The 72,089-nt window shown below is 37.4% G+C and overlaps 1 protein-coding gene and 1 long non-coding RNA gene across 7 annotated transcripts; one reads left to right on the top strand and one right to left on the bottom strand.

Moving 5' to 3' along the window:
- Positions 1–13,465: 13,465 nt before the first annotated feature.
- Positions 13,466–67,788, bottom strand: SLC9A3 (solute carrier family 9 member A3). 6 transcript variants are annotated; one of them, XR_004356342.1, is made up of 17 exons: positions 67,506–67,788; positions 44,436–44,738; positions 39,693–39,853; positions 37,724–37,802; positions 36,713–36,890; positions 35,625–35,845; positions 33,523–33,725; positions 32,636–32,725; positions 30,824–30,894; positions 28,782–28,911; positions 25,635–25,750; positions 24,904–25,033; positions 24,202–24,378; positions 23,553–23,628; positions 21,750–21,863; positions 15,920–17,806; positions 13,466–15,087 (listed from the first exon to the last, which is right to left on the bottom strand). XR_004356342.1 is itself a non-coding variant. In XM_032684139.1 (17 exons), the coding sequence occupies exons 1-17, from the start codon at positions 67,693–67,695 to the stop codon at positions 17,803–17,805; spliced, it is 2,487 nt and encodes an 828-aa protein (XP_032540030.1). In that variant the 5' UTR covers positions 67,696–67,788; the 3' UTR covers positions 17,506–17,802. The 6 variants fall into 6 exon arrangements, 5 of the variants coding, with proteins under 5 accessions (XP_032539996.1, XP_032540009.1, XP_032540041.1 ...); XM_032684139.1 differs by lacking the exon at positions 13,466–15,087 and adding an exon at positions 20,150–20,393 and having other exon boundaries at positions 17,506–17,806; XM_032684105.1 differs by having other exon boundaries at positions 13,466–17,806.
- LOC116785022 lies at positions 44,487–56,893 on the top strand. The gene is made up of 3 exons (XR_004356352.1): positions 44,487–44,497; positions 52,373–52,380; positions 56,795–56,893. It is a non-coding gene; the product is annotated as an uncharacterized LOC116785022 (long non-coding RNA).
- Positions 67,789–72,089: the final 4,301 nt, after the last annotated feature.

Below are 72,089 nucleotides of genomic sequence, written 5' to 3'. Positions count from 1 at the left end.
CAGGTCACCTGGTCATAGAAGGAGATAAGGTTGGTCAAGTAGGACCTGCTTTTCCAAAACCTGTACTGGCTGGGCCTGATCCACTGGTTGTTCTGTATGTGTTGTGTGATCGCACTCAAGATGATTTGTTCCATAACCTTCCTGGGTACTGAGGTCAGGCTGACAGGCCTATAGTTCCCTGGATCCTCCTTCCAGCCCTTCTTGTGGATGGGCATCACACTGGCCAACCTCCAGTAATCTGGAACCTCCCTGGTTAGCCAGGACCGATGATAAATAATGAAGAATGGCTTGGCAAGCTCTTCCATCAGCTCCCACAGTACCCTTGGATGAATCTCACCTGGTCCCATAGACTTATGAGAGGTTAAATGGCTCAGCAGGTCATTAACTACTTCCTCCTGGGTTGCAGGGGTCTATTCTGCTCCCAGTCCCTGTCTACCAGCTCAGGGAGCCATATGCCCTGAGAGTAACTGGTTTCACTGTTAGACTGTGTCAAAGAAGGCATTATGTACCTCAGCCTTTTCCTCATCCTTGGAAGCAATGTTCCCCCCCGCCATCCAAAGGATGGATCTTGAAGTACATTCTGAATGTGGAGAGATGTAAAGCAGTTTCTGAAGCTGTCGATTCATTCTAAAGGGCATATCATAGAGATAAGCATTTTATGAAGACAACCTTTTTTTTTAAATTAGTATTAAAAAAGGAAAACATGGAGTCTTCCAAAACATGCAATAGGTGATACAAAAGGTATTTCAAGATATCCAGCATTTTAAGCCCATGGTGTTGAATGTCCACACACAAAAATTCATAGAATCATATAATCAGAGAATATGCTGAGTTGGAAGAGACCTATTAGGACCATCAAAGTCCAGCTCCTAGCCCTGCACAGGACAACCCCAGGAATCACACCATGTGCCTGAGAGTGTTGTCCAAACACTTCCTGAACTCAGACAGGCTTGGTGCTGGAACCACTTTTCTGTGGAACCAGTTTCAGTACCCAGCTGCCCTTGCAGTGAAGAATCTTTTCCTAATATGCAACCTAAACCTCCCCTGACACAGCTTCAAGACATTCCCTCAAGTCCTGTCACTGGTCACCACAGAAAAGAGATCAGTGCCTGTCCCTCCTCTTCCCCTCACAAGGAAGTTGTAGACAGCTATGAGGTCTCCTCTCAGTCTCCTCTTCTCCAGACTGAACAAGCCAAGTTCACTCAGCCACTCCTCATACGGCTTCCCCTCTAGAGCCTTCACCCCCTTTATAGCCCTTCTTTGTATGCTTTCTGATAGCTTTATATCTTAAGACTGCTGAGAAACAGAACAGGTTATGCAGCATGGACTGAGAACATCATCATGACGTCTTGTGTCATGGCACTTAAGACACTTTAGACAAACTGATCACAGAATCACAGAATGGGTGTAAAGGGTTGGAAGGGACCACAGTGGTCCCACCTCCCTGCTCAAGCAGTTTCATCCCAGAGCACATTGCACAGGATTGCATCCAGATGGTTCTTGAATATCTCCAGTGAGGGAGACTCCACAGCCTCTCTGGGTAATCTGTTACAGTGCACAGTCACCCACATAGCAAAGAAAATCTTCTTCATATTCATGTGAAACTCCCTGTGCACCAGTTTCTACCTGTTGCTTCTTGTCCTACTTGCTTGGCCCTGAAACAACATCTCAGCCTCAGCCACATTGATCATCATAACTGGTCTACTCTGGCCGCAAACCAGGGGGCCTGCAGACACACCATCTTTAACGCTGCCATTTCCTTTGAGAAAGCACGCAGGATCACTCTTGAGGAGAAAAGACAATGCAGAAAGAATCGTATCCTGCTGAATACACCACCTAAGGAGTCTTTCTGCTGTGCCTTTTGCAATCAGATATGTCTATCTCGTACTGGCCTCATAAGTCACCAGCATGCCTGTAACAAACATGGATAGTGCCTTCCTAAATCTTCGTTCGCGAAGCCCAGCCATGATGACTTGCTTGGCACCACTGAGGAGAGCCTGGGTCCGTCCTCTTGACACCCACTGCTTTATATACTTATATACATTGATGAGGTCCCCTCTCAGTTGTCTCTTTTCAAGGGGGAACAGGCCCAGCTCTCTCAGCCTTTCCTTGTAGGAGAGATGCTCCAGTCCCTTAGTCAACTTCATAGCTCTCCACTGGACCTGCTCCAGAAGCACCACGTCTCTCTTGTACTGAGGAGCCCAGAACTGGTCACAGAACTCTAGATATGAGCTCACCAGGGCTGAGCAGAGGGGCAGGATCACCTCCCTTGACCTTCTGGCAATGCTCTTCCTAATGTATCCCCGGATTCCGTTGGCCAAGGGCACACTGCTGGCTCATGGGCAGTTGGTTGTCCACCAGGACATCCAGGTCCTTCTCTGCAGCACTGCTTTCCAGCAGGTCAGTCCCCAACCTGTACCTGTGCTTGGAGTTATTCCTCCTCAGGTGCTCAGGACCCTGCATTTGGCCTTGCTGAATTTCAGAATGTTCTTCTCTGCCCTTCTCTCCAACCTGTTGAAGTCCTTCTGAAGAGCTACACAGCCCTCTGAGTTATTGGCCACTCCTCCCAGTTTTGTATTATCAGTGAACTTGCTGAGGAGGCTTGTTATTCCCTCATCCAAGTCACTGATGGACAAGTTAAACAATACTGGGCCCCGTATAGAACCCTGGGGGACACCACTAGTGACAGACCTCCAGCTAGTCTCTGTGCCACTGATCATGACCCTCTGGGATCTGCCATTCAGCCAGTAATGAATTCATGACTTCCAGGTCAAGCTGGAAGTGATAAATTCTCGAGCCCAGACTTCCAGATGTTTCACAGAAGAGTGAGCTTTGTCTGGCATTGCAACAATCTGATAAGTTTTATAAGTGCTGTTTTTAAGTCAGAAAACTGGACTGAAGGGTTCAGAGTGACCCAGGGTTGTGTCCCACAGAATCTGAATATATTTTACAGCACACAGCATATGCCAGAATCTTTTTCTATATTCCACATTTCTGATGTAAGATATAAAGGGATGGATGGTGTTATTCATGTGGAAGCAGAGCATGAAGAGAACCTGTTCCAGAAGCAATCATCTCTAAGCATTTGCTAAGTTTCAGGATCTCTGTTCCTTGAAGAAGAGCAAACACCGATCCTGAGAGTGGTGCCCGCCTCACACAGAGCAGACAGGAAAAGGTACAGTTTTAGCTCACTTTCCCACCAGCTCACTCATCTGGAAGCAGGAGGAAAATGAGACAATCACAGACCTCTCAATTCTCTTTGGCACATTGCCCTTATTTTCATTAGCATGCATGCCAAAAAATTCCACACAACAATTCTGTTGATACAAGATTATGCCAGCCTCGTATTGCAGTAAAAACCTTTATAGACATATACCAAATGCTAGTCAGGGAAACACTTGTTAGTACTGCTACATAGACTTAGCCTTTCTCTAAGTACAGTACTTCAGATACTTCAGACCCTTTGGATCCATCTCCTCATCGGCTGCATCTTAGAGCCTGCATTTATCTCAGAGGTAATTGCAATTCTGTGTATTTGGTAGCAACGAAGTTATTCTAGAACATTAAAACCAGGTTTGATCTTGAGAAAATATTTTCCAAAGGCAAGGTCCCTTGAGGCAAAAGAAATAGTTTGATCTGTTTTCTAGAGTTAAATTTTAAGTCTTCTTTTTCAGCTATTTCAGCACATACTTTGAACTCTGAAAATGCACAAAATAGAAATAATTTTTGAGAGAGAAAACTAGATTTTGATCGCCTGACTTTTTTTGATCTTAGTGTCCCTTCTACAAGGTAGTTGCTTCTACCTGCTAGCATGAAAAAAAGCAGAAAAAACACTATCAAATGCACAGCACAATTTAAAGATTCACTTACTGCCCCAAGAAATCTGTAGGTGACAAAGTAGTAGGAGTTAAACTTGGTTCACCTGCTGATTAAAGCTCAAAGACAAATAGGGTGGTAAGTTCAGTCTTCATAGCAAGACACTGCTGAACTCAAAAAAAAGTTCAAAATGTTCCAATTCTCTTTTGAACTATCTACTGAACTTTAACTTCTCCCCCATGCTGAACTGATTTTAAACAGAGGGTTCAAAGAGTGTAACCACTGAACCAAGTATTGCTATACCTAGAATGTTTCTCAACAGGCATGACAGATTTGTTAAACTTACTAAATGTTATCTTACTCACTGTGTACCAAAGGTCAGAGATGCTGAGCTTTCCTGTAACCCCACAGGAAAATGCTACAGGTATCCTTTCTATTTTAATTAATGTATAAAAAAAGAGCTTGAATTTTCTTCATGGCAAGTATTGTATAGCTAAAATATACACTGAATCAGACAGCAAAATATAAGCGCTGAATGCTTACAATATTTTGTAAATTATGGGTATATAGCAATAGAGTTATATCAGTGTGCTGATGTAACTTTCTCAGTTACAAAAAAAAAAAAAAACAAAAACAAAAAAAAACAGAACAAAACAAAACAAAACAAAACAACAAAAAAAAAGGCAACCAGACAGATCAACAAATTTGTCTGTTCTTTGAAACTTCCTCTTTAATAGCAATGTTTTTGGATACTAAAAACACTTTCTTTTCCTTTCAAGCATTTTTCTGGCATTATTTTGCTTGCACACTTAATGCACAAACTTTTTGGGGCGGGGAATCATGTGCTTTTCTCCAACCAATAACAGTAAATGCACCTGCTCTTTTATTTCAAATTTGATATACATATAAAACATTGTTGATTAGCAACCTTCATCTACTGAAATGACACCCAATCAAAGCCTTTTTCAAAAACTTGTATGCAGCTAACACTGTCATGTTTTCCTGCTTCATTGTCATACCTGTTAAGCCAAATGCAAAGTTCTATTAATAATAAAAAACAATGGCTATAGTTGAAGAGTGAGGATCCCTTTTTTTTTTTCAAAAATGAGAAACAGCCTGTTGAATGTGCTCTGTTCTAAAGCTGAGGGCCAAAGGCAGAAGGAAGGATGGTGTGCTACCCCTTCCCTCATAACTTATACACAGGGACCAAGTTATTCTTGAAAAATGTGAATGTTTAATCATATTTGTTTTGTTTGTCTCTCCTGGAAGAAAGAAAACATGGATGCAAAATGCAGAATTTACCAAATGCTACCTGAACCTCTTGATTACTTATCATAATCAGAAAATTATCACCAACATCTATAAACATACTTGTTGTCTCAAGTTTTATGGCCACACACATTTGCTATCACTTCTCTGAAAGCACTTGCATTCAATGTACCTTTATACCTAGACAGCTATCATCACTTGTCTTTGGAGCTTGGGCTTGGTGATTCATGTTGAGACTTCCTCTGTTCCAATTTTAATACAAAAAAAGATTGCATAAATGGCACTTGGGCAAGACTACGCAAAGCACTGACATCCATGTCACTTTAAATTTCACTTGACATTTCCTTCAGCTTACACCACCCTTCTTTATGCAATTTCATAAACACTAAGTGCTCCCAGGAAACACTCCTCACTACCAAATCACACACGCCTCCCCCAGGTTAGAGTAACTGCTTCCAAACGGTGCGAAATGCTCTTCGACTACCTCGTGTTGTGTGCTGATGTAACTTTCTCAGTTACAAAAAAAACCCCAAAACAAAACTGAAAAAAACCAAACAAAAACACACCAAAAAAAAAAAAAAAAAAAGAGAGAGAGAGCAGTAACCATATAATAGCTGTTCCACTGCCTGGCCAGGAGCTAAAAGATCTCCATCCATCTGGGGAAGGTTAAAGGCAAAGTGATAGAGAAAGGGGAGGGTAAATATAGATTTTCATATCATAACGCATTTGTTTGTTAGTCACTGGACATCATGGGCACACCAAAGCAGCACACTCAGGAAGAAGAACATTTGACTTTATAAAGGTAACATTTCTTTAGTAATAGACGTTGATAAAGACAATAACGAGTAGCTCCATCACAATAGTTTTGTTGTTGTTAAGTTTCTTATAATAATAGCAATGTTGGTGCAATCTAAATCTACTAGATTTACTGTGAAAGCAAAACAATAAATCTGACAATTGTGCATAATTCTGTTTTTCTTGTGCTAATTTTTAGAAGGAAGTAATTAAGAACATTCAGTGAATACTAGTATCTAAAGCCTTCTAAGTTCCATATAATTAACCTACTTGAAATGAAATGGGTAGACTGTACACAAAGTGAAATTAATAATTTCCCTTTAATTTTTACTGTCCTCAAATGTAACTGTTAGAGATACTCCACAAAACAAAGATATTGTGGTCAGTGATAGGAAATTACAGAATAGAAAGAAGAAGAGTTTGTTTGTGTCTTCTTTTAGGTTGGCTAGGACTGTGTTTTAGAACCTGAGGGAAGACAGATTCTGCTCATAATTCATCAGTTTTCCAACTTCTATAAGAATTCTCTTGGCTTTTTAGAAGAGGATTTGTTATGCAGTGGTACAATAAACTATGCAGAAAGTAGTGCTAGCTAGTTTGGAAAAAAACCCTATAAATTCTGGCATGTCTTGATTAGTTCTTTGAATTAATCTATATATACTAAATCTTTGATATAGTTCAGCTGCAATTTAACAGTTCAAACTTTAGATTGTTTTTAAAAGTAGACATTTTCCAAGTAATTAGAAGACACTAAAAATAAAAGATTTGTAAAATCTGGGCAATTTGAATGAAAGCAATCATGTACATATGATCCCTTATTACCTGGAAAGAGGTTATAAAAACTGAAAAGTCCAAATGAGAAAGAGAGCAAAGGAGGAGGGGGGAAGTGATTATCTCATGATTGCATCATTTCAGAATAGAGAATGAAGCGCCATGATCAATAAACTTCATTGCTATCAAGTCTCAGTAAGACAAGGAGAGTTTAGAATGAGCTGCGGGATGCAAAAGCTTCAGGCAGAGAAGGGAGTCTTGCAGTGCAGAAAAGTCTTCTGTGTCAAAAGGAGCTGTGGTGTTTTACTGAGAGTTTAGTAAATTATTAACATGCTGGTCTGCTGCTTAAAAATATATTATCTATCTATACTGGTTGAAGGTGTGTAGTCTGCAGCTGCAAAAGAGGTAGCTCTGATCTACTCAAACCTGTGGTCATGAGATGGAGAGACTGGGTAATCTGCCAAAGGGGAAAAGAGATTAAAATGCCAATAGCCAAGTTATGGAATATAGAAAAATCAAGATATGGTATGCTCTGATTTTTTTGTTTTCACAGTTTAAAGGTGAGAACTAATAACCTTGAATCTCTATGTTAAATCTGAGGAAGAGTGTCCAAAGAAGAGCAATGAAGCTGGTTAAAGGTCCTGAGAACAGCTCTGGTGAGGAGCAGGTAAGGGAGCTGTTCAGTCTGGAGTAAAGGAGGCTCAGGGAAGATCTTCTCACTCTTGATAACTGCTGAAAGGAGGCTGTAACAAGGTGGGTGTAGGCCTCTTTTTCCAAAGAACAAATGACAGCATGTGAGAGGAAACAGCCTCAAATTGCACCAGGAGAGGTTTAGATCAGATCTTAGGAAAAATTTCTTCACTTGTTGTCAAGCACTGTAACAGGCTGCCCAGGGAAATAAGTGACTGAGTTGTTATCCCTGGAGGTATTTCAAAGACCCATTGGTATGGTGATTCAGGACATGTTTTAGTGGAGGAGTTGGCAGTGTTAGGTTTATGGTTGGACTCATGATCTTTTCCATTCTAAATGATTCTATCATTCTAAGAGGACTATAAGTAAATAGTAGTAACAGTTGGTGAGCAATGGTTTTTGCAGATGCTAACACAGGATGCTAATTCCCCAAAGTATACCTTTCAGGGGCTTGTGAAGAGAACTTTGTTTTCTAGTCATAGCAGCATAAAGATTGGAGGTCACATTGTTTGTGTGTGTATGTGGTATCATAATCATAGTATGTGGCGGTATTTGAGTCTTCTAATCTGAGTCCATTTCTCCATCAAGCACTTGGAGCATGGGGGGAAAGTATGCCTTTTTCCCTCCTAAATAAAAGGCCTTCGTACCATAGTGCAAACACCTTCCTAAATATTTCACGTAAAACTGTAGCTATCAGTGAGGTTATACTCATGCTAGTGAAAGAAATAGAGGAGAAAGCCTAACAATTCGGTATGAACACAACTGTCATAACTAACAGGAAAATGGGGAGCCCAGCTTAAACCAGCTGGTGGTATTTGGAAAGCCCCTGGAGAACACTGTCTAGGGAAACTGCTAAACTGGAACACGGGAGCAGTTTGAGCCCTGCCATCCCTTTTTCTGACAGAGGTTTGTAGGTCTGAAATCCTGCCAGCTAGAACAAAATTCTTTCCTAAAACTTGTTCGTTCCAACGCTTTCTGCTCCTTTCTCGCAGAAACCAGAGAGGTGCAGCCGGGCGGGCAGGAGGAGACCAAGCGGAGCTCTGGGTCAGCAACCCGCCCAGCACGCAGCGGGATTTACCATGCCGGGCGGTGCGAAGTCGGAGAGCGGCTGATGCTCAAGGGGGTGGCAGCTCTGGGTGACCAGAGGCCGGACCCGAGGATGCCGCCCACACCCACGGCACCGGAGAAGCGGCTCCGCCCGCGGGCTGAGTGGCCTCGGAGCGAGGAGCGCGGGGCGCGGAGCATCCCGGCGGGGCTCAGGCTCCAGAACATCCCTGACCTGCCCTGCCCTGCAGAGCACAGCCCAGTCCGTCCGCATGCCCTGTTCGGGCGGTAATCCCGCCTCTCCGGTCCAGCGGCAGCTCGGCCGGTCCCGGGCTACAGCCCAGGCTGCCTCCAAGTTTAACCACTTTAAACAGCTCGTCTGCATCGTGAGCGCCGGGTCCAGTAACTCTTCTAATCTAATCTAATCTAATCTAATCTAATCTAATCTAATCTAATCTAATCTAATCTAGCAATCTGATCTAATCTCCTTTTTCCATGTAGTCTTCTGTAGTAAAATTCTAAGTGTTTGCAAGGCAAACTGAAACGTAAACTCATAAAGCTTTGTGAGTACAAAGCGTTTATCTGAAACTATGGTGCCCATGGATTGCTAACACCTGTCATATGCTATACTCTGTGCTTGTGCAACATTCCCTTTTTGAGGGATCTGGCTGCATAGCCCTCCGGATCGCCCAATACATATTTGTCATGATTAAAAGTGAGCCCAATTTTACAGGTCATTGTGAAGTAAAAGGTCCATTAAAATGAAAGGAAATACATTGTTAATGAAGATGTGGAACTAGATCTATTATTTGCAGAAAAGCCTAAGTATTCATTTCTTCACATTATCTAGATGTCTGTAGTTTCTTTATGTGTAACTGCTACCTATTTACTTATTCAAGGATGTTTGAACATGAATGTAATATGAAATGGACTTATAGCTGAGATGGGTCAGTGAATACTTGGAGTCTGCTACTGTTTCCTCATTAGGTATGACAAAAATGTAGATGAGAGTCTGGATTCTCTCATGACAGATATTTAAGCTGATAATTCTGCACCAAGTAATTTTGGCAGTTCAGTCACGGACTTTTTTTTTTCTCCTTTTCTGACCCTGTTGTACAAATGTTATTACAAACTGTTGTAACCTGATCCATTGGCCATTGGCTATTCAAACTCAGTATTCTGTTCCTGCAAACTGGTATTACTGCTAACAGCTACAGGTATTAGGAATCCTAGTAAAAACTAGTGAAAAGGGTCTATTGGTTAGCACTCTTAAAATTAATTACTCCCAAAAATGTAGTCACTTTGGTTTGCTTGCTTCTTCACATATTCACCTAATGTATAGGTGAATAGCAAAAGGCCTCCATAATAGATTTTTTTTCTTCTAGGCCTATCCAGAGTGTATCAGACCTACATAGCAAGAAAAATTCATTCAGATTCCTTTTCATGTGGGAATCACCATATGATCTGGAAATTCTTGAAGAAATTAGCTACATGTTTCAAGATATGGGAGAGGATAAAAGAGCAGAAAATAGTCAGCTCTTGCTTTTCCACCATATGAAATCAGTTGCACAATGGCAGTGTTTGCATGGGAAGATATACCATAGGTTAAACTACTTCTGTACTCCCATCTATTTCATGTTAGAACTAAGCACAGTTCTAACATTATGCAAAACCATGAGCAAAACCACTTTCATGTAATTTCAAAATTGGCATTTGAAAAAATGTCTACATTTTTTACAGTGCAAGCTTGGGAAAGAAGTGAAACATTCACAACACAAGGTTGTCTCCTAAAGATTTGTATAAGAATTAGAGTTTCTTAGAAATGTATATTTGTTTCAAAACAAGAAGGAATTATGCAATGTAGAAATTAGATTAAGTACAGTAAAAGCTCTTGCAGGACAGGAAGAATGGATTGCCTTCTCTCCAAATTAGGCCAGTTTTTGTATCCATACGGTAATTTTTATATATATTCTCAATATTTTGCTTACTTTTGTATAATAAAAGTTTTTTTACTTCAACTGTTTCTTCAGCACACTTACATCTCTTATTAGACCATTCATGTGCTAAAAAATAGCCAAAAAATCTATTTTACGATACTCCAGAACATATTTAGGTCTTTGTTACAATTGTATCTTCCCTATGGTCAGTAACACCTGAACCCTTGACTTCCAATAGCAAGGGCAATAGGATCAGAGATTCTGACTCTAGACCAGCACTCAGCATTTCAGTATATGGATCTGGTAGTTTATGATGTGTAAAGTGCGTAGCTATTTTTCAAAGTCTTTGCAGTCTCCACTAGCTCAAGTTCTTCTAAATTCACAAAAGGTTGATTCACTACAGAAAATTAAAACACTTTATATATATCTTTCTTAAGAGGTCTTTCTTGCTTTAGAAGAAACCTTTATTTCGGATAATTCATTTCAGAGTTTTGTTTTGCAGGCTTTGGAAGGCAAGTAAAGTAGTTAGAAAAAGATTTGATTAATTTTCACAGATGTCACCACAGTAAGGGAAAGAAAGCAAGGCTTTCTGTTTGATAAAGTTCAGGAATCACTCGTATGATGAACCTAACACAGATCTTCTTTCATTGTGACTTTTGGGTGTTCTATTTGTCATGTGTAATGTATTTCTACAACAGACCTACCCATGTTAATGTGAGAGACTTTACAGTCATCCTACACTTGATGCTCCCCAACATATCCATATCTCATACGTCTCTTAACTCAGCATTCTGGCCTCATTCCTCAGCGATAGGACAAGAGGAAACAGCCTCAAGTTTCCCCAGGGAGGTTTAGATTGGATAGCAGGAAAAAATTTTTCACTGAAAGGGTTGCCAAGCACTGGAACAGGCTGCCGAGGGAAGTGGCTGAGTCACCATCTGTAGTGGTATTTAAAAGATCTATAGGTGTGATAACTAGGACATGGTTTAGTGATGGACTTGGAAGTGTTAGACTAACAGTGGTATTCAATGATCTTAAGGGTCTTTTCTATGATTCAGAATGCCTGAATAGCTTCAATACTCAAGAAATTTAGTCAGTGTTTGGTTGATTAAATTTAGGGTTGTACATTACCTATCAGTTTGATCCAGCTTTTAAACATTTCAAAGGAAGTGGGAGTTTGTTGGACTGATGTGATAAATAGTGTTACTAAAACTCTTATCTGAAGAGGTCAATTGACTAAATTATAATTGCCAGTTTGTAATGATGCTATTGTTCTTTATGCATGTCAGGCGGTTGATAGAATCAGCTAATTTTCTGCAGAAACCAGTTTGGTGCAGGTAACTCTACTTACCTTGATAATCCCAGCAACATAAAAAATACCACTTATTGCAGGCAAAACCTGATCAGTTCACAGATTTTGAATCATGTGATACAAAAGTAAAAATAGAAAATCTTTTTAATTTTAAAACCTTTTTTTTTCCCAGAATCTAGAATGAAACTGTTAGATTATGAAACAAGAAGTTCATATTCACAGAGACAGAGGTGCACAGAGGGGCAGTGATCGTCAGGAAACCCTTATAACTGAAGTAGGGAAACTGGAACATTCTGATCTGGCTTCTTCCAGGGCAGTCACAGAAAGACTCCATTTTCTGTGTGGTGAAAGCCATCAAGATCAATTAACTGGATCGCCTTACAGACCAAGGAGGGTTACTGGTTATGGGATAAAGCTTGGTAATCTGCAAGACATTTTATAAGATGTTTTTAATATGAAACAGACAGGGAAAGGGGGAGATCAAGGTGTTTGGGAGGTAAAAGAGTGTAAGAAGATAGAGATGTAAGGGTATTTAAGGGACTGGTTGCATGTAAATGGATTGCTTGTCAGTGTGCTCTTTTGGTCATGCCCTACAACTGGTCACTTCAGTCTTTTCTGTCTTCTGACCAAAATTCATTTCTATTTCCTGGGTGAAATGCTCTCTATTCTATAATGTTCTGAGACAGTGAGTATAGGACGATAGCAAGTTTTGTAATCACCACTTCGTTTCTTGGGACCTTATTGCAGACGTTTGGTAGCAACAGTTTTAATTCTTTGCTACAGTTTCTGTGGATTTTTTTCTCACAGTTTGAGTTGTCAATGCAGGATTATTTGTAACTACACTAACTGGCATTTCTAGTGCTTCTACACTGAAGGAAATGTTAGTATTAAGTTGTCAGCTAAAACTGTTCATTATAGAGTTAAAATTTGAAAATATGTATGTGTGGGAAGGAATTAAGCAATGGTTATTACACAGGTGATATGTATCTTTTGAACGTCTACATTATCTTCCTTTGAAGTCAGCTTTACCCATATCACTCTTCATTGTTTCTATTTTGAACATTCACATGCACATAATTAGCCGACATATGTTTTTTTCCCATTCTTAGCTACTTACATCTTAGCAGCACGAAACTGATCCTTCTGTTTCAGACTTTCTTCATTTCTGTTTTCAGCCATGAATACAGCTATACTGCCTTTCAGGGTCCCTTTAATGCATAGACACGTGTGCTTCCTTAAAGCACTGCTGAATTCACCAATGGGTCTGAAAAGCTCCTTTCCTTATAAACAGTATATATTCTATGTACAACTATATAAATAAAATAAAATACGCTATATAAAATTATGAATACCTCCTATAGCTGGTAGGGTTTTGTGTTTATCACTTCACTTTTCTAAAACTTTACTGAAACTGATTAAATCATTTCTAAGACTGGTCCAATCTTTGCTTCTATGATGTTGGATTGCTCCAATCCAGGTGCATAATAATAATGAGATGCTATATTACATTTATGTAAAATTTAAATTATAGTGTTGTTATGATGACATCTCTATATATAACTTGACAAAATATGGGCCCTTCTGTTCTATAGATGGAAATACTGCCTTATGAAGTCAATGAGAATTCTGTCATTCTCTACTGTGAGGCTAGAACTATACAAAAAGTATGACAGTTGTCAGAGAGAGCCTCAGGAGATCTTCTACAGCTTCTGTTGCTGCTTTTAATGATTTGTGTTTTATAAATTACATGAATTATCAGCACTCTATTGTCCTTTTTAACTATGATTTGGGAGCAGAAATGCATACTTCTCAGAAGTCTTGTATATGAGGAGTCTTTTCTAAATGTAATAAATAAATGATTCTCTAAATCAGTTGCCAAAGGAGTGTGATTCCACCAAAGTGATATAATTTATTGTCAAACTTCTCATTATGATATACTATTAAAACATCTCTATAAAGACATTAGCAGAACATCTTTACTCATTTAAAAATATATGCAGTAAGTTGACACCTTTTGGAAAGTACATACAAGTATGTCCAAACAACAGCACTCCAAGGAGTGACAGTTTAAGGCACGTGATTATTTTGCAACCTTTGTTACATAAATCTCTGAATAGACCATATATTTGTAAAACATAACTTCATATATTTCAATAACTAGGTTCACAGCTCAGAGAGACAGAATTCATCTCAATACAGGCAACACTTCTGGGTTTTTCTTTAACATTGCTAGGTCATAGTGCAGCATAATAAACATCATTAAAAAGAACCCTGTTCATGGAGTAAAATATATAAAAGAAACATCAAATATTTCTTCATTTCATCATTTTGCAACAAGGTAGGCCACACTTACTTGTTCAATAAATATCAGCTGTGGAATGTTCCACTTGCCTTTCTTTGACAGCGAATGTCACAAAAAAAATTTAGAGATAGTTTTAGGGAAGCAAGAAATTAACTGGGCTCCCCAGAGGTGAACTGATATTCCAATCTAATAAACAAGGGTAAAAAGCCAAAAAAGCCAGATCCTCAGCAGCTGTGAATCTATGTTGCTGTAATAGAAATTAGTGGTGCTTTATTGATTAAAGTGGGTTGAAGAAGTAACCAAACGATTGAACCCACAGGTACGTATACCATGGGAAATGTAAAAGTACAATCAAAGAGTACGGGAAAAACAATTGAAATAGATGATGAACACTTATAACCTGTTTTTTGTATATACCGTGGTAGACATTGGGAACAATTGCCCTGAAAAAACTCCAAGAACTATAATCCATTATATTCTAGCTATGAGTATGTTCTCAATGTGGAAATTGGGAACATGAAAGTTTTTTTCATCACATTTCAAATTGAGGAACTACTCCAAACAAAACCTTGCTGTAGAAACAATTCTACTAGAAACCCTCTTCGGGAGGCATAAAAGCCTCAGAAATTATGCAAGATATTCCAGTGAAAGGTCTCTTTGCTGTCAGAATGGCCCATTTTATTCTTCATCTGTTTAACTATAGTGATGCAACATATAGAAAATGCCTAAGGCCTTTGAAATGGAGAGGTAAGCCTTTTATACACAATGTCTTTCCTTTTCTGTTGTTTAAAATGGCATGATGTTCCTCTTTGTTTTATAAAACTCCTATAACCCACAGCCCTCTCAAAAGCATACAGCATCCTTCTGGCTTTTCACAGACTGCTGTGTTTGTAAATACAGTGGCGTTTATTGATCCTTTCTTGTTTAGCATAAAAGATTACAAAAACAATAAAAATGTGTATCCTGTGATTTTCAAAATTACATACTCTTGTCTGTGCAACATTTATCTGGTGAAAACTGCCACCTGCTGATGACAATTTAAAAACGTTTCCTTGAGGTAGCCTGTACACAAATAGATTGGGAATCCTCTAACAAGCATGCAAAAGGCAGTCCACAGTGTGGTTCTTTTCCTGACTGCGGCACAGCAATGACCTCTGTACAAAAGCAATAAAAAATGAAAGTTTTATTTCAAAACCAACACTTGATGAGCAGCTTGCCAGTTTTGGTGTTGGTACTTCAGCATTATGCTGTGAGACTGAAGGGTAGATTTTGGCACATTGCACTTTACCTGTCCTAATATTTGGGATTGGTAATGGTCCTGTTATATAGGCCAATTACTAAAATTGTTCCAGTTGTAATATCTGGAACAGTATTAATATGCTCTACTTCACCAAAATAATATGTTCATATGTACTCAGTTCACAAAAACTGTATTTACATTATTGAATTATAACAAGACTAGCTGTGGGTGATGAAGCTTTCCAATTGATTTGCATCATTGCCCAAGATGACTGCCAAACAGGCAGCTGCTTGTGAGCTGATACCAAAAGAACCACTTCTCTGTATCTAATCTCTAAACATGTGTGTTTTGTGTCTGTCTAGGTTTATATATGACATTTGCCATCGCATCTCTGCAATGTGCACCAGTCAAACCTCTTTTAGCAAAGAGGACAAAAATAGAAAGAAGATGTGAACATGAGTTTTCACACATTGCTCCACTCTTTTTGTGTGTCTGGGTAAACCTCTATTTTGACATCTGACACAGAATCACCTAGAAGCCATTCAAAATCTGGGCAGGCAGAGTGAAACAATCACTAATTCCTATAGATAAAGTAAAATTTACTAGAAAAGCCTCTGTCCAGGATCCACTCTCAAACAAATCAGATATCACCCTGAAGGTGACTTAGTTCATTTACAAATAGCTTACACTGATATAAAACAGAAACAAGGAACATATTGGGATCACAGAATTGGCCAAACACTCACCTTCTATTGCTGTTATAGAACCTTTGCAACTTATACCACTGAAGATTTCAAGTCAAAATTTCAGGACTGGAATCTTCCAAGGCAAAATACACATAAGTCAGAGGACTATACGCTGGCATGTAGCATTACGGATCTATGAGAGGTCTCAGAGTTTTCACTTTTATCTAGTCTTCATCTGAGTTGACTTTCACTGATGTCTCCAGCTATCTTCAAGGTGACGTAGATCTAATTCATATGCAATAAGGGTCTAGTGCAATCTTAAGTGTCATTTAACAGAAAACCACACACAAAAAAATTAAGGACGTTCCTAGCACAAACAGGTAGGTATATATATGCATGTGCTTCTGTACAATACTTTGAACCGTCAACATCCTGAGTCATTGTGGCACTTAAACCATGTGGCAAAACTCAGAATACCATCTGAGAAACCATTATCCTGATCAGCTATTGAAAGTGATACATAAATTAACAGAATAATCTAAAAGTATTTGGAAGGTGTCTTCCAAAGCAGCAGTAAAAATGACAAATATTTACAGTCCTATCTGAGTGAGGCTATTTAAAATAAAGCAGTTTAATTAAGAATATGAAATGAATCGCTTGTGACCACACAAATTAAAATACTGAGCTAATTCTGGGTGTTCTTTCATTCCAGTGCTACTGAGTTGAGGGAATAAACGTGAAGGAAGGAACTAACCCTCCTGGAGTACTTGATTAAATTTCAAGATGCCAGGACTTTCCTCTCCCTGGAAAGTTTTCCACGAGAGTCAATATCCCACAATTACTCAGTGACACAAATATTCAAGAGCAGGAAAATGTTTTTCTTTAGCTTGCACTTATAAAAGCCACCAATCAATTTCAATCAGAGTAGACTTAGCAGGGAAGAGGTTAACCACTTGCTTCTCCTACTTTAATTTCATATAGCATAAATATTTAATTCCATTACTGAAGAAGCAAATACAGTCTAGTTCTTTAAATGTATTTATGGTATAATGGCATAATAAACCATTTCCATGTAAAAAAAAATCAACGATTTACCATTTGAAAAGATTCTTGGTTTAACCCTCCAAAAATAATAGATTATTTGTAACAGTCTACATGAAAAAATAACAAGGAGTCATATTTCCCCCTCACTATGCACCCTTACATTATGAATAAGAACTTAAAAATGTAAGTACAGCAGAAAAGCTCCAGTGTTTCTGACATCACAGGACCCCACTCCCTTTCCATGTGTTCTAGAGCAGATCCTATGAACCAATAGGTTGCTCTCTATTGTTACAGAAGCCCTTTGTTCAAGTGATTCTCTCTCATCATCTTCTTTCAAGTAAGTCCTGGCTCACAACTGTGTTTCCTCTTGTTCCAAAGAATGTGGAGGGACATGGCAAGATGCTGGAAGAGATGCTAGCTTCTGAAGCTTGGGGTGTTGCAGAGGTTTTGGCCTGTGAAAAGAGCGTCGGCTTTGTACACGTCTGGCTGCAGCAGACCTGTAATTTCCTTGTACATCAAGCAACATTTTCTTCTCTTGGGGCTCCTTCAGGTAAGAGTCTTCCAGCCCTTCAAAGATAAGTAGAGAATTCTCTTCTTGTGAATTCTCTGACTTGTAGCTAACTTCAGAACAATAACCTGAGTTTACTGTCTCTTTGTTATTCGTATCTGTACCTGATTCCCAGAAGAGATCAGGTACATTTGGGTCACATGAAGCTATATACTCGGAGACAGAAGAAAGAGATATATTCCCTCTGTTTTCCAATGAAGAATAGTTTTGGGTCCAAGGCATTTGAAGACAAGAGGGGAAGAAGTGGAGGGGATTCACTGAAACACTTCCATTTTGGTTTAGTTGATCATCTGAAGAGGAGTATTCTGTCATTTCAACATCATGGTCCATATCACCTAAAGAACACAAATAAATAGAAACATTTGTAGTACATACTTTATCTATTAGTATACTGGCTGTTGGGCTTTGCTTTTGGCTATTTTTTTGAAAGTCTTATGAAAGGGGGTGGTTTAAGTTGTTTGTTTGTTTTTCTGAAGAACTCTACTCTATACCCAGTTCTATCTTGGACAACCTAAAGAGAGTTAATTAAACTTCTTATCCTTGCTGAGAGTCAGGCAAAACTTGGCTCAGTGTTTGTAATGAAAGACTAGCTGTTTCAGATAGTTAAGGAGATGGAGCCATCCTCTGGGCACTAAAGTGTGTCTTTATCTTGAAACACTTAGTCCTGATGCTCAGTAAGGAAATATTTCAGAATCTTTTTATATAAATTACATTCTTTCAATGAAGTAGCAGAGAGTATCTCCAGGGAGTCAATTTCTTATTGATCAGAACTATGATCAGTTTTTGATATATGTTAGATATGTAAAGAAACAACCTTTTCACTCTTGGCTTCCAGTTTCCATTGTTTTTTAAAAACTTTTAATTGAAATTTCATTATCATTCTCTTATTAGGAGAATTTTGTTAAGGAGATCATTCAGAGGACTGTTTCTGAGAATAATCAAGGTCTAAGCTTATTAGCTTGGGAAATCTAACTTTCCAAAGCACTTGTTAAGAAACGCAGCAGTAAAAAATCCAGTGATTTTGATATGTAAAAGTTACCTGCACAAAAACTTACAAATACCACTTCCTAATAAAAAAGTAAATGATAAGTTAGGCAGCTGAACGGAGGAAAAGAACAAAGGTTAGCAAGAAAATGTTCAGCAAGTCATATGTCAATATTCTGTGACAATGTTCTCAGTGGGGAAGAAAAAATAAAGAGAATTTCAATGTGGATAAGTGTCAAGGAGAAATTTTCCTCTTGAAGTGTTGCTCATTGTTCACACTTTTAATCAGGATATTGGACTGTAATTCATAGTTCTTTAATCCAGTATTTATTTTAAAACATCATTTAAAAAATAAGTCAAGATGCATTAGTAAGGAACTGAGTACTAGAACCAAACACAGACCCACAGGCTACTCCAGTAAAGAAAGTGGTCTGTTTCCTCTAATTGCACTTAAACTAGCACATTTTCTGAAAGGACAGAAGCCAGAATAGAAGAAAAATAGGTCTTCCTTTTCTATTTCTTTTCAAAAGGTTGTGAAATTCTTCTCAAGTCAAGATTAACAGCATTCACTCTTATCCTGAAGTCTTTGTCTGAACAAAGTTTCATCAACTAACCACAGAAGTGCATTCCACTTACCACATTTCTTTGTTTGTTGATGTGCAGAGGACACTCAGACATAGATTTGTGATCATGTATTCCACAAAAGTGAATTCATGATGACACCGACTTCAGCATTTCATTGCACAATCCCTGCAATGCCCTGTGTTCTATTCAATTACGATATCTGAACTGTGACCTGCCGACCTCATTTGAAGCATTGCCCAACTTGATTATAGAAGTGAAGGCTGCTTTTTATGGTATGGAAAACTTCCACACAGCAAAAACTAAAGGGCAACTAGGATATTCATTTAAACCCTGAGTAAGTTTAATTCTAAGCCTCTAACACATTAGAAGCAAAAAGTTATTCACTGCATCAGAAAGCTAAGCCTCTTTCTAGTTTCAGAATAAGATATGGATTAAGATAAACTCATAGTTTAAGGATAAAGCTCTAACTGGAATACTGCTTCTCCACAATACTGTGGTGTAATTATCTCTGTCCACAAAAGGGAACTGGTACATTCTAGTAAACATGATTCATTTTAAACTCCTTTCTTACGTAATGATACATCAGTAGTGTCACTGAGTACTTGTATTGTAGCAGTGGTGCCATTTTCCATCCTGGGCACTGGGTAGTCTGGACAAATATTCAGAACTGACTCAAGGCTTCTTAGCAAAAGAGTCAAAAATCATACTCCATTTAGGGAATTCAGGTATCAGTTTTATCATCTAGCACTAACAAAGAAACCTGAAGCCTCTTGAAAATGAGTGCACAATATTCTGGTACTTGGAATACTATTCTCTTGGCATTTGAAATGTTCAAGTCAAAACAAAGAGAAGGACCATTATCTGCTGTAAAAATAGCAAGGCATTGGACCCCAAGTAGTTGAACAGCTCTTCTGCAGAAGGAAAATCGAAAGATGTTTTGTTAATTAAGTTGAAGGAAAATAGAAGATGTTTAGTTGTACAAAGAAATCAGGAAGGAAATAGATGTTCTAGAAGAAGAAAAATCAGAAAAGTAAGTTTACTTCTCAGTAGTCAGGATTGATAAGAAGGTTGGTTAAAAATAAAGGTGGTAACATTGTTTAAAATATTACATATGTGTTGATTCTGGAAGAAAAGTTCTGGGTCGGTCCTCTGGGCCATCTGCTAGAAGGAAGGAATCTACTGATTTATTGCTGAGCCGGAATGGAGCAAGTCGTCTGAAGTTTTCTGGAGAATATGGGATCTGCACTCGGGCCCTTTGTGATGGTACCACAGTATCTTCACTAGATAACCACGGTGAGAATTTCATGTAGATGCTTTGATCATCATCAGCTGAAAATACCGGGTTATCAATTCCTAAAAACAAAAAATTCACAGGGGACAAGTAAAATTAATCAAAATAATATCTCAATAATACAGCAAGATGCTTTGTAAAGGAGATGGTTGTTGGTGGAAAAAAGTACGCTGATGCACACTGGTATAGGTGTGACTAAGCCAATACACAGACCGTTATACACACATACACCTTGGTTATTGCTAGATATATATGGATTTCTATTAAAGGGAAAAAATGGATATTATATCCCATATGCAGTTATGTTTGGGATATCTGGAGACAAAAAAAAATCAATAAAAGAAGAAATCAGCCCAAACATTTTAATTAAAAAAGAAAAGCACAACATAAAATAACTGCAGAAAATTCTTATCAAATCCACAAAAAAGAAAGAAAAGATGGGACAACATGCAAAAAAAACCCCAAAAACCCCAAAGCAACTTCACCACTCTATAAAGGAATGAGATTTGTGTGAGGTAGCTAAAACATGCCATGAAACAGTCAAAAGTAAGCTACAGGAGACTGTTAACAGAGTTATCAAGTTTGTAATGCTTTTACAGAAACATTTTAGGCCTGCATCTTGTCACCCACTTATTTCTGGGGGTTTTTATACATACTCAAACATAGAATTTGCCACAAAACAGTGAGAAGACTGTATCAGCATGTTTGCCAAAAGAGTACAGACACAAGCGTTTTTCTTCACTGTATGCACCATATTACATATGAAGCAAACAATGTCATGCTGAAAAATTCAAACACAAAAGTGTTTAAAACTTTATAAATCATATTATATGATTTCTGTTATATATAGCGATATGCTTCCAATCTGATATTTTGGAGCCTTTCAGGGCTGGAAATCAAGTGCAATGAGTGCTCCAGAAACGCTGCAAATCTGCTCCTTTCAGTGACTTCTGTGAATCTGTAAAGAATCTGAGGGAGTTGTGAATTTAGGAGAAATCTTGTCTGAAATAAGAAAAACAAAATTTCTCACAATGAAGTGCTTCCAATGCAAGTAGAAGACAGTTCCAAAGGACTAATATTGACTGCTCTTTTGAGGTAAGACAATTTTAAAATTTCTGTTGCTAGAAATAATTAATGATTTTAAAACTGGTTTAGGTAGTCATGTTCACAACTTCTATCAGTAGCAAATTTGATGTTCACAACTACTATCAGTAGCAAATTTGATGTTCTCCATACATCCAGATATCCAAAACTTGTTATGTTAACATTAATATTAAGCAAATACATTTTCAAATAGAACACATAAAATCAAAGCAAACAACAACAACAAAAACCCCCCAGGCTAAATCATCAGCATTTCTAATATCTTTTTAAAAATTTGAGAAAAAAACCCCTTTGTAGGTAATAAATAGTTTTACCGGTAGAATTATCTGTGAAATTTTGTTGTGTCACATTAGCCAGGAAATCAACTCCTTTGCCCAGATGCAAAGTCTCATAATCATTATTTTCTTCTGATTCAGAAAACTCCAAATCTGTTGGGGAAAGGGGGCAGGGGGAGGGAAAGAAAGTCCAATTTGATTAGAGATTTTTATCAATTCTGATAGAAAATGCTATTTCATGCTGGTTTGATGCTGGCATAGTTATCAGATACATCTTTAACAAGGATCTAGATAAGGGTAAAATTTAATCAACAGTTGTGGCACTGAAATGTGAATGTATATACAGGTTTCAGCTTAGATACCAATTATATCAAGAAACTCAGTGCAGGTTTCTGGCTTGCATTAACATATGGTGCTGTGATAAAAAGAGATTTCACACTTTAGCCAAGCTTTTGCCTAGCAGAATTGCCTTCCTGGAACTTAAACACACCAACATGTGACATGGCACCACTGCTCCTGCTGTGTTCTGTGACTTAAATGCTCATAAGTTGACAAAAGCCCCATTACAATGAGCAGTGGCTGCATTTTCATCACTTTATAGAGGTCATTTGTATCCTGACTAATTTTAGACCTAATGAAGTCATTGCTGCTTTTACTGCATTAGAATAAGTTTTTCAATTGCTGCTAAACCACTTGTTAAGACTGTCCTACAATTAAGCTTTTTTTGTTTTAAGTAGATGATGACATCTTACAGAGTTTTTTAATAAGACAACATTGAATGACTTACTAATGAATATTTGGGAAGCTTTTCCCATGCAAAAAAGTTTGAGAAAATTACACTTAGGAAGCCAACCTGTTCTGCCCCTGTCAGTGAAAGAAAAGTAACACTCGGTAAATGGTTCAAAGAAGATGCATAAAGAAAAGTATTTTTGCTTGGAGCTATGAAGAAAAGATGAATCCCTCTCTATTTCACTTTAGTTCTCTTTGACATCAAGGGATTGCAGGCATAAACAGTGGAAAGAACACAAATAAAAGTTAGTTCAGTGGCTTTTAACCATATTTTGAAGTGTTTTAAAGTGACACATATTATTTTATAATTATATAACAAACATATAAGCATCCATCACATATTGCTGTGCCTGACATCAATGGCTAAAATATTTAAGAATTTGGGGTTTTACGTTAAAAACCAACTTTTGCAAGGAGTACTCCCTAGACTGGTTAGCTTCCAATTACAATCTCAAGGCGACCTGTGTTTTAGATTTGATGATGAAGGTGACTCAGCACTGAAACTGGTCTCTGACTCTGTGATCCTTTCAAAGCTATGCTCTCCTTGAATACTAACATGCTTTCTTAGCCTCAAATCTGATTCAGACCCTTCTATAACAATGGACTTTAACTCAGATTAGAATGTCGTTTCAACTGCTCAATTTTATATGGCTGATATCCTGGGAAGACATATCCTGCTGTGATGAAAAAGAAAAATGTTAGAATCTCTGTGCACCTTACCCAAAGGGAAGCTGAAAGTTCATTTCACTGCAGTATTGTAGCCACTACATTGTTTTGTTTTCAAAATTTAAATGCAGTATTTTAAAAATCTGAGTAAAAAGGCCAATTAAAATTCTGTTTGTCATCCAGCTTCCTAGAAAAATCACTTCTAAACCATAGAGACATTACATTTAAGCATGGAGAAGATCACTACTCCGAGTTCTAAATTATTACTAGAAGCCCCTTTTTAATAGCAGTTTCACTGTTGAATATCACAAAAACTTTTAGTGATGCTTTACTAGTAATGTAGCTGGTAAAATGGAGTTAATGAAAATCATCTAAGAATCTTTTTACCTTTTTCCTTCATAGTAAAATCTTGTACTGGATTTTCTGAAGGAATGGTTCCATTTGGTATGACACTGCTGTTCCTCTGAAAAGAAAGCAAACAAAGCGACCAAAAATGCCAATGTCTTCAAACAGCAATGGCAGTGACATCCTTTGAAATGACGAGTCCAGCAGCATAACCCCGAAATCTGTTGTAATCTGTGCTTGAGACTCAATATGAATGCTATTAGTTTCCCACCTACGCTGATAGTATGTACAGAGTCAAAAAAGAAACTTTGTCTTTTTGTATGCTGTGTTCCCTCTTAGTTTCATATCAATTTGGTTGAATGCTCTATGCTGTAGTGCTTCTCTGCTACCTCTATCCTGCAAAATCTCCCCACAGTGTTGTAGCATGGTTCAGGGTCTGTTGTTTTCCAAGTGATCAGAAACCTCTCACCCAGAAGAGTCTCAAAACATAGAGAAAAAGAGAATGTGAGAAGATGCCCCCTGAGTTACCTCATAGTTTAATCTCTTCTTGCTTAGGTCCTTTAAGTTCATGAAGTTCTACAGGACAGAGATAAATGCAGGACATAGGACCCTTCGGAGTCCTCCCTGCCCTCCCCACCCCTTAGTTTCTATAATAGGTGGCTTTTTCTGGGTCCTTGTGAAAGTATTTTACCCTTTTTTGGCCCCGGTCTCGCTTGTGGATTTTATTGAGCTTCTTGGGATGGTTTATTCCTAGTTTGGTACTCTTGAAAGATTCTAAGCGCTTCCTCATTGTCCTATGGAAAATCTCCTTGTCTTGTTTATCATCTTCACTGTGCATGATCTCATGTCGACTGTACAGGTGTTTGTGCTGTGGCCAGGAAGGGAAGACAATATTCATTTATTTAGAAATACAGCTCGAAGCCCTGAATCAATGCATTCAATCAGTGTCATGGAAATGTAAACAACTCCATGGGAAAGAATGAACAAGAAACTAGTCTGAAGGCATTAATGAAACTTCTGTTTTTCTTTCTTCTCTATGAAACAGGTGTAAGTCCAAGAATCTTAAGTACGTAAGAGTGGACTGTCATTCAAAGTAAGCCTCTCCCTATAAGTATCTGAATTACTTCAGTCAATACACCCCATTTAATCCTGATTAGAACCTATGTTGGACACAGTTCTGCGTTGCACTGGCCTCAGTGATTTCAAAGGCACTAACTGTGTTAAAAAGGCATGTTCTCAAGTGAGAAAGCACGCAGACAAAGAGCCCATCTTCCTCAAGGGTGCAGATTTTGCAGCGAGTTGTCTCCTTTTGAGTTTCTCTCCCAAGTTTTGGTTCATAATACCTCCTAGCTTTAGACTGGAAAACAGTTCAATGCTAGCCTTTTGCTCTCACCTCCTGCCTGGGTTTATACAGGTACTGTTGTAGGGTGTGATGAGCAAGTGTATCTTCTGTGTCCCGGATACTTTTCCTCCTCTGCTCTAAAGCTTGCATGTCGAGGCAAACTGGTCCAGCTTTTTCTCTCCTGAAGAAGGGAACAAACAGTAGTTTTTAAAATCATTAATTGCTGAAGAGGGGTAATAAACAGGAAGATGAGGAACAAGAGGGAGAAAAGAAGATGAAGTTTTTTAAAAAGAAAAGGAAGGGTAAGAACTGGCTAAATGGAAATAAGCAAGCAAATGCCTAATGAGAAATGTGAAAAGATTATGTTTTTTTCTGTCAAGTGGATGTAGCATTAATTTCACAGCTTATATGGTCTGTTCAGTGAGAGGTTCATCAAAGAGTTATGGAAGTGGTGATTTTTTCCCTCACTTCTCTCTTGACTTATTCTGGAACAGATACAGAAATAACATCTAGCCATGTATAGAGCAGCTGGTGAACCAAAGGCAAATGAAACAACTCTAATATGGATGTCTGCTTCATCTTACCAGCTTTTACTGAAAAAAATTGTTTGTGTGTAAAATGCAACAATATAAATCCATGTATACTGATTTTATGTGAGAGAAAATATTAATTAAAGTTAAAGAAAAGTAGCAAATTAAGCCCCTGTAAATTGCATTTTTCGGGTTTTTAAACATTGTTTCAATTTCCTCTCATGTACATCCCCATCAGTCCACATTACTTACAGCAAATAAGAGACAGAGCTTTCCACAGTACTTGGAAGTGGGGTGCTGAAATCCACATTCACCATGTTGTCTGTGCTTGGAGAACGTATAAATGCCAACGAACCTCTACGTTCTCCCTGGTCACAGAAAGAAACAAGACATATTACAGCTGTAAACACCTATGACAAAATGTGTATCAGAAAATACTGATAATTTGTGAGACTGCTGCACTCAAACGGCACAAGAGGCATGGGAAAAGTTGTATTTCGGTAACAAATACAAAACATTTTTTGGTTTTATGGTTTCTTTACGTTGAGTGACGTTAGCCCCATGAACAAAGCCAGGAGTAAACCTATTCCACTCTTTTAAATTGGTTTTGAGGAGGTGAGCGACTTCTTAGGCCTCAATAGATTTGCAATTTTACTTTGTACCATGTTTCAAGCCAAGTGCATAGGAATATACATATAGATTTCTATGGATTGACACATCACTGCACTAACAGTAACATTTTCAAAAATAAAAGACTAAGTTTTCTGTTCCGTACCAGATTGGAAGCAGCAAATGTTAAGTGGTGATAGAAGTCTACAAGGCTATTTGAAAGAGGTTATGGCATGTCAGAATGAGATACTGAAGGGATGAGATTTTCTTTCAGTTCTAAAACTAGCGTGCAGAAGTGAACTGCTCGAAAAACTCAGATTTATGCTGTCACAGATCTCCCTGCAACTTATGTAATCTCTTGTTTAGGTGAAAGGTATTTTTTGGGTGACATTGTGGTTACATAGGCTGAACCCATCTACGGTTTTGAAGCACAGCAGAGAGAAATCGCATAGCAGGTCTCTACATTTTAAACAGTAATAAAGCCATCTCTCTCGCAGAACATTAAAAGAGATTTTTTTGTACATTTCTCCAATTTTAACTGAACTGTGTTCCCTTTACATTTTGATATTCATAGAGCAAATCAAATAAATGCTTTCTTTTGCTGTGGTAGCCCATGTACATGTTACAGTATGTGTTGGATCAGACTAATGACATTAAGAAGTACACTCTGGCTTCTGCAGGCAGAAAACTTGAGATTAATAAAATTACTTTATGGGACAGCATCATTCCATCCATTTTCTTAAGTGAATCTGACTTTCTTTTCAAATCAAGTTTAATATATACATCATACCGTATCATCAGTGGAGGAATTTTAGTCAGAACAAGTTATGAACTGTAATCACTTCTGTTCATCTGCTCTGGATTATTTTTATTTTGCTTGGCTTAGGTTCTCCTCTCTCAACTGTAAGGAATTTATTTAGGTTGACATTGAACTCTCTCAAGCTCCTGTTTGTTATATAGATGCAGCATAAAGCAGAGCTGAACAAAGGAAAAAAATATAAAATTGTTTTTAAACTCCTCAGTTTCTTGCAAGTGAGAAGTAAGCAGCTGAGGAAAGCAGATCTTTACTTGTCCTGGAAGAAATTGCTTCAATTTCAATATCAGCTTGTAATTAATAGATATTTAGTGCAAAAATATATTTGAGAAGTCAAGAAAAAGTCATTAAAGCAGTGTATCACTGAAGCAAATATTCAAGTGACAAAAGTGAAATGACTTTGGGATTCACAACTCATAACTAATTTCTGCTGGAAGAAATTATGTTGCAAAACTTGTGTAGAGATTGGAGAACTTTTAATTACTTTGTCTATTATTATCACATCAGTAAACATTCACCAATAGAATTTATCTGCAGGACACAATATACAGGTAGCAAAAGTCAGTTTTCCTTGTGTTTCCTAAAAATTTGGCAATCTGACTATACTATGTGGAATTGAAGACATTATTGGTCAAAAATTCTGGTGCTAAATCTGCATGGTTTAGTGATACAGCCCTTTGCATCTGTTAAAGAGAGGAAATACTGTAATAAATTCAACACTGAATCTGAACATGAATTTCATGCTCATCCATATCAAAGTATTATCTAACTTTCTGCCTCTGAGGTGTGACCCAGAAAGCACCAAAAGCAAGTAAATTAGTTCTTGAACTCAGATGGTCTGAAAACCAAATGGGTAATTTACAAAATCTCAAAAGGAAGTATTTGCTTGTCTTTTGAACCACTTCCCATTTTTCACACTAACATAATTTATGAATTTCATCTTGTTTTCTGAATTCAATCTTTGAAATTACATGTTTCACTGGAAGAAGTCCGCCTGGCTGTAGCTCATTAAAAAAAAAAAGATCTTAGTAGCTGTAGTATTATCAGTTGTAGTAATAATTTATTTTATTTAAATTAAGAAAATTAACTGATATATCACCTAGCTGTGAAAAAGAGTTCATCTGGAGATTATAGGGATAGATAGATTAAAATTTCAAAGATCACCTTTAAAAATATTTCATTTAAAACTGTCCTTTACACTATGAGAACACTGCACATTTGTGGCTATTTGAACTAAGATGACTAGTTTCGTACTGAAGAAGGTTGTGAATTCTTCCACAATCTGGTAACATTGCTCCAGTCTGAGAATGGTACTTCAGTAGAAGGTCAGAAACTTTCTTCTATTCTGTAGTTTTAAAAACTTCTCCTATTGCAAATCTTAAGTTTCCCTAACTTCATAATTCTGTGATTGGATTTGATATTTGTTGTATCACTTTAATCCTAATTTTTGAATTGTGGGGGTTATGATTTCATTGAATTAAAGTTGCCATTCCCACTTTTTTTTTGTGTGTGTGTGTTATGATGATCTGGCAGATTGAGATTAGCAGTCCACTATTTTGGCCATGTACCACACCATTTGTAGGTAAGCTTCTTCAAATTAGATTTGTCACTGCATAGAACCACTCTTCTGCAGGAGCCAGATTCTGTTGATACATTCAGAAAGACAATATTCCTCCAGTATTTTTTCATGTAGTAAATATAGAAACAAAGATATTCAGTAAAATCCAACAGAAGAGTACACTGACGTAAGTACAATATACTAATTCCTGGTGATCAGGCATAATACTGAGAACTACAGCTCCTCAAAAAGGTAACACCGAGATTCAAAACATATTTAAAAAAAAAAAGCAGATAGAGATGGAAATATTTTTCCTTTAGACATCTCCTGCAATATATCAACTTTAGGTCATATTATAAATTTTAAAAAATCAAATCCCAAGTGATGCTATAATATGTCAACAAGTATTCATAAGTACCTCAGCCACATAGCTAATTGCATCCTTCAAGTTGAGTTCATGGAAAACATTAAGGATTTGATCTCTTGATTTTTGAGCAGACCTTCTCATCAGTATTTTTCTGAGGAATTTCCTATCAAAATTGGACCACCTGATAATTTAAACAAACTGTGTTAATGGCAAGAAGCAATTTTAGTTTCACAGCATTTTTAATTTAGCATAAATTATATTTTTTGAGCTAAACACTCTTTAAAAAATTATGAACACGTGATCGTGTTTTGAAGCTTTTCAATTAGCATGTAAAGAAAGGTAATGAAAAGCCTCCTACAGAATTGTACAGCTATCACAAAGCATTTAATCTGTTCACTTACCAACACTACTACAACAAGAGTGCTATGATTATAGTATCCCATTTCAAATTCAGTAAGACATTTTACACTTTAGGAGATCATGCTCCCTTATTTTTCTGCTTCTGATTATATTTAATTTTCTTCCCTCCTTTGGAAAACAATTTGCTTTTCCCCAGCTGTATTGTAGGACAGCCAGACTAGAAAATCAGATCACAAAGGTGCTCCTCCAAAAGCTCTACCAGAGGGCCTTATTCATACCATTGATGTACTCTGCTATGGAGAATAGTAGTGATGTGTATTTTCTGTGATTTACATTTCCAAGATTGTCACCATCAGTGAGGGTGGCAGGAGCTGCCATTACTCTGAGGAAGCACTTTCATGCCTATAGAGTCCAAAAGGCAGCCTTAAGATGGTCTCATTCAAAATACATTAGTCACCAAACCACACACTCAACCATGAATCTACATTAAGCTACTCCTTTTTATTCAAGGAGATTCCTTTCTGACATGTAAGAAGTCAAACTCTAATCTGCCACTTAAAAGATACAGCTCCATCTTCAAGGCAGTATTTTAAAACTGGGGATGTATTCTCCCATATTATATATAGCCCACTGAAATTCATTGCCCGAAAGTAAACTACAAATTTAGACCAAAAGAAAGAAGATATTCTGTCTGGAATGCCTCAGGAAAATTCTTCACTGCATAAATGAATGAAGAGAAAAAGGAAAGGAAAGAGACTGTCCCTATAACTGGATGCAGACAGGTGAGTAATTCTGCTTGAGTTCCACTACGATCTAGCTCCAGCCTAGTAGTTGTATAGTTGCATAAGCATAATGCTAAGCCTAAACCAATAGACTCAGCTTCTCAGGAAGGGTTAGGGGAATGCTCTGCAGAAAGCTAGCACAGCCACATGGCTTTTGGATTGGAACTGGCATGTTGAGTCAGCAAGAGGTTAGCAGATCAAAACTGTGACTGCCTGCACCTATGAAATGACCTAACTCCATGAAGAGAACAGCCTAAGCTGAAATAACACTCTTAAAGATGTCCAGATTTAATGTCCTTTTTTCCACACTTATTCGTCTAGATGTGGAAGTGTGCCCATCATAATGGTAACTCTTCACATGTGCTTTAAAGAAAATGGTGTATCTGTCAGCTGAGTAATTTTGCTTCTCTCAAAATGAATCAGCTATAAACAGAGGGGAATGGTTCATTATTGGTTTCAAACTAATAGGCTGAAACTATCAGAGTCATTTTAAAGCACCCTCTGCCATTACTTTCAGAGATGTTGTACACATCCTTTGTAGAAATAGGATAAGCAGCTAGCCCAGTTGTAGCTGAGGTTTTTTAATGCCCCCACACATAAATATTTTTCATGAAATGTAGTATTACAGAAAAGTACCAACATTAACATTTTAGCTTAAAACTTGTACAAATAGCCAGTTCTCTAACCTCAAGAGAATCTGACTCCTGAATGTGAACTGAGGCACCTGCAAAGGCATAATCTGAACTGTAGAAGAGAAAGAACAGATTCCAGTTGTAAGGGGACAAAAATACACTGTTTTCACATTTGCTATATTTCCAGTATTTTCAGTATATAACCTCTTAAACTACATTCTACATCCTTGCTTTCCTAAACTCACAGGCTTAAAAAGTGATAATGTACAGATAAGATTTCCTAGCAGTATTTCAACATTCCAAGTTAGTTACTACTTACTTGTCTCTCAGATAATGATGGCCTATTTGTCCAGAAATGTCTTCTATAGCAGAAAGAATGTGATCAAAGGCCTAGGAAAGTGAAACTGGGGTTAAGATCTTTACAGAAATAAAAAAGCATAAATAGAAAATAGATCAAATTTTCTTTTTAAGTTAGACCAGGTGACTATGCAGAATAATTTATTGCTGTTAAGCAAATTTATTTCCCATTTACAGAAATACTAACTACTATAAGCTTTTCTTCAAAGGTCCTGAGCTTTCTAACCAGTTCTTTATAAATTCACTAACTATTCTTGAATTACAATGTTCTCAGCAATAAGGTACTCAGACTCCCATTTTAACATTCAGTTTTAAAACTTTTTATTGACTCATTTTGCCATCTCCATTTCTGACCCATGAAGTACATCAGCCACTATTAGTGTCAATGATTAAATCAGTTGAACAATTTCCCTAGTGTGTCTTTTCAGATGTTTCAGGAATCCATACTCCCCTCAGAGTAGAAGTAGGCATCATTCTTTTAATATCTAGAGCAAAATTTTGTCCTGATTATGTTAGATGGCTGATAGAAATCCCAAGGTTTATAATTGTTGATTCAAACCAAGGCAGCTGCAGGTACAATTTGGTCTTTTTCTGCATGTGGTTGTGAACATTTTACTCTGAACATTGGAGTGATTACTGCAGAATATACAGATGCTAGATTTGCAACAACATGGGTGATATATTTGGCACAGATGAAGCTGTACCTTGAGTACTGTGGTCAGTTTTGGGCCCCTCACTTCAAAAAGGACATTGAGGTGCTGGAGTTGGTGAAGGGTCTAGAAAACATGTGTTATGAGGAACGGCTCAGGGAACAGGAGTTGTTTAGTCTGGAGGAGGCTTAGAGGGTGACCTTATTGCTCTCTCCAGCTACCTGAAAGGAGGTTAAAATGGTCTTAAATTAAGACAAGGGATGTTCAGACTATATATCAAAATATATTTTTCACTGAAAGAGTGGCTAGACATTGGAATAAGCCACCCAGGGAGGTAGTGGAGTCACTGTCTCTGGAAGTTTCAAGAGGCATCTGGATGGGGCACTTGGAAATATGGTTTAGGGGTAATTATGGTGGTGCTGGGTTGATGGTTGAACTAGATGTTCTTGAAGGTCTCTTCCAATTTTGATGATTCTGTGATGGCCTATAGTCTTCCATCCTATAACCTATATTTGTATTGAAAATATATGGGTTTTTTTACTGAATAAGAATTTTATAATGTTATGTGAAAGTGAACTGGAAGAGATTGTGTTTCAGAATCTTTTAAAAGGGTAAAGAAATGCAGGAACACACAGCACTCACACTGCATTAAAACTATTGCCATTGATCGGGAATTTCAGTATATAATTAATCTGTACTGGGCAGCAGACTATCTTTCTATGTAATATGCAAGCTACAAAGCCTGCTTTTCATACCTTTTCCAGTTTGTAAGATGGAAAAATAAACTTATTTGCACATGCTTTACCCTAGCAGTCGTCAATCAAACATTATTCTCTTTTAAATAAACACAAAGAAGCATATTCAATTTGTGCTGTTTCCCCAGCACTCTCAGCCCTATTGAATTCTCAAGTGAAAGACCAGAACTTTCAGTTGAGTATCCCCTCACAGGAGACAAATAGCAACCTAAAAATAACTTTTGAAATGTTTGAAGGATTTTGCTCTTGAAATTTGACAGTCTCTTCTTCCCTTCCAAAGAAAGAAATTCTCTCTAATATTTTTGTTTTCTCTTAAGATGCTCTGTAAACACCCAAAAGACACCATAGTTTTATTTTAAAATATCTTACTCTGCCATGAAGTTTCTCATTCAGTTTTGGCTCTCTGTGTTCAGTTTTCTTCACTTTCAGCCACTGTACCAAAGGCTTGATAGTTAGTCCCTAAGGATTGAAACATGATAATAAATACTTGAGTTTTCCTAGACTTTCCTCCAACTGGTGTCATCAAAGAGAAATAGAGCACATTTGTGTGTTACTTGGTGGTTCTCATACTTTCTCAGTTGATCTCTGTCCTCTCTAGAAGATAAAATGCTGTACCCTCAGCTTCTGTTACAAAGGTTTGAAAAGACAACAACCAACAACTTCTATAGTAAAAATATGGTACTGGAAGTGTACAAGTATTTTTTTTACAATTGATTGTGGTGTTTTCTCCACATATCAGGAGTTTGTGACCACAATTAAACTTTCTGTAATTCACTTCAGGTGAAATTAGAAGCTGCTATATACTGACATATCTCCACGTAAATTAATGCTTTTTCATCCAGAAAGTGCTATTTTGTTTGGATGTTAAATACTTTCTTGTCCCACTGCTATTATATTTTAAAACAAGGACTGAGACTCAGGTAGATCAGCTTAATGACTTATCTTCCCATTAAAAGGACTGTTCCCTATAGTTATTCATATGAGGTGAAGGATGTTTAATCAGATATTAACTTGGCACTATTAATACTAAGTGGCTAAGACTGAACAATTTTTAGCACAGAGGAAATTGTGTTTTGTCCCATGTGGTCCCATATGAAAACATAAAATGGGATCTTTGTTACTAAAATTACAAATTCAATTATTCTTTCAGTTCAGTAAAACCATATGCAACCTTCAGCTGAGAACTGCTTTAAGCATTCAGTACTTTTGGGGGACTCCTTCTCCTTGCAAGAAGCATGCTTAAGTAGTTAAATTACCTGGAAAATAACAGTAAAAAACACAACAATGATAGTTGTGCTGACAAACAGGTTTTTATCATGCACTTTGTCCTTATCCAGAAGTGCAACAAGAGCAAAAGCAACTGCTCCACGTAGTCCACCATAGGACATCACCACCTGGTCTATTATCTCCAACTGGACCGTTCTGTAGCGGTTGAGAATCCATGTCTGTAAAACTACACCTGTAAAAAACAAATGTCAGCATGTCTAGAAATACCCTTGTGCAATGTCAATATCCCAACCACGTGTAACAGAAATGGTACCACCACACCACTTTCGTAACAATCTACTCCATCCACTTCCCCCTCTGTAGCACTATGCTGCCCACTTGGTGCCTTCTCCTTTACATCAGGTCAAAGGAATTAGATAGAGCTGCTTCTGTGAACCAGCAGCTCTTCTTCTGAGAACGCTGCCCTCCAGCACAGGCACTACAGGGCAAGTTCTGCTGCGTCCTGATCTTTGAAATTCATTAAGAAAGAATAGAATTTCTAGCACCATAACCAGTGATATTCACATGGTCATTTAATAGAAACGGGTTAAAACAGCATTGATTTACGGACTAAGTGTGGCACCCTTTACAAATCACTAAAGAGGATATTTATGTCACTGTCTTAGGAAGGGTGGTCTAGTTATGCTAACACTGTCTTCAGACCTACAGGTGAGATGCTGCCTGCTTCAGGGGACCTAAAGTTCTAGTTATCCCAATGTGTTCCAGAGCTCCCACCATACAGAGGAAAAACAGTTTCACCACTCCTCCGAGTGGCATGGCACGCATGTCCCACTGCAGCATGCCAATGCTGTTAACCAATGCAAAACAGATATTTCTCTTTTTAGAGAACTTTGAACTTGTGCCAAGGGAAGAGTGTCTGGTCACTGTAAGAAGGGACTCTTAAAAATCCATTCATGCCAGCAATCTGACTCTTCAGGGTATGAGAGCTGCAATTGCATGAGGTATCATCAGGTATTTAGTAATTTGCCAATGTCTAAGATCAATTACTTTAATGGGTGCTTATTGTTATTGCTAAATATTTACTATTTAATTGTTGAGCACATTTATTACAGGATTGTTAAACACTTATTTCAGGAATACAAACAGTGTCAAAGACAAGATATTGAAAACTCTTGAACACCTCAGGCACATTAGCAGTTACTGAGAAGCAGCTAAATGAACAATGCTTACAGACTATTCAGAAAGGAGGACAAGGGGCTAGACAGCTAGACACTTCACTCAGCTCAGGAACTTCTGAGACAGAATAAGAACACAGAGTCTAGGAAACTTGCCAGCTAGATAGACATGTAACCTGTTATTTGAATTTAAGTCAAGACAAACAGGCAAATAAACCAGTTTAATTTATTCCCAGGCGTAAGTACATACACCAAATCACTACGTGTGTTACTCTCTACAAGTCCTTCATTCTATGCCTTTTTTGTGACTTCAGCAAAACTACAGTAGAACTACATACATAGCTGGGCAAGTCATTTTTGGTATTTTGAAATATTTGGAAACTTATATAACCCCAGTAAATTGACAGTAGGTAATCACTACCTGCCACAGTCTTATTTACTCAGTTTTTCATCAGTCCCTGAGAATTATTTCTCAAGCCAGAGACCATGCAGTGTAATTAATGTATGGTCCGATATCACTGTGTGTCTAAAACCTGAAGTCAACCATAAAATTATCTTAAGACAATCTCTTTATTACCAAATTTGAAAGAGCTGAAGGAACGATATGGCTGACAGGATTCACATATTTTGTTAAAAGAACAAAGTCCTTTTCACTGGGAGATTTTGCCAATACCATGTACTGGGTCAGCAAAGGTTAGCCACTGGATGATTCATGTTAGCTGCTGGGCTAGTTATATCCTCACACATCATCAAAAATGAAATCTTGCTATATTTTCAGCATATGATGAAGCTTACTGTAGAGATCTACTCTCCAAACCGAACCATAAATTCAACCAAAATAAAGGTAATGTTTTAAAAGAAACAAGCCTAGAACTCCAAATTTTGTAGGGAGAGGGATAAAGAATATGTGATTGCATCAGCAACACAGTGCAAGAATAGGAAGATTATCCCCTTACCAATAACTCTATATACTGAGATGAAGACCAGAGTCAACAGAATAAAAGCTGTATTCCACATCCAGATATCTGGATTTACAGCTGAAATTCCCAGGAACATGAAGATAATAGTTTCTGCTCCACTGGCCATCATTTTCATGGTATATCTTACAGTTGTAGAAGACTGTTCAGATATGTTAGCTTTGACATATTTCTGACAGCAAATGCCACAGAAGGTTATCCTAGGAAAAGAAGTGATTGTTCAGAAAATATCTGCTGCAACATTTAATATTATTTACATCTGTCTGTCACATAGTGATAAAAACCCACCATTAATTCCTAAGAAAAAATAAACTCAGGAGCCCTTGTGGAGTCTAGTCTAGGTAAAAAGCATATCTCAAACATTCATTCTGAGATAACCTCAAGAGGCCTGAAGACAGCATTTCATTAGATCCCAACAGACTTTAATTCTCTTCAGATTACCATACATCTTACATGTAAAATTTTAAATCTTGTTTACATTAGACATAAACTAGTGACCTCTTTGCAGAAAGATTTTTAGATCTTGGATATACTTACTGTATCATCTACAAACATGATAAGCAAAACTGAGAAGAAAGATATGCCAGGAGTCAATGGGTACTAAAAGAAGAGAGATCACAGGGGTACTCAAGCCAAAACAGGCAAAATTTAGGCAAAACTTAGCAGACCAGCCAAGTCAGAGAGAGCAGTGAATAATGACATTCACATAATGCCATAGAAAAATATTGCTTTGGTTACACATTATAGGGAAAGATGTCAATACAAATGGACAACTGTTAAGATTGAAGTATTATTAATAACTAAGAAGGAAGAGTCATGTCTGTATTTTGTAAAGGAGTTCTCATGTTGCACAGCAAACACTGGAAAACATATATTCCTTTTCAAGGCTGAATGAAAGTGTTTGCAAATTATAATTTACTGCAGTGTGAAAATAGTGTTATCCAGCATAAGCTTCATGAGTGTCATATTTATAGCTGTCCTATATAATTTAGGCCTTCCTTTCAATATTTTTAAAAACCATATTTCCTTCTCACCCCCTTCCCAGAGAGCAATAAAAAGAAACTTACGCCAGGATAGCTGAAAGAGACAGCATCTCTGCTGTGAGGTAGGACAGGTAGGAAATGATAAACACAAATCCAGGTTCAATGATTCTCACGTGCTTGGTGAAACGACTGACCAGTGAGAGCAGGAATGCAAAGAAAATGCCAACCAGTGTCCCACCAAGGCTCACCACAAAGAACGACACTGAAAAGCAAAACCTAACACAGCTTAAACAGTAAAAATACAATGGTTTGAATTCATTCTCTTGCACAGATGTAACAGCAAATGGCTAGTAAATGAGAGAAAATTTTGGAGGACATGTCAAAATTTATTTCTGAAGTAAAACAACAGGAAATACTTTTGAGCATTTGGTATGTGAATGTAGCATTCTGTAGAAAATCAAGGTTACTTTCTTCTAAGCCTCACCATTTTAGTTTTATACAAAAGACACTACATCTAATTTGTACGGTTTTTTCCCATGTTCTGTAAACAAATGTATTCACAAAAACATATTCTAGAACATGTCAAAGTCATTGTTAAAACATTTATTCATAAGATAATGTAGTAAGTACCATGTCATGCTTGGAATAGGAAATAGGGACTCTATTTTTAGGTAAATAAAATTTCTTGATAGTCACTGGCAAACGTTACTTGATGGCAATCAGTGATAAGGGGTGAGAATGCCTATACACAATCTCAACTTTCCTGGAATGCAGGGAGTGAGAGCATAGGCTGAAACTAAGGACATGTTATTAAATACAAAGAAAGTATCAAGTTTGGTGATCTTACCAAATGAATTCCACATCTGTTGAGTCTCCTCAAAAGAAAACATCTGATTAAGTTTTCCAAATATTCAGGAATATTTATCTAACTGTTTTCTTAAGACATTTGTCTATGCCATACTAGTGTGGTAATATGAGTAATAATGAAAAGGGCTGAAAAACAGCAGTTACCAATAGCATAATAATAATATTTTGTTTAAAATACTACATATGCACATATATCACATATGAGATACAGAATTGAATTCTACGCACCTATGCCTTTGAGACATTCAATTCCTGTCACATTCGTTGGACCTATTGCAACGAAAGATTCAAACACATTGTACAGGACCTGAAAAGAAAAGTAGACTAACTTAATAATTGCTCCTGAATTGAACCTATTAAAATAATCTCATTATGGGCCTTAACATTATGAATCCTGAAACCATGTGTGGCTGAGGGAAATTCTGTGTGGAGGGAGAAGACTTTGCAGATTTGATATTTTTTCAAAATGGAGAAAATGTAGTGGAGCAAGAAGAAACAATTTTTTTTTTAAGAAAAAACCACAATTTTCCATTTCTCATTTCAATATTTCCTATTGATAAGAAGGATTGTTACATAGAGATGTGTTTTCGAAGGCACTTCTCACTGTAAAATCCAGATATTTGACAGATTTATTTAATCACCTGTATAAGATAATTAATAAGATGCTAATAATGAGACTAAATTGAAATATATTGAACATATATAAGTTGAACATAAAAGAGAATAAACTGCAATAATTGTATAAAAACTTTTAAAATAATAAGCTTTTAAAATGATGAATAACCTTATTCATACCCCTGCCTAATGAGGTTTGTATGAGCATCCTTGATAATTCTTATCATATTTACCCAGTCACAGTATACAGGTTACTTTACTTTGTAACAGTAGTCTTTTACACTTTCATGTTTAAAGAACGCCATAACATCTACTTTCTTCTGTCCTCCAGGCTTTCCGTTTTCAAGGTAAGAACTCCACTTGTTTCAAATTTCCTCATAGACTGTGCTTTCTGACTCTTGATCATGTTTGCTCTTCTCTTCTAGATTTCCTTCAATGAATCAAATTTTCTTTTATTTGTAGAGTGAGTGTTCATGTTCATTTCGCAGTAACAAAAACTCATTTCCTTCTGAAAGCCAATGATATTGAAACTTGAGTTCATCAAAGGTTTATTTTAATATTTCTTCCTGGCAATACCCCAAAACTACTAATGATACTGATATCAAAGGGCAATTAGGTTTCTCTGGAAGCCATTTTCAAATTCGTGTGAACAATTAGGCTGCTGCCAGTGACCTTGTAGTGCCTTGCTTCCTTGGTTGCAAAAAGTTAAGAAACTGAGCCTAATGAACATGTCTTACCCTCCTTTGGAGACAGGCAGGAGCAGAAACAGGAAATGATCCAGAAGTGAATTGAAGCTGTATAGCAACTTGGTTGCACAGTACCTTTCTGCCTTGAGACTTTCTGGTCCCTGACCACTAACATTGCACTACAAAACTATCAACTATTTTATTGTAAGAAAAAATTTTATGTGAAAAGAAAAGGTGTTTCAATCAAAATAAAAATATCAGTAGAAATTTGAGTTGCTTTAAGTCTATTGAAGTCTTTCTAAATAAAAAAAGAAAATTAACATGTTTGAAAACAAAACAAAACAAAACAAAATAGAAACTTTCTAAAATGTCACACAAGTTTTTCCAAATCGGATCTTTGTTATATATCTGTTTGATAAATATCTGATTGAAGTAAAACAGAGGGAGAAGGCACAAACACTTTGGCAAGTATTCTTTCTCACTGGTTGAGGTATGCATATAAATTATAGGCATAACACAAATATGCAGAAAAGACTATGTGCATTAAAAAACAACAACAAAGAAAGGCTTAAAATCCTTGGAACTAATTTCATTAAGTCATAAAAACCCTACTTGAACAGCAAAGGCAAATAAAACATGCATCCCTGAAACTTCATTTGAAGTGTCCAACCCAGGACTGTATATTTTTATGTCACTTACCAGCTCCAAATAGCTTTCATGCTGAAACATCTAATCTTCACAATATAGGGTTCATAAGTAAGACAGAAGACACCATGAGCTACACTACACTAACCCATGAATAGATACATACAGATACTACAGTATTTCTTTTAAGGGGAAAATGCATTTCAGAAGAAACCCCCTAGAGTTTGGGTGACTTTGTATAATTTACTTACCACAGTTACAGCATCATTCAGAAGTGATTCTCCAAAAACAATGATGAATAGAACTTCATTGACATGGACTTCTTCAAACACTGCCAGAACAGCTACAGGATCCACAGCAGCAATTAAGCTGCCAAAGAGGAGGAAGTCCAGCACTCCAGAGTTCAGTTTGCCTTCAAAAACAAAGCAAACAAATAATAAGCAGAGTCAGTTCTGTATTATCTATAGTAATGACAGACTGTGATATTACAGATAATGTCAAATCCTTCAAAATAGGGATCCTAAGGTATCAGCTTCAAGGAAAGCATGGTACAGACATTATTTAAGAAGTTCTGTACTGTGCCATCTTGTTTCCTACAAGATTTGTTGGATCCAGCATTGGTCCATGTGGATCAAAGTTGTTTCTGGGAGCAGGACCAGTACAGGCCTGTTCTTATAGCAAAGTGCTCCCATATCTAAACTGAGTTTGTATCTGTGTGTGGTATGGTTTGTCTAACTTAAGTAAATTATCGTAGGGTAACTGAGAACTCACAAGATGTCAAAAGGACTATACCAGTACTTCTGAAGTGAACATTACAAAATATTTCATTTCACAGGTCAAATTTGACTTCTACAGTGGAATTTAACTACACTCAGTGCAGCTGAACACCAGTTTTGGCCTCCTTATTCAAGTAGGCATTTACTGATAGGTGCAGTTAAGCCACTTGTTTCCAAATTAGGATTCATGAGGTCACTGTTAAATTTTCTGCAAGTGGACCATAAAAACAGATGAAGGACCAAAATGTACCTCAATATATTTGTGTTGTGGCCCCTTAGGAATTTTGACAATGTTTTGGAACTACAAAACTCTGGCAACAGTGTAACTGGGTATTTTTTTTTAACCTTCTTTTAGTTATTAATGTTATTTTGTTCAGTTATGCAAACAGACCAAGACAAACATCACTATCATTTTAAAAGGGAGAACCACAAAGATCTCTTTGATCAGCTTCCTAAATATCTTGCAAAATTTACCTTCTTCGTGAAATCAGGAGTAGTAGTATCCCCAGTCATTTTTTCTGGGGAAAAGATTTCTGAAATAGTATAGAACAGTAAAATTCCCTTTGTGTTCATTAATGGATGGAGGAGGAAGCAAGGTTCATTAAGAGGTAATGGTGCTAGAATTATACGAGGAAGAGCAAAGAAGGAACATACTGAGAATTTGTTCATTAGAAAGCAGTGCAGAAGCCCATGCCCAAAATTAATCTATAGTTGTATTAGGCATGATTTCTATAAGTAAAGAAGAAATTCATCTGATTAAATGGTTTGGAAGCATGAGTCAGGCAATGATAGTCAGTAACCATAGCCACAGGATCAATATTGCCTGTAAGGTACTTCCAGGACAACATGGCCACTCCCCTAGAAAGTATTCTTATGAAGTAATTTTTCAAATTCAAAATGGTTTGTGCTTGGATCATAATTGAAAGAGAAATTAGGTTCCAAATGTTTTTGATACAAAATTATATGGGCATATTTACTCGAGGAAAGGATACTTATATGGGCAGCCAGAAACATGAGTAGACAACAGCCTGTTATATGTGACAATGGCCAATAATCTGGTGGAGCTGCAGATGTATATATTCTCTTAGCTGCTATCTGCCAATCAGAGCATCTACAATGTTTTCCATAAAATGTATGGGAATCTTGGTAAGGCCCTGAAAACAGCAATTCATAGCTTGCACAGACATATGACTACCTCATATTTTCAAAAATATAAATAGTCTTGTTCACTCTTGGACATATTGGGCCGTGAAGAAGGACTGAATCTACCCATTTCAGCATGAGAGTGGGGTTGAAGGAGTGATCTTAAGTCTGTGCCAAAAATTCTGAGAATAGCCTTGAACCTGAATCTAAGTAATGATTCCACCAAATGTTGTCCTTCTCTGGCATGCTTAAGGAAGGAACAAGTCCAATGACAATAACTATCAGAGATCAGGGTATAATAGAATGTAAGGTTTTAAAATAAATTGGCTCACTGAGATTGCTTATCTTTTTTATGTGTTACCAATTATAATCATTGGTACATTCTTTGAAGACTTGCAAAGCTAGTGAGCAAATATTTATGGGGAGATTAGGACACATCTGTAATTCCTACAAAGCACTGTCAGGAGGCATGGAGTTTCTGAATCAGACTTTTACTTAGACTAATAACACAAGTAATTTCCAAGTGACTAGCTGACAGCAGCGACACCTGAGCAAGGCAAGTTTGTTGGGCTCAGTTTAAGACTTCTAGACACACTCAGCATGTTGCAGCTATGACTTGGATGGTACAGGAAAAACTGCTCCAAGCGTTAGTCACTGCCACAATTATTCCACAATGCTGCACGTGTTAGTTCTCCAGCAGATGGGGAACACTTCAGCGCAATCTGCCAGAAAGGTTTAGGATTAGGTAACTCTTCCTATTCTGGGAAAGCAGACTGATATAACTATTAGTTAACAGTTAAGGTGCTAATCTTTTCATTTCACTTCTAAAGAAGGATTTTTTTTGTCCTTATCACCGTCTCTATTTTCCTACAAGGGTATTGAATGCAAACAAAGAGCTGCTTTTGCTTATTTATGTAGGAAATCTAAGCAATCTAATTTGGATTATGCACCCTTATATTGCTGGACAGTACTACAAGCCCATTGAATGGTAAAGTTGAAAGTCACTTGTTTTTAGTTCATCTTAGTCTGTAGTGGATTTACATTTCTACATTTTAATGATACTACTTTTAGCATTATTCACTTCAATTGTAGAAAAAGTATGATAGAAACAAAAATATGACATAGAACTTCAACTAGAAGCTACTACAGACTCTTCTAGAAAATGCGTAACTCAGCATTCTCCTAGCTTCAGCAAGTAAGTAACAACAGCAAGGTTTATCACAAAGTATGATGCTTAGAACTTACTGACATCTTGGAGGTCAACACAATGTATTTAGTGGATTAGTGAGTATGTGTCATGCAGGTATTTTAAAGTCCTGCTCAGCTTTGCTGGAGAATGGCACAGTTTGAATCAGGGACATCCTCCTCTGGCCTTTTTCATAGCTGAAATTAGAACTCTAGTAGGTTATACTATGTCGTCGTGGCAAAGACAGGTCCCCACGGTATACCAATTAATGGTCTTTCTAAACTTAAATTCACCAGGCATGTCAGTTTATTGTTTGTGTTTGTTAACATCCCTATATTTATCTTGTACAGCTTTAGCTGTGACCTGTGGTAAGGGCTGATTCTGCTGTTTAACTGTAAGCTCAGAGTTCTAGTAAACACTATCATTAAAAGATTTGCATAATGATGAAGCAGAACATGTAGACACCAAATCCAGCTTTTGCAGTTAGATGAGAGTTGTTTACTGATTGGGAGGAGAGGAAGACATAGGAGAATTTTTCAATTAAAACAAACTTTTTTGAAAAGACTTGACTTTTCCATTTTACGTTATAAAGAGATCAATCCTTTTCCTTTAATGATTTATATCAAAGTAATTATCGTTCATTATATTTCCCAGAACACAATGTTAAGAAAATAAGTTTGGTGGTATTTTTAAAATTATTTGAAGCATCTTGGATATTTAAATAAAGAAATCCTTTTCCACTATGTTGCAATAGCAACATCGTTCTGTCATATATTTTGTTCCTGAAAACCTCATTTTATTTATAAATGTGATATTGCAGATGCAGTATAAAGAGTCAACAGTGTTTGTATCTGAGCTCTCACCTTTGTAACTTCCAAAGAAAAAAAATGCTCCTTCCAAAATGTGAGTTATAGTAAGGTAAATATATAAAATGTAAGCTAAATTTATCATAGCTGTCTATATTACAAATACCTGCAGTTAAATAACATGTCTCCAAAGAACAAGTCTGTACAGACTAAGCACTGCTGTTCTGGGCCTGTTCTATCAGCTCTGTGTCCTTTTATTATAGAATAATTGAGACAGAGCGCATGTTAGAATCATAGAACGGTTTGTGTTGGAAGGGACCTCTTACGCCCTTCAGTCCATCCCTCCTGCCATGGGGGACAGGGACACCTTCCATTAGAGCAGGTTACCAGGTTACTCAGAGCCCCATCCAACCTGGTCTTGAACACCTCTAGGGATGGGGCATCCACAGTTTCTTTGGGCAAAGCACAAGCAATAGGGAATCTTCACTTTTTGGATTTGTGGTCTGGGAAATTTTGCACCCTTTCAAACCCCATTGTACTGCTCTCATTAAAATGACCTTTTTTTTTTTTAGTAAGACATCTGCTGTCAGTAAGACATCTGCTACCTTGTTCTGTAAGTCTAAAATTTCTAAATCTTCAGTTACACTTTCCAGACTCAGAAGACAAAAAAGAGATGTGTCACACATATATACCCACTCAGCAACCATTCCTTACTTAATATTAAAGCTGACTGAAGGAAGGCACTTCCATTTCACAGTAACTTTTGAGGTTTCTATCACAGCAGAAAGAAACAAGCCCTTCACTGTGTATTTTTGTCCAGACGTCCATTAGCAGAAAGAATCCTGAGCTTTACCCTGAGAGTGTACACACACATTTAGAGCGGGACAGCACGAGAGACATGGATTCAAGTTGCTTTTGTGCTGTCTCCAGGGAAGATTTCTCAGGTTGTTCTTAAATTTCATAAAGATATTACAAATTGCTCCTGTCAAAATTGAACTTTTCTGCTGGAAAGAGTTGTTAAGTTGTAAATCATCACCCATCTAACAGTTGGTATACAGTAGTGCCTTCGTAGATCAAACTTACCCATTATTCCTGTCAGATAGACACCATAGAGAGATAAACCAGTTGTGGCAGCATTCCAAACTGTCCCAATGACAGCATACAAAAGGATTGTGCCAAGATTTCCAAAGAACAATCTATTTGGCATAAAATATCCAGCATCCAAAACAATGGGGGGCAGCAAATAGAAGAAAAATACAGTTGGTGTCAGGGTGAAGGAGGCAATGTGATCTGCTGCCAATACAATGCCACCAAGAACAATTCCAAGGACAATCAGCAGAGCACTTTCTGGAACCACCCGAGTGACTTTGTGGGACAAATGGAAAACTGCAAAGAAAAAGGAAAACAATGAGTCAGAAATTAAATGGAGAAACAATTTGAGCAACAACTGTTATCAGCTGGCAGTTTTGACTTCACACAAACTTCTTGCTTTTATTGTTCTTCGACGCAAAAGTGTGTATGGAATGCACGAGATACAGACAGTGTAAAAAGCCACTTATAGAATAAAATAAAGGTTGATTTTCAGATTTTATCCAGCATATTTTAACTTACATGAAAACAATATTCATTAACATTTATTGTCCTTTATTGGGTTATGTTCTCCATACAAGATCTGTTCAGGGAAAGATGGTGTTCTATGCAAAGCAGTAAGTGCAAGACTGAAAAGAAATGGTGGAAATGCTAGAAATACATGATTTTATTGTTTATTTTTGTATCTAAAAATACACATCTGACCTAATAATTTGTTTAGAAATGATCAGTGTACTAGCAGGCATACTGGAAGATGGGAGAAGAATGCTGACAGAAGAACAAGTTTCAAGATAACTCTTTTTAGATTTATAGACTATTCTGATAATGTAGCCTTCAGCAAGAGCAAAATGAAGCTCATATCCTGGGAAATCCGTTTTGAGCCTTTTCCTCAAAACCTCCGTAATACAGATTTCAGTTAATTCAAAGGCTTTCTGAGGGAATGGGGGCTTTAGTGGTGCCTTCAAAGATAGATATATTAATGCAAAATGGTTCTGCAACAGGCTACTTTCTTTTGTATAAAGTGACGCAAAATCTGTGTGTTACAGTAATATGTCAAATCTGTTAATAGAGACAAGCAGTCAATGGTATCTGTCATAGAAAAACATGTAATGGTATGATGCGGTAAAACTATTAATATAGCCAATAATCAGAGGGAGGGAATATTACTGAGTGCAATAAGTGAATCTAAAGAGACAGAAAGACGGCACAACCAGACAGTAAAAACAGACTTTTCAAAGTGACAGAAACACCACTAAGACTGCAAACACATGTAGCAACATATATTTAAAGTGCCCTTGTTAGGTGTCATATAAAAGAAAAAAGAAAGCAGAAAGAAGAACAGAGAGAAGTCAATTCTACAAAAACAGATGGAATATGAAATAGGAGGAAGTGGCAGAAGTGTTTGATAATAAGGAAGCACAGATGGTTTAATTGACTTTTTTGGGATTTCTGTGAGCTTGCTCTTCAGTTTATCTTAAGTAATGATGTGTCCCAGGTGACCTGAACCCTGAACCCACTTCGTGATACTGACCCAATAAATGCGACTTCACTTACATAGCTTTGTGTTGAAAATGTGAGTTTCACTTCAGTGAACTTTCTCCTAGTTTGAACATCAGCTGCATTGAAGCTGTTACAATGCTAATGCAATTTAGCTCAAAACTAGCTTGGATAAGAACCTATCATTAAGATTTCCAGACTCTTAAGCCATAGTGGAAGAATCTTTCCCATGATCATGTAGAGATCTTAGACCAGGTTACTTTACTGAAAGACCATTGTTTTTCTTCCCACCCAAGTATTTGTCCTAGTCAAACATTTACTAGTTACCTTTAGATTTTAAGGGCCCCATTCCTGAACTGTCTGCTTTCGTCTTGGCTGCATGTATACAGTCAATGTTAAACGCATCATCCATCATTATAGCAACGCCACAATAACATGGTTCCTTTAAGCTGTATTACCCTGGTCTCATCAGAATAGAAAACGTAAAAGGAAAAATTATAACAGCCTGTCTACACCAACAATGAGCATGAATGTAAATGCTCCTGAGTGTTTGTAGACAAGACTTGAAAACGAAGCCATCTTAGAACACAGCTAAAAAGTAGGATTAATACAATAGCAATCAGACATGAAAACAAACTGCATTCAGTGAAGCAGACTAAACCATGCCAGTTTTCTATGTCATCTGTGTCGTGTAATCAAGAGATGAATAACACTTCACAGAAACAAACACTGTGGGTTTTCTCAGTTCATCTCTTCTCTTTGTTATAAAATCAATTGGGCTTGCATTAAGGAAAAGAAAAAAAAAGAAAAAGAGAGAAGAAATGAAATAAAGAAAAACAAACTAGCTACTACTCCATGTGTATAAATTGCAGCATTTAACTTCTCAAAAATCTTTCCTACTAGCCATTCTTGATTCCTTGAATTTTCAGTCAGTGAATTATCAACTAATTTATCACCTTACAGAGTAGGGATTATCTCCTTATCCCTGAAAATGAATGTTGCTGAGCTAGTCTTACTAACTAAAGTCTGTTTTTCCTACTCTCATGTCAGCAGATAAGCCATGACTACAAGATGTTGAAGTTAAAAAATTAAAATAAACTTGTGAAGACTTTTTAGAACTAGGCATTTGGGGAGTGGGAAAAGCTTGCCCATCTAAAAATTTATATTCTATAGAATTCTCCCCTTTACAACCAAAACCAGTTTTGAATGCTGGGAAGCCAATCTGATTTTGGTTATAACATTGTCTCCACCTATAAATCGCATGTTCCCCAGGAATCAGCTCTGTCATATCTGTCTGTGTTCCCTTTAACTCAAATTGACTGATTATCTGCACCAGATTTTAATACTAGCAGCCATAAATTCTTCCACTCTGTCAGTTTAGGGATGAGGGCCATGGACAGGAAAGTCATTGCATGAATGAGCCTCTAAGAAGACTCTTTTCATTATTGCATTTGACCTAAGCAAAATCTGAAAACTAGACTCTCTTTGGTTTAAGATAACTGCCTAGCTAACTCTTCAGGCAGATAGCATGCCATATGATTAACAGAAACATGTCTATAAACATAGAAATAGATAAAAGGAAAATACCACAACTGATGAAATTAAATAAAATAGCTTTAGACTAAGATGCACTTGGAACTTATATTGATGTTTGAGTTCATATTTGCACTTAACTAATGGGGTTTTTTGGCTATGCGCATGAAATATATTTGATCAAGATTGTGCATTATGAGTAGTTATCACATGTATGAAAATTGACAGAGGTTAATTCCAAATTCACTCTTTAATGGTTTTTTACAATTCATTATCCTGAAGTGATGTCCCTAATACATTCTGAGTGTGTTACAAACTCACCTAATGATAGTACTTTCATTTCATGAAGTTTGCCTTTACTTGCCTAGAAGAGATCCAAAAATAGTCCCACCAAATGAATTATGTCCCCATGACAAAGTAGAATTGGAAGTTTAATTACATCTAAATGTATAGCATGATGAGGTATTTCACCTGACTGAAGGGTAAAATACAATCCAACACAGTTTGAAAACTCCTAATGGACAAGGAGTTTAGTTTGCTTCTGTTACGAAAGAAATTACAAATATCAGGAAGGATAGCATAGAGTGCTGCTCAGATAAACTACTCTGTAAGGAAACAAGAGATGAAATTAAGTCTATTTTCACTGCTATTGATAAGGAAAAGTACATTAATATGTTTTAATGAGGAGAGGGAAAGGGTAAAGAAACAAAAATTGTAGCCAGTCCATGGCGTAAGAGGAATAACAGTGCACAGGACAATTTTGTGATCTATAAATTTTAACATTAACCATTTTAACATTTAGCATTTAGAATTCATATACATAAGTCTAGACACAGTATTAATGAAAAAGTTAAACATATGCCTTCCATCCAGTATATGCTAAACCTGGTTTGAAAGTGGATTGGACTGGCTAGTGGGTAAACTGTTTAAATTCAAGCTGAGCATTGCTTAATTAGAAGCTTTCTACAAAATTAAGAAACAATTGCATGTCCACAAAAAGGTACTATGGCATTTAACCTATCTGATGAGAAATACCAAACAGGTCAGCAATCTATGATTTGTTGGCTGGAACCAGTTTCTTTTGAGCCAAAGAATGAAACATACTTTAAGAAATAAGCTGGGGTTTATGGCCTTTTAAAAATACAGTAACTTAGATGAAATTCTTCACTGGAATTTACAGCATTTGGTGAATTCTCTTCCTTTCTAAGGCTGTCTGAGACTGCTTTGCAAGATCTGATTCAACAAAGTAAAATTTTTCTCAGTTACTCAATGAAATGAAGACAGAAAGACTGGTTAAATAGCAAGGGAAATAAATTTAAAAATACTAAAGAAAAGATATTGTACAATTCATTCTCAAGTAATGTAAGATTTGTAGACAAACAAAGAAAATTTTCTGAAGTAGAGTTATCACGTTTCTTTCCACATTGTCTCTAATGAAACCGATTTTTAGATAATACTGATTTTTACTTATCAAATGAAACATTTTAATGCCTTAGTTAGAGATTTTTTTGCTTTGTTTCCAGCTGAAATGAACAATTCAAGGTATATTTACCACCTTTTGAAAATACAACACTACAAAAATGAAAATCTGAAACCACCTGTTAAAAATGCTGCTAAATTTCAAGATTTATGTAGTCATTTCAGCACTATTTCAAGTGAATAATTACATTTCCATTAACTTTGACAGTGTAAAACCAAGGTCCTGAAAACACGAAATATTTTTTTCAGCTAATATCATTGTTCCAATCCATCACAAAACCTACTGCACATGCACAGTACACAACATGTCATTCGAAAAAATCAGGAATAATGATAGTAATTCTCTGCTGAGGTTTCTTTTCCATGTATCTTTGGATAAAATCCAAGGAGTTGCAAATTTAGAAAATTAAAAGATTCTCAGCTTTATAATTTCCATAGTTTCCATGAAAGCATAGATATGAATTTTGCAAACATTTCTAAGCTCCTCCTATCACTGCTAGAGGGAAGTTTGTGGTCTTTTGTTATTTTCTGTGTGTGGTCTTTGTATTTTTGTTAGTGGGTCAAATATCCACTGACAGTATGCTATTAGTCTATTTTATGCAGTTGAAGTTATTGTACTAAACTAAGCCATGAGTGCTTTAAATTTGAGATCCAAGACTTGATTCTCTGTAACTGCTGAAAACCCTTCCATTGACCAAAGTGAGAACAAAATGCTGCAAATTCCTTTGTGATTCTTCTCTTTTCAGATATACAATTAATAGTATCTCCAAGGCAGTATAGAATCAGATTTTTGTAACGGTACAACATAGAAACCTCCTAATAGAAGACATGATAAGTTTCACAGAAGAATATTCTGCCCAAAGGGAACTCTTTCTTCTAAACATCTTCCAGCCGTTGGACTCTGACTGGCAAGCATGAAATTTTTCTTATCTTATCAGCATTATAACAAGGGAATTCCATTCAAAAACCGTTTAGCTCTACCTTTTCTGCAGCTTTTTCAGTGGTGTCTTCTGCAGATATATGTTATTATTAAAAAAAAAAAAATCCAAGAGCAGACATGGCAAAAAATCTGTTTCATCTTGCTTGTATAATAGCTCAAAGTATACATATAGGTCAGTTTGTAACCTAAATTGTATCATCTGTAATCAGCTGTAGCTGGACATTAAAGAAGTTCAAAAGACTCTGGAAAGTCCCAATCCATTCCTATTGTATTGGTTTACCTGATTAAAGAATGGGCACATCCTCTAAAATATAACACCGAGCACGTATTTTCAAGAAGGGATCATTTTGCTTGCACCATCCCTAGAAGGCATGCATGCCTGGCCACTCTCTTGCTCCATAGCTCCATGCTACCACTTTAAGATCCAATTTCTCCAGAAGTTTTGCTGATAAGTGTAATCTCTACTTACTCCAATCTTCACTAAGGGAAAGTTTTTGATACAATTTCCTGTTTAATAAAGTTTGACCTATTTTTATTTCTCTTATCTTTTGTTATGGCTCCCTTCTCAACAGTCATGCCCACCTACTAGTCCTCTCATAAACTTCCTGGACTTGCTATCCTTGATTTATTTATACTCTTAGATCTTTCATTTTCTGCTTTATCCTTGTAACTTTTATTATTTTCACATGACGCACCAGTTTTTCATCTTTGTGCGTTGACCTCAGTTGTACTGGATCTCTTTTTAAAGATCTCTTTCATTATTTGACTTCCTAAGTTTTGTACATTACCAAACACCACATTTCTTGCCTGCACAGCCGTAGGCATACCTTTCAACTAATAACAGTTGCTTATGTAGCCTGCACAGAGTATCTAGGAATTTTAATTAGGACCATAAGTACTAGAAGAGCTATTTGGTTGTGTGACCAGGCCTTCATTATCCCAGCACCATTATTTAATGATCCTCATTTCAGAGGATTTTTGCTCCAGCTAAGTCTATGTGAAGGCACACCACCAGCTCTCATCTCAGAGTCAGAGACTTCATTCTGATTTCTAGTCTGAGCTTGTTCAGTTATTTTATATCCATTTTCCTTTGTGAGAGTGATATCAATTTTCTTAAATAGCTATTTTCCCCTACTATTAATTCCTTCATTTCCCTATTATATAAGCACAGAGGAAAACATACTGTCTTTATTTGCTTGTTTTAAACCAAACCACTTATTTTCAGTCTTCAGCTCTCTATTTCAATCTGAGTTCACTTTTGTGGACTCAGAGCCATCAGAAATATAGACTGCATTCTGCATGAGTCATAGAAGCAGGTCCAACAGCATTAATAATTTCCTATCACAATCTATAGTTCAGCTACATCCTGGATTCATTATCACGTGGGTGACTCATAGTCACTGTGTATTCACTTTGTACAGATGTGCACCTCTCTTCTCATTCACAACCTCATGCCAGTTCCTTTCATTGGCCCCTGAGTAAAACTGCCCATGGTATTACTGAATTTCATCCCTTCCCTACTCCTCAAGTTTATATGTTTTTTCTTGTACAATAGTCAGATCTACATGAATACTGGTAATGCCTACAAAAATGTGTCATCAGAAACCTTCAGTAAGATGCCCCACCTCTTTATGCAGTGGTAAATTAAAAAAAGAGCAAAACCAAAACCCTGCATAAGATCAGTCCAAAAGCTAAATTCTAGTGACTTCCTATGACTGATAAATAATCTTCTTATGGTTTCATACTTTTATCTCATCCTTACCTTACCCACCTGGAAACTGTTATGCCCTCTATCTTACTAGTGGATGAATTTAGGCCTAAATCAAGGAAAAAAATCTTCTATTGTGTCCTAAGAGGGATTCAGTTGAAGCAAGGATTCAAAGCATTAGGGAAACTGCATTTCTAGTCTGTCCAGGAAGTGTTTGAGCAGACTCGTCATTACTGAAGCTGATCATTATTACCTATATTTGCCTTTCTAATCTTTATCAACAAAGTGTGCTCGGGGGTTTTTTCCCCGGTCAGGAGACTGCTAGCATATTTTATAGTCCTTTAGATTCTGTTCTGTGGATCTTGCAACAACAGTATTCTGCAAGAACTGTGAATTGATGTTGCCATTTTGAATTGTTTATATACAAGTGGTAAAAAACCCTTAAGACAAGAGCTTTTATGAATTTCTTCTAATTAATATTACTTAGGCAAATTCAAAATTATTTTATGAATCAGTACCTTAGACTTTTACCAAATCTAGCAAAAATTGAAAGATTTATTGAAAAATCTTGTAGTTATTTTATATCTGAAGAAATTCAGAGGTATAATATACATGTATTATGTAACAAGCTATAAAAATCATTTTCAGTATTGGATCTTGGGTACTGTCTTAAAATATACTACATGAACATGACTATTAATACTATTTATACTTAGTCTTGGATATATTTTTCCTAAGCAAGGTACAAAAGTCCTTCATGTTTAACTTGTTTAGATGAACTGGTTTGAGTTTGGTTCAATCCAGCTCAAGAAAGCTTGCTTTATTTGTCACATATGTAATGACCACCATTTACAAAGCATACAGCATTGTAATGAGCTCATTAACCAGGAGATTTTAGGTCGCTGTTCTTTGGAGGCCAACGATTAACAAAATATGTTAGCAATTGAAAATGCAACCAGCATACAGGTCAATGGTCTCAGCTGATAGGTCATAACATAATAAGATAGCCTCAAGTCAAATTCAAAGAAGTGTGTGAGTAAGCAACTATTACCTATACAAGCACTTAGAACATAATGAAGTTAAAGCAGTCAGGTACAGTTTATCATAATTATGCCAAATAGTTCTTTTTTGAAGGAGCAGTCCCACTGCAGTGCAAGTGTGGTAGCATTTGGCCCTTATGGAACTGAATGGCACTGAAAGAAAAATGGGAACAGTCAAAAATAATATTTCAAAATGAGAGCAAAGTACACATTAGAAACACCTTGAAGTATAGTAGAGGATATAAAACAGGACAGCAAAAGATTCATAAAACTGCTTCACTCCCTATCCAAAGGTATTAAAATTAAGTCTGAAAGACAATCTTCTTGCTCAAGTTAATATTCCTCACAGACTGAACTCAGTTAAGGGTTACTATGAATTTTCTGTGTTTAGGCTGCTGTCAGTGCGTGATATTCCATACTGAACACAAATACAAAGAAGTACAGTTCAAGATGTTACAGACTAGAACTATTCTATATACAAATGAATAAAACCAGCATATTTCTGTCATTACTTCTTCCAACTGCATGTTAAAGAGTCAGCAATAACCGTAAGCGGACTTAGTGCTTATTTTCTGATCACTAAGGTAGTTATGACAAAAATTATTGTCTGAGGTCTAAAAATCCAGCTGATATTACAGTATAAATTGAAAAAGCATTTAGGGGCATGAAAACAAGGTAGAATTTACTTTCTATTAATGGTGTATATTGCAACTGCTCCAGTTTTAAAACTGTCTTCAAAATTCACTGACATTTATTGACACATAGTGAAAGCAATCTTTTTATTTTAAAATACCAAACCTTTTTCCACTAACATGAGTTAAATAAAGAAATTAGTTAACTCATTTCTCACTGTGAATTTTAGATTTTTTTTCTTTTAACCTTCATTTTAATATGATAAATTAACTGAAATATAGTTCTCCCTATGGGAATATTTTGGTATTTGCTCATACAGATTAAAAACTGCAATGAAATGGGGTACTAGTAATATATGGAAACAGTTGTTCTGGTGTCATGATAAATTGTGTAAGAAATTACCAAAGTCTGAACAGAAAATAGAACCAGTTCTTCTCCCTGATTCATGTCTACGGTACAAAGAAGAAAAAGAAGATGAAGAAGAAATAATTTAGCGAATACCAATATGGTATTCTGAATATGTCCCTATACTATAGGGACTTCCTCTTCTTCCCCTGTACTGCTTCTAGCAAGGCATTGGACTGTTCCTGTTAAGAAGGGCAAGAGGGACATAATTAAAGCCTAGGGTCTAGAGGGAATAGCTATGAAGGCTGCTCCAAGTCATGGCGTAGGAAAGTACTTTTTTTTCAAGCACTGGCAACATTCCTGTCCCCTTTGTTCCACCCTGGCAAGATTTTACTTAGTACAACTGCAATAGCATGGAATTACAGTGGAAATACTTCCACTGTAATCAGTATTCCTGATTATAGCACTAAAATAAGTAAGCATGTCAAGTAGCTCTTGCTTAAAACTGAAAAAAACCTTAATTTCAGAGAACTAACAAAATATGCCTGGCTAGTTTTCATTGAAAGTAAATACTACCATGCACCCTGAAAAGCTTCAAAGTTTTTCCAGAGTCTTATGTGGGGGGAGAGTTCATGTTGGAGGAGTCTCCAGCAACTAAGAGAAGAGTTTCATGATGAATTACAACTCTTGTATGTAATTTCAGAAACTCAAGTATGTTGATAGGACAAGGGGGGGGATGGCCTTAAGCTGATATTAGGAAGAAATTCTTTGCTATAAGGGTGGTGAGGTACTGAAACAGGTTGCCCAGAGAGTTTGTGGACTCCCATCTCTGGAGGTGTTCAGGACCAGGTTGGATGGGGCCATGGGTAACTTGGTCTAGTGGAAGATGTGCCTGCCCACGGCAGGGGTGTTGGAAGTAGAGAACAGAAGACATCACATGCTTTGTTACTGAATGCACTCATTCCTGCCCTTAAGAAAGTAAATTTGCTCAGAAATCCAGGTACGTGATTTATTTTCCCTCAGATTTAAGAAGAGCAAGGTGGACTTAGATTATATCATCTAACTTTTTCCTGAAAAAGGCTCTGAAATACTCCTATCGTTCAATGTGCTTTAACACGGCTTTTGATTTTTGTCCTTACAGCTTCTCTGATTAAGTAATACATTAACTCTCATACCTTCACTATCTCATTTGAGAGGTGAAGTACATGATGGTAACAGCAGGAAGAACCATAGTTTAATTAGTATCCTCATACTGCAAAAGGTAGTACATCAAAAATAGCTTCTATGTTTTGAAATGCAGAAGGAAGGTGGTAAGACAGCTCTTTTTCCAGTTATGCATTTGTGTTCTGTAGTGCATACTCAGGTAAAATGAGAAAGGTTAGCATGCAAAAGGAAGTTCATGAGGAGATTAGATTTTCCACAGTGAAGAAAGAAAAAGGAGGGGAACAAAACAGGCTAAAGCTTTATTTGAAGCAGCTCACAACTCAAACCTTTTGCTTACTTGACTGCTTATTTCAAGAAAAAAGGGAGGGTAGAAACCAGACACAAATCCCTTCCTAAGTAAAAAACATCCCAGAGTGTCACATGCATAAACGAAACACGATTCTATTCTATGATACATAGGATTCTTTGCTTTGTACAAGTAAGTGTCCTTTATATAGTCAGATCCCTTCCAACATGGTAAAAAGATTTTGCATAGATTCCTAAAAATATCTGTGCAAAAAATTAAATGTTGGGAGTAGTAAGAATTCAGTATGAATCAAATGTAACTAAACTAACCACACTAGTGCCTCTTTTTGACTTCTATTACCACATATATAGGAGTTAGACCTCAGTAAAATCATTAAGTGATTTGGCTTGGAAGAGACCTTTAAAGGTCATCTAATCCAATCCCCCTGCAATTAGCAGGGACATTCAACTAGACCATATTGCTAAGAGCCCCATCCTACCTGACCTTGAATGTTTCCAGGGACTGGGCATCTAACCACCTCCCTGGGCAACCTGTTCCAGTGTTTCAGCATCCTCACCATAAAAACATTCTTCCTTATATGTACTCTGAATCTTTTAGCTTAGAACCGTTATGACTTGTCCTATCACAGCAAGCCCTGCTAAAAAATCTGTCCCCATCTTTCTTAAAGGCACCCTTTAAGTAGTGAAAGGCTGCAATGAGGTCTTCCCAGAGCATTCTCTTCTCCAGTTGAACAACCCGAACATTCTCAGCCTGTCTGCATAGGGGGGGGTGCTCCAGCCCTCTGATCATCATCATGGCCCTCCTCTGGACCCAACCCAACAGACTGATGTCTTTCCTGTGCTGGGGATCCCACACCTTGATGCAGTACTCCAGGCGGGGTCTCACCAGAGCAGAGGGAGAGGATCCCCCACCTTCAGCCTGCTGGTCACACTTCTTTTGATGCACCCCAGGAAATGATTGGCTTTCTGGGGCGTGAATGCACATTGATGAGTCATGTCCAATAAAAGGAGTTCAATTATTTACACATAGATAAATCATAACTGAGAGAAAGCCTATAACTGAATAAAAATTATATATGTGGATTTAATTCTGAAGGGATTAGTGTAGCATCTTCATGTACATGTAAATGCCAGGGTAAGTTCTGGAAAAAGAGTGCTGGAATGGAAAAGCATCAACTTGAGAGAAAGACCTAGATGAAATGATTCTGCTTCATACCAACTATAAAATAAAAAATGTTAGTGAATTAAGTCTTTCTTTTGTTCTGATCTATAAAGTGTTATGAAAAGCCAAACTTGACAATTTTCTACTAATATTGTTTTTTCCAATAATCTCTTAAAATTGTGCACCTGAATATGCTGTTAGATCTGACAGGAAAGCAAAAAAAGATGAACAAATGCCAATACAGAAGGCAATTTTTAGCTGAATTTTCCTTAAATTTATGGATTTTTCATTTTCTGCCATGTTCACTAGCATTTAAGTAAACATGTGATATACAGGATATATTTTCGAATTTTCATTTCTGTTATGAGTGTTTAGTTTTCCAGCAGCTGAATCTGCTTGATGATTTATCTACATTTCTATCATATCCTTAACTGATAAGCAGTTCCAAAAGTATGGGGCTCTTTACCAAGCCAGGTACAGATACTGTGTGTTGTGTTTTTGGAATGGTATTCCCCAGTTTAGTGTTCCCACTGAAACACTCCAAAGCACACATCACTCCATCACTCCCCTTCATTCCCCCTTCGGTGGGCTGGAGAGGAAAATTGGAGGCACAAAAGGTAAAGATCATAGATTGAGATAAGAGCAATTTACTGAAAGCAGCAATAAAATGAGACAATGAACAGCAACAATACTAATGAAAGAGGATACAAGAAAAAAGGTGAATGATTCATATGTTATTGCTCACTCCTCACAGAAAACCCTTGACAACACCCAACTGCTCCCTCTGCAACCCTACTACCCAGAATGGGAGCCCTTCCACCATCCTGGAAAATGATGTGAGGTGGTACAGGATAACCTCCGGGTCCTAGCTATGCCCCCTCCTGGCTACCACAAAAATTAACCCTGTCCCGGCCAGAACCAGGACACTATGTTTTAGGTACTACAGAGCAAACCCGACTCTTGGCTTCGGTACTTCTTCACTTGCCTACAATCAGAAAAAATTTATCAGATGAGGGCATATAGACAAGATATACTGACTTTCAACACAATAGGATCCTCCATTATGTGATAAACAACATGTGTTACACCAGGCACCAAGAGGAAAATACAGCTATAAGACCCTTCATCCTTACATTTGCGTAGGTCTTTCCTGACATAAGTACTTCCGTACCCACACAGGATCTGAATTTCCACTTACAGTGGCAGGTTTATCTTGGACTACTTTTAATCTTTACTCATAAATCACAATAAACAGAAGGAAACTTCATACTTCCTCCTGGTGTTTTTACATCCTCATACTTTCAAACACCAAACAGTATGATTCAAGTGAACATGCCTTAAAAATTATGGGTTTTAGTAAGGCCAAACATGTTTTATTCCTTACGAAAGGCTGAAACATTAAGGTGCTTTATTAAGTGCTCAAAAGTAATAGATTTTCCTAAAGAAAAAGCTTTGGTTTTTCACTTAATTACCATTTTCTTCAGTACAAGTATTCAAGACATGAAAACAAGTTGTACTTCTGTTTAGTGAAAAGCTAGAGAACATAAGGTTTCAAATAAGATTAGTATATTATATATCAGTGAATTGCTGCTCCCCTTAACTCCATAAAAAATGTGACAGTCCATTCTTTTCAGACTCGTGTGAAGTGTAATAACCTCATCCTCAGAGCAGAGGATCAAATTAACTTGAGCAAGGAAGGGGTGAAGGTGAAATACAAAATGTTTATTTTCACTGACTTCAATGCCGTATCTATCTCACTGTGAAATAATAAAATAGTGTAGTTTCTGAATCTGCTATGTTCTTTATTTCTAATAAATTTTTTTTTTCAGTTGGTTGGTTTGGGTTTTGTTGTTTTTGGTTTTTTGTTGTTTTTTTTGCTTTAGGGTTCTTTTCTTAGAAGAACAAGGGCAGTCTTCCTGAGAAAAATCCCATTAGAAATAACGAAACTGAAACAGGATTTCAAAGTGCCGGTGCTCTGCAAGTGGAAGACCCAGAAGTAATACCTGCACAGTACAGAGGAGAACTACAGAGCTGTGTTTTCTGGCATACAGTTGTGTGCAGATGAGAGATTTGTAGGAAACACTGTACACTACAACCACCAACTCCAGGTTTACACATCTTCCTGCTGACTCACTTAGCTTCTGTTTGAGCTTGGTACTACCAGTTAATAGATATCACTGCACATTTCCATCAAGTAGTCCTATTCACTAGAATATCAGTTCATCCTGGAAAAAGCTTTGGCTAAAATAAGAGATGAAACTTATACTGTATCAGATAAGGAAAGAGAGAAGAGTGGATGACATGTGAGTGGAAGCCATTTGGAACAGGAAATTGAAGCCATTCTCACCAGAAAGCACCCAGGTTACAGGATAGATAAACCTTATACTGGTACCCTGTCATTCCTTTCTTTAATTCATGATGGCATGACCATTGTGGCCACTATATGGCCACCATGTATTCTTCTCTCTTCTAGTAGTGTGCAATTTGGCACCAGTTAATCAAAGTATACCTACTGCATCAGTGGATAAAGGTCCATCCACGTGTGAACACTGCTAATTTAAAGACTAGGATCTACAGAACTAATTGATAGAGCAACTAAATCTCAAAATCATTACCAGGCACATGAAGGACAAGAAATTCCTCAGGAGTAGTCAGCATGGCTTCACGAAGCCATCTGATAAAACTCTACAATGAACTGATGCACCTGGAAGATGAGGGGAGAGAATCGACTAGTGTCTACTGAGCCATCAATAAGGTAAAGCCTTTGGCACAGTCTTCCGCAAAAGCCTCGCAGCCCCTCAAGGTGGTGTTGTAGGGGCTGGATGGGCAGACAGTGAGGTGGATTGGAAACTGTCTGAATGTCTGGGCCTTGAGGGTGGTGATCAGTGGTGCAAAGTATAGTTGGAGGCTGTTAACTAGTGGTGTACCCAAGGGGTCTGTACTGGGTCCAGTCCTCTTTAACATCTTCATTAATTATCTGAATGATGGGGAAGAGCGTACCCCCAGTAAGTTTTCTGATGACATAGATTTGGGAGGAGTGGCTGATAGGCCAGAGGGACTCAACAGGCTGGGGAAATGTGCTGACAGGAACGTTGTAAAGTTTGGCAAGGAGAAATGCAAAGTCCTGCACCTGATGAGCAACAACTCCATACACCACTATATGCAGAGGGCCATCCAGCTGGACAGCAGCTTGGCAGAGGGTATGAGTGTGACCAAACACTGGACAGGTTGCCCAGAAGCATTGTGGAGTTTTTTCCTTGGAGATAATCAAATGCTGTCTGGACATGATCCTGGGCAACCAGCTGTAAGTCACCCTAGATGACCTGGGGCATTGAACCAGATGTTGTGCCTTCCAACCTCAACCAGTCTGTGATTCTGTTATTCCATGATTTCTGTGAAATCTATAAGAGTTCCAGTATCCAATAAAATATCAAACCGACGCCTGTGTTAAAGGACACAATGCATGTAGTCCTGTGTTCTTTTTCCCTATCCATCAGCTTCAGAGACAAGTTACATCACATGAGCAGTGCATCACTGACTTCAGCTTTAAACACAGACCAACCCAATTTAAAAGATCACTTTTCCCCAGTTCACTACTGTCCCAAAGTCATCCCCAGAATGTCTATGCTGCCAAGGCCTGAAAAATCTTCCTCCAAATATTCAGCAGTTCTGATATTCCACTGGAGTAGGAAGATTGTAACACCTCCATACTACAACTATATTTAGTTTTATATGTGGTCACATAACAACTATACCTCCAGTACAATTGTTAGTATATCAGCATTAACATTAGCATAACATAATATTAACAAAAAGCCATATTATACCAATCTGTGTCACCTAGTCCCTGGAATGCTACTGTACCATCAAACCAATTTAGCAATATTTATTTTAATAAAGGAGTTAGAATATTTTAACTATGAGTTTTGTGTTTAACAAGTCTCTCCATCAGTTTACAATCTGTTCGCATCTGGGAGATTTTCATTATGAAATCTTACTTGTACAAGACCTTTGCAGGTTTCTGAATATTTAATATTTCCTCAAAGCCCAGCTTATGGAAATGAATGAACCCATAAAGCTTTCCCTTTCCACTTTTTTTTCATCTGTAAAAAACTGTAATTGAAGAAAATAAAAATCATAACCAGATGTTTTTGAAAATCAGTATACAATCTACACTGAGATTTTCTTTCCTGGTGTGTGATTACTGCTATTTTAACATTCAGCTTTGACAAAACGCCAAGGCATTTTTTTTCTTTCAATAGATAAATGCAGAACTTCTCTCCTAGGCACATATTAGTGAATCCAGAACTAGTGCTTATATTTTCAGTTATTGGAAGGAAAAAACTCTCCAGATCCATCTACTTAAAAACTCTGGTTTTGTGCAGGCCTTTCAGAATACCTTCCAGTTTTCTCCTTCCATGAATGAACATTAAATATTCGTGCCTTAATTAAAAGTGTTTCCACTTGACGTCTTGCATTCCATCTCAGTCAGCTCTTCCTTGTCAGCCTGTAGTTTCAGTATTTATGACTTTACAGTGCTTTACATAGCAGCCAATGGGGTATCAAGTAACTCCTTTCATAGGGGTGAATACTCTGCAAACTGCTTTACAAAAAGCAATCAAAATATTAACCACAGTCAATCTGCCATGCTCTGTGTTTTTTCAGGACTCTTTTCATGGTCTCTAGTTTTAAATGGCTGCCACTTGTTCGCAAATTGAAGAACAATTAGAGCCTCTAGTTCTTTGGGACATTAGTTTAACTGCACTGCTCCAGAGAGATGAGAAAACATAGAGACATTTTCCTGAAAGGAAACGGAATATTCGGATAAGAAATATTCTTATATGACTTTGGACTCAACACTTCCTCTTGGAATAGAGCAAGACATAAGAAAGATACAGAAGAACTCAGCAATCCATTACCCCTTTACTTCAGAGCAATTAAAACTCTGGTAAACAGGGGGAAAAGGAGTCTTCCATTTGAATTCAAAACACTTCCTAAAGCAAACTGGTGGTGAAACTCACTGATTTTTTATTGGCTTCTGGTTGTATGAGTTAAACAAAGTAATAATTCAGGATTTACATTACAGCTTCCCTGCTAAGCATCTCTGACTCAAAAAGGCCCACAAAAACAAAGAGAGACCTCCAAACCCTTTTGCTTGAAGAACCTGTGTACACCTGAAAAGATACACTGCTTGCCCTTATTTCTTGCAGGACTGTGGTCTGCTGCGTTACTACATGGGAGATTTACAATCACTTCGGGGGTCTGTAGATCACTTTTAGTAATAAGTGGCTTTAGCTCTGAAGACAGTAAATCAATGGTTTCAAAAATCCCAAGATTACAGTATTAAAAGGATTCCATTGTTCTGCAGAGAACGCCGAGCACTTTGCACACAGGTGCCTGAAAGTAATTGATGGCAGAGATCCTTTCTTAGGTATGCATGCCTGAACTGTATTCAATTCAGGGCCATTCTCAAAATGCCATTGTTTTCTTATGTAATTCACACAAGTTGCCATTGTACATTTGCTATTAGTTAGGGGATGTAATCTGAATCTTGTCAAATTATACTATCCTGATATCTTCTTCCCTGCTCTAAATAATTAAGACTTGAGACTTGCAAGACTTGGAGGGGGAGGGGGAAGAAGAGAGATGTGTGTTTCAGAGAGATAGGAAGTAGAGGAAAAGGATGAGTAAGGTACAAGAGTAAAATGGAAATAAAGCGTGGGAATGGGCATGCACTTACAGTTCTGAAACTCAATAAAAATATGGCTTACACAGTTGTTCCTAGCATTGGAAATGCAAAGCTATTATTCTATGTTGGAAATGTTCAGCTGCCTAAGACATATAAAATGTTGGATACAGAAGATAATTCCTTAGAAGGCAGAGATTTTACAGTACTTAACGTTCCTAGATCACAGGTATTCTAAATAGCACTTTGCAAAAGGACATACACCATTTTCCAGTATATCACAGATATATAACACAGTTGCCAGCACAAATTTATAGCGTTTCTATGTATATCCAGGAAGGAAATGCATATGCCTCCACTAGAAGTGTGTCAACCTGTTCCAGCTTCTACTGACTTCACAATAAAGGTAAAAGATGTTCCCTTATCTTGTTCAGAAGAACGGGGGAAGGTAGCTAATTCCAGACTTCCTAAATCACAATGCAAAGCCTTTTTTCATATTATCACTTGCTAATGAAAGCAGCTTTTAACAAGTACTACAATCAGGTAGTTTAAACTTTACAGGGTCTGATAGTATCCACACCATTTTAATATCTGACTCCATTTTCAGTTAAATACAACCAATAGAGTTCTGCTAAGTATCCTTCAACATTTCTTCCTAAAGATGTTATTTACTGAAGAATTGGCAACAGAAGAGCAATTCTCACATGTTGTTTCATTAAAACAATACACTAAATCATTTTCACTTTGTAACTGACACTTATCAGTAGCCTAGAATGCCAGGAGGAGAAACTTTGGAGTCAAATGGGCTTTTGTTTTGACAGTTTGCTTTGGAGGGAGGGTTATTGATTTCTTCAAAGAAAATATTGCCCCAGGAGTCGAAATTAGATGGGTGGTTAGACCTGCATTTCACAATTCCTTCCCTAGCCCATCCCTAACATGCTTAAAATTCTCCACAGCAATTGTTTGTGTTCACAAAATACTCCAAACAGCTCCTTTCTCAGGGTACTTTGAGACAATGTGAAGGAGCCTAGGCATGCAGAAACTAGTGTGTTTGTAGGGATCCATATCTCTAAGTTTAGAGATGCATTGTGCTTTGCAGATCATGTCCTCCTGGGGTCTCAAGAGCTGATGGACTCAACCAGTCCATCTGACACAGTATCTTCACCGGCCTTCTCCTAAACGTTTGTTCATTGTTATTGAATCACTTGTTCCCCATTCTCCAAAGCATTGTGGCATTCCTGAAGACAGATTTACCCACTGTCCTGGATTCACATTTCGCTCCCACTTTTAAATTTCTAATATAAAAGCCTTTAGAATATATATACAAATACACAGAAATTATAAAAAAAAACCAAGCTTTTGTGGCACTCTTAGATGCAGCATAAACTATACCAACAAAAACAGTTGGCAGGACGTTTGCCTCAAATAGTGAAAAGGCTTTGTACCCTTCCTCATTCCTGTTCACAGTCACTCACTCTCCCACCATTTCTTCTAGTTGTTTATCTGCACATATTGAGGAAATCCAGGGAGCTAGACAGATAGACAGACTGCTTTGTAAGTTTACTATTATTATTACTATTATTACTACTATTTTGGGACTAATTGCTTATCCTTCTGAAAAAATGTCATAAAAATGTTATAGTACACAAAAGGATTTAAACTAAAAGATGGAATTTAGGAATTTTCCAAGTTCCCCAACATAACCTCCACTGAAAATATAAATACAATCTTTCTCTGTTACCTAGGATTTTGAACAAGTACAGAAGCATGCACTGGATAACCCCCAAGTAGAAAGCATTCTTCTTTCTCCTTTTTCTTTTTTTTTTTTTTTTTTTGCAATTGAGAGATATCCTCAGAAAAGAAAAAAATAGTCTACAATATTTGGTGTTTAAACTATTTCTCCTCTTACCTAATTTTAGCTCCTAGATTCATTATTCCTTTCCTTCTTCCACTTGTTTCCACAGTTGTTTTGTGATTTCCTGCCTACTTCTGGCTTTTTCTGTAGCAGATTTTTCTGCCAAGACACTCTTTGTATCTTCTACAGGTCTGTTATTAAAAGATTATTTTCAAGATATGTTCCATGAAAGACATATAAAGAAAGAGGAGAGCACATGACAAAGTGAATTTAGAAAGCATGTGCAAGTCTGGTCAGTGTACACATCTTCCGTCTTAGAACTGTGCTCTGTACGTATGTTGGTTAAAAATGGTACACCCTCTACCTGCATAGCTGTGGTAGGAAATGCCCTAGTCTATAGCTATAAATGCATATTTGTTTGGGTTTTTTTCAGCAGTATTTCTTATTTCACCTGGAAAGCTGAGGTATCAGGAAGTGGACACATAAAGTCCACTAGGAGGGTTCTCAGTTGTACCTCATGTACCTTCTTCACATAGATAAGATGTTTGTCTGGCTTAGATTTACACCTGTGAATAGTTTATTGGCCCTATCCCATGTGGATACACATCTATAGTGATAAGAAAGCCTATCAAAAGAGGAAATAAAGACCATTAGCCAAAATGGAACACTGTGAACCTTATGAAAGTTCCACTTGAAGTGGAAGAATGATGAGTTGGAACTTTTCAAATGAAGAGGGTCAAATCAAATCAATTATAGTATGTAAAACAGTACACCAAGATGCGTCAGCAGTTTCACAGGAGATACAAATTAATTTATTTCCTATTATGCATGAAAGCCAAGTGTATGAAGACTCTTCTTCCACAGTTTCATTTGTAGCAATACTTACACTTGACCAAAAACTAAGCTAAACTATAATAGCAGCATCCTTTCCACAGAGCCCAAAACACTAGGCCACTTCTTCATGTATTTGGGATGCTTATGAGGTTTCATACACAATAATTTATGTTGCAGAATACCTTGTCAGCACTAATTTGCATTCTGAATGTACACAATATAAACATCAAACCTCAGAAAATCTGTAAGAATCTTCTAATAAATACAGCCCCAAGCCGTATGACACCACGAACTGAAACTTTTTAAAAAAAACTTTCACACAAATGAAAAAAAAACAAAACTAAAAAAAAACCAAACAAACAAAACAAACACAGAACGCCTAAGGCTATTCTAATGCAAGAGAAGGCAAAGTATTCTTGTACACATTTATCCCCAGTTACCAACTGCAATTCCCAGAACACTCTCTGCTGACCCAGTTGCCTATCATCCACTAGTAAAACAGCTCTCTCAGTCTCTGTAGCCGTGGAAAAGTGAGCTTGAGTATATAAGATCAGCTCCTCCCCTGCTGAAAAACCCAGAGCAAAAACAGCATTTTGACAGCACTACCTTTGCCCTCCCTCAGGTAGTAAAGCAAGAGACTCAAGGGCAGCTGTTCTGTATTTTCTTTCTCTGTTCTTTTCTGTCTCCTTTTCGGATATGTAAATCTTCTTTGAACAAGCAGAAGATCCTTGCCACTCAAAATCTTCTGATAGATTTCTGACCTACTTTCCAGAACCCTTGACACACCAAGGCAGATAGAAAGGTGACAAGCTGTGTTTTTTCTGTTCCCTTTCTCATTGACTTTTATGAACACCTTCAGGCTTTCTCCATTAATAAGCTGTTGAAAGTGAATGTACATTCCTGCTTGTCTATGTGTTATTTGTGGCTGGTAGGGAAAGCAGGAGCATTCATAGGCTCTCAGGGGAATACAGCAGTTGTCCATTGCTTCTTCAGAGAAAATGTCCAGAGTAGTATAGAATCGCAAACACAAATGTGAAGAGAGAAAGGAACGAAGCTTGAGAGTTTCGGGGAAGAAAAGTGATGGAGTTGATGATAGGTACCATCTACTAATAAGTGACAAGCTCTGTGCATTTCTGAAAGAAGTACAAAGAACTTTGAAACAGAATCAGTACCATTAAGCTTCTGACAATTAGTGCTTTATTAAGAGTTTATATTGAGGACTTCATGGTAAAATGGTTCATCTTAATCACAATGAATCTCAATCCAGGCCATTGTAATATAAATAGAGTGCTATCTAACTGTTCTGTTAGCTTCACTGGGTTTCAGAGACACACTGATATAGCTGTGCAGCACTAATATTACTCTGTACAACTGTGGCACATGTACAGAGCAGCAAAGGCTAAATAACACAAAGCCACCTTAATAACTATACTTATTTAGAAGAGTATCACAAAAAGAAAGTTCAAATGAGTAGCCTGTTTATTAGTTTAGTCTGCACAATTTTATAGCGACTCAGTGTTGTCAGTTTTTTCCTGTATGTGGTTTCCCCAGCTGTCTAATTGCTATAACCCATCAATAAAAGTCAATTAAAACAAAACTGGTTCTTATGTAATCTAGGTGCTGCAGCAACCATCTGAACACAAACTATTTGCGTGGTTTAGATAAAGGTTCAGATAAAGGTATTTAGTTATATATCTATGGTTAATCAAGTGAAACCCAAGATGCAAATATTTCTGAAAAGTGCTGTACGGTATCACTTTTACATAACTTAATACTCATTTTTAAAATGTTTTATTTGGATTTGGAAACAGCATTTTCCACGCAAGTCTTACTGTGCTTGTCTTTTGTGCTTGATAGAATGTACTTGAGTATACCTTTTTACATCTTTCATTCTCTGTGAAATGTAAAATCCGTAGAATGTGATTCTGGTACATCAAATTAGTACTAAGAGTACAAGTTCAGAAAAATATTAATAAGATTTCCAGCTGACCTTCTGAGTTGAGACTTATTATAGAGAAGATTTCTTGAAAATGGAAATGACATTTACAGTGTTAGCCAAACTGGAAGTCTTTTTACCTTTTCAACTTTCAAGGTAAAAGGTTTGAAAATAATAGCATATATGAAATAAAATACATTCCAATTAAACAATGACTCTTCTAGTTCAGCAAAGAGCATTATTGATATAAAATTGCTTTCAGAAGAGTCATGAAGTGCAGGACACAAGAGTTAGAGCATTAATAAAAATTCATTTAAACTACACTGAAGTTAGGCTAAGTCCTTGTTTTTCATTGATTCTAATTTCTTGAAGAAAATTCTGTGTGCTCAAAAGCTTGTATTTTTTTCAGCTACATCAAATGGCCTGACAATACATATTACCTTTATAAACCATGCTCTTTCACTAATTCAGCAATGCACTTCAAAGCTGAGAATGCCACGTTCATACGTGTAGTTTATAGTGTTTATTTTTGATCTTACTAGCTGATAGAGCTAACAATCATAATCAGGAGAATGGCACACCGTAAAGTGGAACAGGTATTGTGTAAGCTAAAAGGCTCGATTTCTGTTCCACTTTTGCAAAAAGTTTTCCCGGGAGCAACAGGAATGAAAGGTCTCAAGGAATTGCAAGGGTTTACAAGCAGACAGATGCAGAAGACACAGTCTGGGCGGTGAAAATGAACTAGGTAACATCTTGAGGCAGGTGAAAATCACCCTACTAAGCACTGTGTAAGGCTGTATTATGAAATCAGGACAGAGTACAGTAAACCCCCTGGAAACGGGTCTGTGGACTTATGACAAGCTTTTCTCATTTACGTTGGGTGCAAGAAGGGGAAGGGGGAAGGGAAAGGAAGAGGACATGTATTAATATATAACTCCGGACTTACCGATTTTGGCCAAGCTGGCCACAAGTATCCAGAGTGCAATGATATAAGGCTCCTTGACGTGATCCCAATTGAAAGAGACGATGGCAAAGCTTTGGTTGCTATTTTTAGCGCTTTCCGAGCTTCTCTGTCCCAGCGCCACTGGGAGAGCCATCAGCCCCAAGAGGAGCCCCACTCCAGATACCTGCCTCATCTCCAAGCCACACAACAAAATCCTGCTTCCCCTTCCCGGAGAAATCCCGCCTCTTCGGAGGTCCTTGGGGGCGAGGTCCTTGTCCCTTCGCAGAGACGCGCCCGACGGCTCAAGGCGGCGGGACAGCGGCGCGCGCGGCCGGCGTCGGGAGGCTCCAGTCCCGTCCCGTCCCGCACCGGCTGCCCCGGCGGGTTCGGGTATCGCCTTGCGCGGGGTGGCCAAGGGCGGGTCAGGGGCTCCGCGCACAGGCAGATGCTTCGAGCTAGGGTCCCGCTGCTTGCCCGCACCTGCCTTTATCAGGCTGTTCCCGGACGGCCGGAGGCGGAGCCTCCCGCCGCTCCCGCAGAGGCTGCCGTGCGGGGACGGCGATGCCCTGACTGACAGAGCACCCGGCGGGATCTGCGGAGAGCTGTGCGAGGGTGGCGGCGGGATCGGAGCTGTGCCCGCCGTCCCAGCGCGGCGCTGGGCAGGGCGGGAGCGGACAGGAGCTGCCCCGAGCTGCTGGCGCTCGGAGCCAAGGCTGAGGCGCTCCCGCCACTTTGTCCTATGGGAGCCCGGGGTCCGCGCCCAGACCGCAGCCGGGTGCACAGGACATCCACAGATCTCCGTTCGGGCGCTTTGGATGAGCGGGCAATGGGTCAGACTCCCTTCCTCAATCCCACTCTCCCGGCAGGTTGTCACAGATGAAACGCACTCTTTGCCGCTTCTCAGCCTCGAGTCCTCTCCTGAGCCTCATCTAGCTCACCGAGGGCACAGCAGCAGCTTTCTCAAACCAGCTTTTCTTTCTGTCCACCAGAGAGCATCTCTTCCCACAATGCTCCGGGAAAGGACACCAGCAGGCAAGGTTTAGCTTTCCACTTAGGTCTGCTTGGAGCTGCTTGTTGAGATGTGCTATATTAAAAACACTCTCTGGCTTCTTTTCCTCTTCTTTTTGTCTTTTTTTTTTTTCCCAAATGATTACACCGTGAGACCTTTTAGAAGGTTCTCACTTTCCCTCTAAAACCTGTTTTCTTGCTGATAGTGTTTGCTTGATACCATGCATGATCCATGTTATGTGCTGTAGGCAGATGGACCCCTAATAATCGTTACTCTGCGATAAAAAGGTAGCAAACCATTGTGTTCCCAGGGGGTAGATCTGAGGGTACCCTTCCACAGACCGCAGAAGCAGCTCCTCTCCTCTACTGTGTGCTCCAAAACAACTCAGCTGGCCTCACGTGCAGTCTACTGCTTCTGTGACTTTCTGTGGAAAAACACTACCTTTTTTTTTACTTAAATGATGGTTGATTCTATTAGGAGGTCAAAAATGAACAGGATAAAGCTTTCATTTAAAGTGATTGAAAGACTGAGAAATTATTTTGATTATTTCAATCACTTGGGAGAAAAGCTAAATAGTTTTTCATAGTCTAAGTGACATGTGCAGACACTCTATAAATCAACTGATTAATTAAAACTATACATTTCCATGAAATGTTGATATTATTACCTCAAAGTAAGTGCGGGCCTCAAATTGGACTGGATCTCTTTTCAAATAATGAAACATCTTGGGTTGTTTATTTCTACTTCTTCATTACTTATGGGAAAGGAAATTATGCAGGAATTTTTTTGAAGTAGGAACCAATCTGAAGATGGAATTGGCAACTCTTTTTAGGAAGCATGACAGACAACAAAAATACCTTCTTTACCTTCAGTAAATGTGGCAGACAAAGACCTGAAAAATACTTCAGTGTCTAACAACTTAAATCCTATCTACATTTTTTTTATCTTTTCCAGAGCATGACTTGGGCACTCAAATGTCTTTTAGATTTGCTCTTAAGTTTTGTAAAGGTTCTACAGATGGCTCTAGCCAATGTGAGAGTAACATTTTTGTGCATTGCCACCAGAGAGAGAAAACTACAGCTGGAAGTAGCAGCTGATCATCTGTGTAACCTTTTGCTGAGCCCTGTCGATAGCAGTAGTTGTTATTACCAATTCTGTTTGCTGATATTAAGAGAACCATGAACCATGAACAGCGACAAGCTGTCAGCACTGTTTTTATTGTCACAATTTATTCCAAGTACCATCACATCACAATCAAACATTTCAGCTTGAGATGATAAAACAGCACCACAACTGCCAGTGTCCTATCTTATATTCATGTCTCTTCCTAAATCTAGTTCCACAAAATGATAACTGGGTTGGAAATAAATCTTTCTATTGAAAGTGCTGAAGCTAACCATAATGTTTAGACAAATATATCATAGATCAAGAATACCTGCCGCAGAGCTACAAAAATGAGAAAGCCTTCTCTAGTGGATCTTTTCTACAGATAAGCAAAGGCTTACACTTCCCATGGAAGAGCTGCAGCTGATATCACTCCTCTGATTGCCCTTAGGCGGGGTTCTACCCATGACAATAGGAACCAGAGTTACATGGCAATTCAGAGTTTGCTGGTGGAGATAGACGGCTACTAGGAAAAAAAAAAAGGTGGTAGGTACCGCATAAGCACAGAAAAGCTGTTAATATGCCCCTGAGTTGAAAGTATAACGCCCATCAATCTACCTCAAGAGATGCTGTGGGAATTTTAGCATTTCTAAAGATTTTTTTTTTAAGGCCTTCGTCTAAACTGCTACAAAAGTATATAATTTTGCTTGTCACAAAATCTTCCAAAACAAGGTTTACAACACTGTTAAAATGCCAACACACTATTTTTGCTTAACAACAACAAGTTAATAGTTCAAAGTGTACCTGTGACTGCTTATGGAATTTTTTTAAGTCAGCTTGGTATCAAATCACTGTAGATATCAGGGAATTCTTGTGCAATTCATTAATATTTCAGTAGGACACAGAGAGGACAGAGGTAGGAACTGACAATCATGAATCTGCTGTAGGTACATCAAAACACGCTAAACCAAGAGTTTACTGAGCACACACAAACTTGTACAAAATATGTAGTTGTACAAGAAGACATTTGCATTTATGTATTTATTAATAGATTCCATTTTCTTGTGTGTTCTTCATGGAATCCCTTATGTAGTCTCCCATGACCTCATCCTGTATCAGTAATGAAAAGCACTAACTTGAGTATTATGTTTGCAATAAAGATATCATATCACACAACAGCTGTTATTTCCTGACTTTCAGAAAGATTGCACAAGGAAGATTCTATTTACTATAAGTGTCATATTAGTATTATACATACCCTTCAGGTAATCTGTGTCCTGTAATGATTTCTTCTTGGGAACTTTTTTCAGAGCTGAGGTAAAAGACAATTTCAGTTAAAACAACTCCTAAAAAATAAAAGAAATCCTTAAAATTATATCAGTTTCCTCTAGAAAGCACACACAGTATTTCAGTTGTGTTAATTTAGAGGTAGAAGTTACAATTAACTTTCAATATTAGCATTTGAAACAAATCTGTTTAAGCTGAAACAAAATTAAGAAGCACAACCCTGTCAAACTGAGAATTTTCATAAAGGAAAATAAATAAATCTAAACAGAAAAGATTTGGCAAGTGAACTTTGAAAAATCTCCTGATGCAATACAAACCATCATAAATCATTTGTTGTCATTCCTGTCTTTCTACAAGGAAATGTACACTTTTTATGTTAATATCTATTAAATGCATAAGCAGGTTAAGATTTGAAAGGAATATAGTTCCAGTGTATATTTTTATGCGATAATGCCAACTGTATACATAGTTAAATAGAACAGTAATTTTTGTGAATGGCATTGTACCAGTATAACTATGATTTGGTGAAAATTAATGTGCTTTATATGCAGATGAATGCAGAACTATATGAATTTATAATGAATTTATTTGATTCAATAGCTGGCATTTTGCCAACCACTCTCCAAGTGAAATTAGTGCAGCTGTGCAATTTTAAACTGCAAGGAGTTGTACAAATAACTGCTGGACTAAGAGATGTTACAGAGCGCTATATTACAGTATTACTAATATGAGCCTTGGAAATCACATTAAGAAGCAATGTATTAATTCATCCCTCACACATTACTACCAGTTTAAGTGAACAAAATGAAGGCTAGGGTAAGGATGAATTAAAGAGGTAGGTGAAAATGGTTTTGGCTGAGAAGTAGAGTGGTAGAGGAAATTAGCTGGATTTTTCACGGCTCATTTGAAGACAAGACTGAATTTAAGGAGAGTAAGTGGAGGGGATTTTTACCAGAATCCTCATTTTCAGTCAATTTTTTTGAAATTGGTAGACATTTCAGGCAGTTTGTGATACTTTTCTTGTTTGTTGTTGCTATTACTGCTTTTAATGAACCCCCACATTTATATTACATTAGAATCTAATCTCCTAGGAGTGGGGTGGTACTAAACACAAACACTGACACCACCTACGACCCCCATTAAGGAAAGCTCTCTCTATAAGGGACTATGTGTCTGTGTGAGCTGGC

The sequence above is a fragment of the Chiroxiphia lanceolata genome, chromosome 1 (genome assembly GCF_009829145.1).
Source record: "Chiroxiphia lanceolata isolate bChiLan1 chromosome 1, bChiLan1.pri, whole genome shotgun sequence".
NCBI lineage: Eukaryota > Metazoa > Chordata > Aves > Passeriformes > Pipridae > Chiroxiphia > Chiroxiphia lanceolata.
Note: the sequence above shows the minus strand (reverse complement) of the source record. Positions and strands in the feature narration are given on the sequence as shown.

Excerpts from the sequence above, each read along its gene's own strand:
- SLC9A3 (XM_032684105.1), bottom strand. The coding sequence starts at position 67,695 with ATGAGGCAGGTATCTGGAGTGGGGCTCCTCTTGGGGCTGATGGCTCTC. Across the intron at positions 36,891-37,723 it reads TGAATGTCTCAAAGGCATAG|TGTCGTTCTTTGTGGTGAGC; the intron begins GTGCGTAGAATT and ends TTTGCTTTTCAG. Across the intron at positions 24,379-24,903 it reads TGTATAAACCCAGGCAGGAG|CACAAACACCTGTACAGTCG; the intron begins GTGAGAGCAAAA and ends TCCTGGCCACAG.